Below are 69,307 nucleotides of genomic sequence, written 5' to 3' on the forward strand. Positions count from 1 at the left end.
TAGGCGTAGGTCCAGTGAAAGCCATAAACTTTGAATGACAAAGGTAAAGAAACATTGAAAATCTGCAAGTTACTGGACGGACAATCACGACGAAGTCCAAGTGTTGAACATGTAAAATTCATATTACATTCACTAATTAAAATCCACAGCCGTGCTTTAACAATAAAAAAACATGCATCGTACATTGATTTTAGGTCATCTGCAGCAAGGACAAGATCATGGTGGAAAATGTGTACCTACATGGTTTTAAAATATAGAAAGTTGGTGCAAGATGATCCAAGTTGTAGTGTCTCCTGATTTTTTATCTACTTTAGTTTAATCCATTAATTAAGCTAATAATACCTACAGTGATGTGCCACCAGAGTTTATAGAAGAAAAATAAACTGGAAAAGTAAGTGAAGACATGTGCTCATTATCTGATTATTTGAGCATTTGAAATGTAGGTGGTTTTGGGGGGTTTGTGAATATAGTCACTGGTTTTGTTGAAAGAGGGGTGTGAAATGCAGAGGTGAAAAATTGGTAATTATTTTTTTCAGTTGAAATCTTTCACCGAGATAGTGGCTGATTTGTTAATTTCGGACGGGATGTTGAATTCTGCCCGTGTGTTTTTTTCGATTTTTTTTTCAGACAGAATGTTTCATTTTGTGTATTTTTTTAATTTTTTTTAACTTCAGACAAAATACCAGAGATGATGTTACATTCTGTCTCAATCAAAAAATCTCTAGACGAAATCCAACATCCCGTCTGGAATTTTTTTTTCACTTTTGCATTGTACAACTTCACTTTGCTTTCACTTTTGGTGAAATGAGGGGGAATAAATAACTATGTGGAGGTAATAATAGGGAGATTATTTTGACTTGCATTGGAAATGCTTTTACGGTATTATTATTATTATTATTATTATTGCTGTTGTATTTGGTTTTCCAATTGAATTGAATGGTCTCAACAACTTATAACACACTAAAGTCAAGCGCGCCAAATTGGTATTTAATGGAATAAAAAAAAAAAACAAGCTTCAAAGGCGAAATGGTCAGAACAAGAAAAAGAAGAAGAAGAAAAGGGGTTGTGTTGAAATGAGTTATTAATTATTCCAACTCAACAGAGAGCAGGTGTTCTTCTGAGCATATCCATATCTCCAAAGTTAAATAATTAGTACAATTTCTTGCTGGAATTTGATTGTGTTTCTCAGCTGTTTAGTTATCTGATGGGGGTGAGACTTTTGGTGCTTGGAGCACTACTTGTACTACTTGTTGCTGTGCAGCATGTGGGGGCTCAAATCACTGATCCTGCTGAGGGTAATCACTTTTCTGCTCTTTTCCACTTTCTTCATGTGTATGCTAATTTGTCTCACCTCTCTACAGTTGCTTTACATATATCATATGATGCTTATTGGTAAGGGTGAAGCTGAAATATGATGAAAAAAAAAACAGCACAATCATGTTAAGGAGGTTTAAATAGTGGAATCATAGCCATCTCAAACAATTTTGTACATTTTAATAGAAGGAACCCAGTTGAATTTCACAATCAATTCTCTTCCGAAAAGTCCTGCTATTGATAATTGCTGAGGGCAATGATTTCTGTTTGTGGGAAATGCAACAGTACTGCAATTTTTACCCTGAAACATACAGTAAAGTATCTAGGACCTCAAAATGGATGACTACCTAAAGAAAGTGTTGTAAGAGGGAGGTTCTCATATTCTTAGACGGTCGCTCCTTGGCCTATTTGGTGTACATTTTAGGAAATCAAAGTTGATGCCCGAATGCAATGGTTGATTCAACAATTAATACCTGATGCAACTGAAATTTGGAGTTAAACAGAAGTACTGTGAGCATACTTATTTCGGCTTCTTATTTTGTTTGAAAATGTATTGACAATATAAATTCATATATATTCCTTAGAAACTCTTTATTTTTTATGCGATAAGAATATACTGAAGATCCTATCAATTTACAGTTAGTGCATTGGAAGCGATCAAAGGAAGTTTGAAAGATCCTAGGAAGTTTCTAAGGAACTGGAATCAGGGAGATCCATGTACATCTAACTGGACAGGAGTTTCCTGCTTCAATACAACAGAGAACGACGGGTATCTGCATGTCAGCGAACTGTATGTGTTTTTTCTATGCATTCTTCTTACACAGTTTAACTACTTATGTTTCCTATCCTATTTATTCTTGGTCATATGAGATGCATGGTGATAGGAAAAGTCTGATTTGCAGTTACCTGACATTATTTAATACTGAAAGTAACTTGTCGCTACTAGTTTATACAAAATAGAACCAAAGTCAGAGGGGCTTAGAGTAGAAGAAATTACTAAAGCAATTTGTTTTGGTAAATGTATGACACTCACACTCAGATACAGATCCTTATTTGACTATACAGATGAATTATCATCTCAAAACTTTTCTCATGTCCACAGATCACAGCCCAGAAGAATATATATCCAAATTCATTATGTTTAGTTTGCAAATATGTCTCATCATCAGTGTCTCGGGATGATCCCTCATTTTGTTTGTTCTATTTTTTCTGCAGGCATTTACTGAATATGAATCTCTCAGGAAGTTTATCACCCGAGCTTGGAAAGTTTTCATATATGAAAATATTGTGAGTTACAACATACTTGATGGTGAAAACTGTTGCTCAAATAAACCCTTTAAGAGTTCCGCATTTACTTGCTTCTAATATCCACTTCTTCCTATCGCATTGTCTTTTCGGTTGGTTTTGAAGGGATTTCATGTGGAATCAAATGAGTGGGAGTATACCAAAGGAGGTTGGCAATATCAAATCGTTGGAGCTCCTGTAAGTTGTAGACAAGCTAGATTTTCTCATGAATATTTTTGTCCACGCATTTATGTCTGTTTCCTTATTGCTTTATTTCTTTTTAGCATCTCTTTCTCTCTCTCTTTGCCTTCTGATGTTCAATGTGTTTTCATGTATTGCAGGCTCTTGAATGGTAACCAATTGACAGGCTCTTTACCAGACGAGCTCGGTTTTCTTCCTAACTTGAACAGGATACAGATAGACCAGAACCATATATCAGGACCTATTCCTAAAACATTTGCAAACCTAAATAAAACAAAGCACTTGTGAGTATAAAACTTTTTGGTTTCATATGTCAATACTGAATTTTATTGCCATATATATGCACTAAGTGATCTTTTTTTTTGGCTTGTGCAGTCACATGAACAATAACTCAATTAGTGGTTTCATTCCATCTGAACTTTCCGTATTACCCAGTCTTGTTCATTTGTGAGTTATTGACCGTCTCTTCATTCTTATCTGTTCCTGGAGCTCTTTATTCCAAACATTCAATAAGATAGTTGATTATTGTCTGATTTTTTTTAAAAAATTTCTTGTCTTGTCCATTGTAAGTTATTGACTGTCTCTTCATTCTTATTTGTTCTTGGAGCTCATTATTCCAGACTTTTAAATAGGATAGTTTATTGTTGTCTTACAACATTTTTTGTTGTTAACTGTTATCCACGCTTGGATTTACTGCAGCTTGCTGGACAACAACAATTTATCTGGGAATCTTCCACCAGAATTATCCGAATTGCCTCAACTGCTTATTTTGTAAGATTTTTTTTTCTTTTTACCTTGTAGTGTTCTGATATTGAAATCTATTTCATTTCTCTGATTAATTCAACATTTGGGATTTGCCCTCTAGCTAGCTTGAGTATAATAGACTCCTTTTGCTACATGGTAATAAGTTGTTAATGATATTAATTTCCTTGGATTTATTGGTGCTTCATCTGCAGCACCATTAATTAAAAGATACATATGTTTGTTGTTAACTAGTTTGGACATCACTATTCATTTCTTTCTTTCTGTCCAAGTATCATTCAGTTCTTACATTCATCTTCTGTCTTTTGAGTATTGATATCTATCCATCATTATGTAGAGTTTAATTCTTTTTGTTGATTTCACGAATTTTTTACCAAAATTAACTAACTTAAGCTTTCATACAGCTGGTTAGGGCAGGTTTGTAAATGATTTGTAGATGTCTCTGTAGTTTGCTTAACAGCTATATACTATCTTGCTCCTATATCCTAAGTAGGATAGGTTCCACTGTTCCAGAGTCCCAGCATAGTTGTTGTATGTGGGCTACGGTGGTAAGGTCCATTTAGTTTGTTGATATAATGCACTTTCAGCCCAAAATTGAACCAATATGAATCCAATAGGGACAATGCCTTAACCTTGTACAGTTTTCGTATGAAGAAATTTTGATATACATATATAATTTCATGGTGTGGACAAAACAAGGCAGTCTTTAGCCTTTACTCTTAGAGTTTATACTCGGAAGTTTTCTCTTTGTCCAATTTTGCTGTTATAATATCCGCTGTACTTAAACTCGTTGACTGGATTTTATAGTTTATCTTTCTTCATCTGCAGCCAAGTTGATAACAATCAGTTTGAAGGGACAATTCCAGCTTCGTATGGCAACATGTCAAAACTATTAAAACTGTAAGTCCATCGTACAGGGGTATTTTTTTTCTTTATTATTGTTTTACCTGAAAGATTAAGATGAGAAGATTCTCTCTATGCATTCGGCAGACACTAGACAAAGGAGATGCTTGACCTGTCATGCAATTCTTATTGATTTTTAAATCCTATAAGGCCATCTCTGTGGAGACTATTTTCTCCCTAAGCCTTTCAGTCCCATGCGGATGCTCATTTGGAGCTTTGTAGCTATGTTTTATTGTCTTTCAATCACATATGAGATCAATGTCATTCCTGTGATTTTGAAATCTATGTAAATAAATGATGCATATGCTCGGATCGCATCAAAGCTATATCCGATGCAGCAATGCAATATCCAATGCATTTGTTTAAAATCTTCTTTTAAAAACTGTTTCACTCGACCTTCCTTTGGTTTACCAGGAGTCTTAGGAACTGCAGCTTGCAAGGACCAGTTCCAGACCTAAGCAGAATACCAAGTCTTGGCTACTTGTAAGTTTGTGCATTTGGCTGGTAACTTCTTTAGTTTCTTATCGCAGAATGAATCAATGGTAAAACTCACCACTTCCAAGGGTGGAGATAAGCTGCATTTTTGTGATTGATGATGGGAATGTTTACTTTGGTTATGACATTAAATTTCCAGAGATCTCAGCCGGAACCAGCTCAATGGATCGATACCATCAAATAAGCTTTCTGATGAAATCACTACCATGTATGTACTGTTATTCAATTCTGTTTGTTATACTTAGTCTGTCTCTGTTTAACATATTTTATATTGTGGAGAACATGTATATCTATGACTTAAGGGAAGTTTTAATCTCCATCTATTCAAGCCAGTGTTCCATTCCTTGGCTGTGGAACAACGGAACTGATTATGTTGTACTATATGCAGTGATATGTCATACAACAACCTCAATGGACCTATTCCTGCCAACCTTTCAGGTCTTCCTCTTTTGCAGAGATTGTGAGTACTACAGCTTAGTGTTGTTACTGCATCTACATTCACTTCATTATCATGTCATAAGAATCGATTTAAAAGATGAACTAGATTGGTGTGATAATATAGTTATGGTAACATTTTTCCATTGCAGGTCATTGGAGAACAATTCTTTGAGCGGTGTTGTTCCTTCCACCATTTGGCAAAACAGGACTTTCAATGGAAACCAAAGTCTTCTACTGTAAGACATGAGCTATAATATTAGCATTTTTTTGTAAAATAAAAATACTACGGTGGGGATAGGTGGTCCTACCAGCAGAGCTAAGCCCTGATACTTTTCTTGGTTGACAATAAAAGAGGGAGTGAATAGGTGGGGATAGGTGGTCCGACCAGCAGAGATAAGCCCTGATACTTTTCTTGATTGACAATAAAAAGAGGGAGTGAATAGGTATTTGCATGGTATCGAAGCGTGGGTCTAGTACCATAGTACCCATTGCGAAAGAACATATTTTATTGATCACTGGATTAAATTTATGGGTTTAAGCAGAGAATTTCGGAACCAAGTCAAATCCAATCTCATCAAATTATCCCCACTACTAGTTAAACCCTAAGAAGTTTATATAGTGGGACATAGTGTCATAGTCACTCATTAACTTGCAATTATATCCTTAATACTCTATCAGGACATACTATTTTGACACATTGGTGGGATCCCAGTCCCTTAAAATAATATAAGGCAGGATTTTGGTTAAAATGATCTCCTCATCATGGAGAGCATCTTCAGAAATATCAACTCTTTCTAATATTTTTAAAGGGTGATCCCACCTATGTCTCCTTAGATTCTCTTAATATATTAATAGAATTGACCCTTCACATAAGTTCGAGCTTATGGAGAAATTGGCAATTTGACATGGTATTAGGGCCATTGGTTTCTCCCGTTGGGGGAGTGTTGACATATATGAGCCTCTAATATATTAATTAATAGAATTGACCATTCACAAAAGTTCGAGCTTATGGAGAAATTGGCAATTTGACATTTTCAAAAGAAAATTACCCAAAAAACTATTAGTTTTTGGGCCTTTATTTTTATTCTGTAACTTTTGTCTTGGATAGATATATTCAATTGAGAGGGGGATATCCTTGACAGAGGAATCTTCATCAATAGGAAGTCCTTAGTTTATCGTGCAGGTCCACATGACCACATTTGGCACAGAGGATTTCATGTGTCAGATTTCTTCCATTCGTCCTTCCCCTATATATGTAACAGATATTATGTGGTCTCTCATTGTCCCTCCATTGCAGCTTAAGAGCAGCATAGTGAAATTCCTAGATCATGTTTACTGCTAATACAACTGCGTTCAGGACGAACATTATTACCTTTTAACTAGAAAATCTGAAGTTGATACGTATGAATGCTTGGCTAAGTTGATGTGCATTTTGATGTTGTAGGGACTTCCAGAACAATGGGCTTTCAAATATTTCAGGCAGTCTTAACCCCCCTACAAATGTTACTATTATGTGAGTTTCTGCATTTGCTAATGCATCCTTCAATCTTTTTAGTTTCTAGAAATAAGCTGCATAATCATCCATATCAAGATCATTGTAGGTTGTAATGGTACCTTTTCTCCAACTTCTTTGCACTTGGCCTTCATTTCAAAATACTTATAATTAACTAAAATTTACTGCACTTGAATTCAAAAGCTTGTTAGAGTTGCATCTTCATTAGTTTTACTTGATATTCAGGCTTCAAGGGAATCCAGTGTGTCAAGTTGCCAACCAGCTCAACATAGCCCAGTTCTGTATATCTCAGACTGGAGGTGATCAGGATGTACCAACGAGCTCACCATATACACCAGGAAGCTGTCTTACACAGTCATGCCCTCAAGACTATGAATATGTTGAGAATGCTCCTGTGCCTTGTTTCTGTGCCGCTCCTCTTAGAGTTGGATATAGGTTGAAAAGTCCTGGATTCTCAGATTTTCTTGCATATGAGGACTCATTTGAGGTTTACCTAACTAGAGGTCTTGCATTAGATCTTTATCAGTTATCTATAGCTTCATTTATCTGGGAAGAGGGCCCTCGGTTGAGGATGTACCTGAAGTTGTTTCCTGAGTTCAATAATCAGTCTAATACGTTTAATGAGAGTGAGATCCAAAGAATCAGGAGGATGTTCACAGGATGGAGAATACCAGACAGTGATATATTTGGGCCTTATGAACTTCTCAATTTCACTCTCTTGGGACCTTATGCAAGAGGTATGTTTAATTCCCTTTTTTTTTTTTTTTTGCTTTTTGCTAACCGGGTGTCCGGGCCAGCTTATGCGCACCTCGACTAATCCCGGGGCCCTGGTTGGAAATTCTTGTTTAATTCCCTTTTTTTTCTTCTGAATGAGCAAAATATATTAATGAAAGAAAATAGTTACATAGGGTAATTCCCCTATTTACCAGCCAAATTAACATGATATATGAAGATAGTTTTCACGAGTTAAAATAATTATCTTATTTTGATTACGGTTGGTTGCAAAGACTCAGAATTTCGAATTTTACATAGTCCAGTTTGTAAGTAGCTTTTGGGTGGACCTAAGGAGTGCTTATCACTGATCTGGTAGTAATGCTGCAAATTATAAGTTGCAGTGATCCATGTAACTTGTTCCTATGCAAAAAAATTGCCCCGATTCAAAAAAATTATGTCTACAGTACCACTGTTCCAAGTTATACCGAAACCTTAGAAACCTTTTATGCATAGAACCTTAAAAACTTTTTATGTAGTCTTGGAAGATAACAAGCTTACTTCTCTTTTTGGTAATTTGTTTCTATTTCTTCACTGATCTGATATTCACCACTAAGCGAGACACGGACTGGCATCTGGTTCATGATTCTTATTTCTGCTGCAGTGGTGTTTGATTTTCCTAAATCAGGGATAAGCAAAGGTGCCATTTCTGGCATAGTAGTGGGGTCTGTGGCAGGTGCGATTATATTAACTGCAGTTGTTTTCATCCTTATCATGAGAAGAAAAGCTGAAAAACAACGCACAATTTCAAGAAAACGTCGATGTAAGTATTACCTACTGTGAGAGTTTTGAAGCTGTCCTGTGAATGTTGTTGATTCTTTTATTAAATGTACAAATTTGTAATAGAGCAAAAAGTAGGCATGCTCTTGGAGATGGATCGATAATAGTTTTGTAGTTCATATTTTTCTATATATTGTCTGAAAACAGTATTAGTTATATCTATGTAAACCGTTGCAGTGTCAAGGATCAAAATCAAAGTTGATGGTGTCCAAGACTTCACTTTTGTGCAAATGGCACTGGCCACAAACAATTTCAATAACTCTACTCAGATTGGCCAAGGAGGTTATGGGAAGGTGTATAGAGGTATTTTAGCTGATGGAAGTATTGTGGCCATCAAACGTGCACTTGAAGGTTCATTGCAGGGTGAAAAAGAATTTCTCACAGAAATTGAGTTACTATCAAGAGTGCATCACCGGAACCTGGTTGCTTTGATGGGATTTTGCGATGAAGAAGGTGAACAGGTACTTTCTCAGTTTTTCCTCAATTCCTGGACCCTTTGCATACTTCTTCCTCAAATGAACTACTTAGTTGGCCCTTAGATTCATAACCTATAGCCAAACATGGTTTCCCGCCGTTAACGTTTGAAAAATGATAATATTCTTCTTGTGCTGATTGGGTGTGTATGCAGATGTTAGTTTACGAGTTCATGCCAAATGGAACCTTGAGGGATCTCCTTTCTGGTAAATCATTTTATTGTTTTCCTCTGATTCTGTCTATTAATCTTAGTCTGAAGTGATGGTGTTTGTATGTTCACAGTTAAATCAAAAGAGCCTCTTGATTTTGCTATGCGGTTGAGGATTGCCTTGGGTTCAGCCAGGGGTATCCTCTACCTCCATAAGGAAGCTGATCCTCCCATATTTCATCGAGATATCAAAGCCAGCAACATATTGTTGGACTCCAGATTAAATGCGAAGGTTGCTGACTTTGGACTTTCAAAACTTGCGCCAGTTCCGAATATTGAAGGGGACACACCTGCTCACATATCCACTGTTGTGAAGGGCACTCCAGTAAGCATGAGTATCATTTAATGGCTTGCCGGCCCAGTGGCTTCTTGAATTTATTATGATTATAACAGAAATCTTACCTTTACTATTAATAACCAAAAGATCTACCTGAACTGAATTTGGTATTTCTTCTTTTTGGCATCATTCTTCCAACTAGAACAATTAAATTTTTCAAAGGTTGATTCAGTTGACCTTAACTTTGCCACTTTCAGTTTGCTTCAAATATTGTGAATTGAAATAAGTTTATACCTTGGCAGGGTTACCTCGATCCAGAATACTTCTTAACACACAAGTTAACTGACAAGAGTGATGTTTACAGCCTTGGGGTAGTGTTTTTAGAGCTCTTGACAGGGATGCATCCAATCTCACATGGTAAAAACATTGTTAGAGAGGTAATATTCGACATCCTGCTCGTACTTAAGATTCAAATTTAGTATCTGTCAAGCTGAGAAGGACTGAGTTGCAATTAGCAGCATTATTTACAAATTAATGAAAAATCTGTGTTTTCAACTTTAAACTCTTGTGGCAGAATCCACATATTCTTCTTTCCCTCTTCATAATTTCCTAGGTAAAGATTCAAGGTAATGTATGATTTGACCATCAATCTATCGACTGGTTCATGTAAAATGTAGTAATACTGGTGGTTATGAGAACCGTTACAGATGGTTGAGGATAGCATGTTAAACTTTTGAACCTGTAGATGTTGCTGAACATTGTTATGACATCCTTTTCATAACGTAATTAAGCATGACCACCCACATATCAGTCTGTTGTGTAGCCAGGAATCGTTATAGAGCACTAGCAGGTCTCTGTGTTTGTATTTTCACATGCGACTTGTTGGATACAGTGTTTTTATTTTATTTTTCCTTATGATACTTCTCCAAACGTAGGTGAACTTGGCATATCAATCTGGGATGATCTTCTCAGTGATAGATGATCGCATGGGATCTTATCCTTCTGAATGTGTAGAGAGATTTGTGACACTGGCTCTAAACTGTTGCAAAGATGAAACGGATGCTCGACCTTCAATGGCAGATATAGTCCGGCAACTGGAGAATATATGGTTAATGATGCCAGAATCTGACAAAGGAACTTCACAGTCTATGGAAGCTCCCCCCAAAAAAGGGACCCCGCCATCATCAACTTCAATAACAAAGAACCCCTACGTGTCAGCAGATGTGTCTGGAAGTGACCTTGTCAGTGGAGTGATTCCTACGATCAGACCTAGATGAACTTTGAAAAATGTTCAAATTTTCGGTATCAGTTTGCACTCTAGAAACATAAATTGGATACTACATCCTTGTACTTTTTCATCCTGCATGTAAATAGACTAAAACTAGGAGGTCATTATTGCAGCCTATGTCTGTTTATGGTAACACTTCTTTTGGTATTTATACAAAACGATAGATCTATGTAACTATGTTATGATCTGAAAATTAGCTTTTCATGAAAGGGTGAACCTACTGCTGCAAGAAATTTTCAAATCTAAAGAATTAGCAGTAGTATATGAGTTTGCCTTGTCTTGTACTGGTTATGGTTTCATAATTTTTAACTTTTGGAATTAAATTACATTAATTATTTATTCAGTAATCTAGTTTTGCTTCAGATTCAAGCCAAGTATCAAATTTGGCATAATTTGAAACCTTGGCAGCTTAGTTCTTCTTCCAGTTTTATTCGAGTCTATTTAGCATCAAACATTGACACTAATTATTATTATACAAGTAGCCGCTCTTGGTTGTTTTACTGAATGGTTTTTTGTCCACAAAATCCATCCAACTTACTTTAAGTCAGTCAAAGTATGGAGTGTGAACACTGACAAAGACATTTTGGATGGATAGCAGCATGAAATTGAAACATATGGACTATGGAGTAGTGGACTAGTGGCGGTTGAACTGTTGAAGGAGACAGACAACATGTAAAGCCAACAAAGGATCCATCGACGTAACTTGCAAGATTATATGTCACACAATCAAGTGGTTTAACCAAGGCAACAAGTACCTCTGTGAGATAAGTTAATCAATAAACAAAAATTAGGAAGGTACACGTTAGTATGTTACAATTGAAAATTATGGAAAATGACATGTTCTGAGTAGGGGTACGTAGACAAAAATGTATTTGGTTGGTTTTTGTCTGTTTTCATCTCTTCATCCGTCTCCGTCTCTCTCCCTTCCTTCTCCACGGGCCATTCTCAATCTCCACTCCTCCCTCTCTCCACTCACGCCTCTACTGATTAGCAGTATACTAGTAATAAATAAGTTTGTTATTTGCTGATAGACAACCTTTGATTATGATTTCTATAGTTAGCTAAAAATGGGCTTGAATTTACTTAAAAAAGTCGTACCAGGCTTTTTTTATTATTTAAATGACATGTCTATTTAAATACTAAATAGTGGTCGTAACAAAACACAAAAAAAGTCAAGTCAAGCGCGCCAAACTAATAAACAACAAAACTCTTTCTTCTTCCCTCAATTTCGGCCTTTCATTCTCAGGGTTGATCATCATATTATTATGATAGAAATGCGAGTTTTTCTTGTTTTTCTATTATTATTATGCTTCAGCTGTCAAGTTCGAGCTCAAACTACTGATCCTACTGAAGGTAAACTTACTACATATTTGTCCTACGTACTAAACTTTTTGTGTAAACTTCATCAGTAAAATTTTTACATAGTTGTGAGTGCTGCTCCTTGTACTTTATCTGCGCCACTTGGCTTGAATTCTTCTTAATACTTAATAACTTTCGGTTTACAGTTACCGCATTGCGAGCCATCAAGAAAAGTTTGAATGATCCTACCAAGTATCTGAGGAACTGGAATAAGGGGGATCCATGTACATCTAATTGGGCTGCAGTTCTCTGCTTCAATTTCACACACAACGATGGATACCTACATGTCAGAGAACTGTATGTGCTTTCTCTTTACTTTTTATATGGGCACTCGACACGTTTTATTTATCAAGGAAGAAAGAATCTTTATTTTATTCTTACACAACTTGATGAAAACATAAGCAAAGAGCTCATACGTTTTCCACTTCTATTTGCTCCTATTTTGTCAAGATTCCATTTAGTTTACAGTTGAATGCCATTGTTTTGTTACTGGGGAGTGACTTGTTTCTGTAGTTAATGGATTACAAGTCAACATATTTTGGTTTCATTGGTGCACTCGTGTATCAACATTCTCATATGGTAGATGTTATGAATCCATTTCAAAATCTCTTGAATTTATGTTTTTTGCAGGCTATTCTTGAATATGAATCTATCAGGAAGTTTATCACCTGAGCTTGGAAGGTTTTCTTATTTGCAAATATTGTGAGTTACAATATACCTGAAGATTTTTTTTTTCCGAATGCTTTAACAAAAATCTTTCTGAATCTTGAACATTTCGGCATTTATTCACTCAGTGACCAATCCATCTCTATTATCTCATTCATACTGATGCAACGTCTTGTTGATTTTTAAAAGGGATTTCATGTGGAACAAAATTAGTGGGAGTATACCGAAGGAGATCGGAAAGATTACATCTTTGGAGCTCCTGTAAGTTTTGCAAGAATTTATAGTTTATTTTGTTATAGTTTTGATATCTAATGGGCACTTAAACTGTATACTTGCAGGCTCTTGAACGGAAACCAATTAACGGGGTCTTTGCCTGAAGAGTTAGGCTTCCTTCCTAACTTGAACAGATTACAGATAGACGAGAACTACATATCCGGACCAATACCTAAATCTTTTGCAAATATGAAAAAAGCAAAGCACTTGTGAGCAGATAACATTTTTCCTTGGCTCTATGTCAATAATATTAGATTTTTCATATGCACACAAGTAAGATGTTTTACGTTTTCCTGTGCAGTCACATGAACAATAATACAATTAGTGGACACATTCCTTCTGAACTTTCCAAGCTACCCATGCTTGTCCATTTGTAAGTTACTGTCTGTGTAGATCAAATAGTATCCACTGGCGAAAAACATTTCAACTCATTTTCGTTGTGGATTTGTTAGTTATCACTGACAATGTGAGTTTCTGCAGCTTGCTTGACAACAATGACCTATCTGGGTATCTTCCACCAGAATTTGCCGAAATGCCCAGACTGCAGATACTGTAAGCATTTTTTTTTTTTTTTCCATTTCGGTAATTTGATAGGAAAATTTATTCCATTTGTATTTTTTCTTCCCCTTCTTCATATTTGGGTTGTACCATCTCGCTTATGTTTTCTCTGATAAGAACACCTTGTAGGAAGTGGTTGATGGTATCAACTAATTTATATGCATCACTTCAAAGTTAAAAAAAACATATTTTTATCACTTTAAGTCCTATAAAACAGATTCCAGATTTCCCAAGAATTCCCAAGAATTCCCAAAAGAAAATTAGAAAGTTTGATCCATTAGATTGTTGTTCCAGTCCAACTTTTGCTGACATGAGATGGGAGTCCAAAGGTTGGATCTCAATCCCAATCCAAAAGACAACTCCATGTCATATACAGTTTATTGTAGCATAGATTTCAAGGTTTAGTCTATATTGTATGGCATCATGGCATGTGTGGAGATGTTTAGTATAGTCTCACACAGTATGTTTAAAGCCTTGTAGTATACTATTAAAGTTTATGGGCCTCTCCCTTCATCACCGATTGGTTTTGGGTTGGATGTTCCTAAAGTTTGAGATGGTATCAGAGCAGACTATTGTGTTTGGCTCAAAGGCACGCTTACTCCACGTCATTGTTGTCCACATGTTAGGCTCAAATAATGCCAGACGTTATGGGGTATGTTGAGATGTTTGGTATAATACAGTCCCACATAGGATGATTAAAGCTTTGTGATACAGTATACAACTCTACAAGTTCCTGGGTCTCTTCACTCATCACCAATTGGTTTTGAGTTAGATGTTCCTAAATTTTAAGAGTGTGGAGAAAAGCAATGTACTTGTTCTCTTTCCTCTGAAATTTCTCTCAAAAATCTTTTAGTTATATGTCGGTATTGCTTGTGTACACTGTACTTGAGAAAACTTTCATTTGTATTTTTATAATATTCTTTCCATATTTCTTTTGCAGTCAACTTGATAACAACCGATTTGATGGGGCAATTCCAGCTTCATATGAAAACATGTCAGAATTGTTGAAGCTGTAAGGCTATTCTACATGCATGTATACGTTGTTTATTGTATTAGCTGAAAGATTAAGATGGGACATGGGAGGACTCTCCCGATGTATATAAGCAGAGAATTATGATAGTGAATCTTTGCTCGCCTGCAAAATATTCTTGATAAATAAACCTTACAGAGCCTTCCTTGACGACTATGGTAGACTTGTTTCCCCAAAACCCTTCAAATCCATTCTGATAGTGGCGGGTACTCATTTCAGACGGTGAACCTGCTTTCATTATCTACAGCACGCGAGAAAGATAAATGCCGTTCTTGTTGGTTGACATATTGAAGATAACTGTTGGCTTATTGGCCTTCTTGGAAGTGCTAATGGCTTTGAGATCACATTCAAGCAATTTATGCTTTTGTCCAAGTATCTTCTTGTGGAATCTGTTTTTAGTTCAGCTTTGTTTGGTTTACCAGGACTCTCAGAAACTGCAGCTTGCAAGGAGCAGTTCCTGACTTGAGCAGAATACCAAAACTTGGTTACTTGTAAGTTCGTGAGTATTGCTGGTGATTAATTTCAGTAAGAATATGGAAAATCTGCCCACTTCTACTAAGTAAGAGAAACTAGGTTAATGGCGGATATGTCTTTTCGTGATTCAGAGATCTCAGCTGGAACCATCTCAATGGATCCATACCAGCGAATAAGCTTTCTGATAACATCACTACAATGTATGTGTTGTTCTTCTTGTCTGAATGTAGAGATTATTTCCTTTGCTTTGCTTGCCATCTCTTTTGACATGTTAAACATAATTAGTATTTTATACAAAAGTTAAGGTTTTTAACTATGACTTATAGGGAAGCTTAGAAATCTTCCTTAGATCATGTCAGTGTGTGTCACCATGCACTAGATACATTGGAATAATCTTTGAGTTATAAATATGCAGTGATCTGTCTTTCAACAACCTCAGTGGACCTATTCCTGCCAACTTTTCAGGACTTCCACGTCTGCAGAGATTGTGAGTGGGCATATTAAAGTTTCTACTTTTATTCCCATTTCAATTCGATTGTGATGTCATAAGAGTATTTATAAGATGAATCAGTCTGGTTTAGTATGGTCATCTTTCTCCGTTTCAGGTCGTTGGAGAACAATTCATTAAGTGGAGTTGTTCCATCCACCGTTTGGCGAAACAGGATCTTCAATGCAACTGAGAGTCTTCTCTTGTAAGAAGTGATTTTGTAAAATGAGCATTTTTCTGGTTTAGTATCATCTTCGCTTCAATGGACTCTCAAGTATGTGTCTTGCAAAGCATCAGAGCATAATTTCCCATGCAATGTTTATTTATGACAAAGACCGCGTCATAATGAAGATAAACAGTAGTAGTTTGTTTAGGTAGTAAGATTTAAGATTGATATTGGTATGAAACTATAAATGGTGGGATTTGATGCTGCAGGGATTTCCAGAACAATTTGTTTTCAAATATTTCAGGAAGGCTACACCCCCCTGCAAATGTCACCATCAGGTGAGTTTGGTAATGCAGCCTCAGATTCATAATGCAGTTTTTTTTTTTCCTTTCCTCTTAACTCAGTTGCATAAGAGCGCTGCCAGTTTCTTGAATTTTTAGTTTATTTCAGTTGCAGCTCTTTGAACTTCGATGCATCTGTACTCTTCGTTTTATCATTTCTGGTTGTTTTAGTTCAGCTGTGAATTAGCTAGAATTGTTTGCGCTTGATTTCAAAATTTTGTTTTCATTGTTGTGATTTTATTAGCTTTACTTGATCAGGCTTCGAGGCAATCCTGTGTGTGAAGTTGCCAACCAACTCAACATAGTCCCTTATTGTAGATCTCAGACTGGATTTGAGGAAGTATTAGAGAGCTCAAAAACCACTTTAGCAGGATGTCAAAGTCAATTGTGCCCTGAATACTATGAGTTTGTTGAAAATTCTCCTGTGCCTTGCTTCTGTGCAGTTCCTCTTAAAGTTGGATATCGTATGAAAAGTCCTGGGTTCTCAGATTTTCTTCCCTATGAGTACCCATTTGAGGTATACATAACCAGTGGTCTTAAAGTAAATCTTTATCAGTTACATATTGATTCATTTAGCTGGGAAGCGGGACCTCGACTGAGAATGTACTTGAAGTTGTTTCCAGAGTTCAATAACCATTCTAATACCTTTAATGAGAGTGAGATTCGAAGAATCAGGAGCATGTTCACAGGGTGGACTATACCAGACACTCCAGAAAATGATATATTTGGGCCACATGAACTTCTCAATTTCACTCTCTCGGGACCTTACACAAATGGTACGTCATGCAATCCCTATTTTACCTGCTGAAGGTACATAAAAGAAGTTGGATTAATATTGCTAACAACCAGCTGCAGAGACTCTGGATTTTATAACTTTACAGTGCAAAACCCGGATATAAATTCTGCACATATGCAACATCAAGTGGACCACCATAGTAGATCCCTATGCCAAAACTTGCCCCGAGTAATGTTGTTTTGTAGTGTATTAATTATTAGTTTTAATTTTAATCTTCACAAAATGGCTGTCCATCCCCTATATGCCTGCTGTATACGTAGCACTACCACTATAACCGTTCATTATAGGTTATACATGAACCTTACCTATGTTTACATATTTATGCTGGGCTTGGAACATGATAATCTTCCATCTCTCTTGGGTTCAGCAGCAGAGACAGAGAGGCAAATACAGCTTGCAATTTCAATCCAATTTTTGGTCTTCTATCCAAAATTATGCAAGTAAAATTGATATCTGGTTCATCCTTATATTTCTGGTGCAGTGGTCCTGGATTTTCCTAGATCAGGAATAAGCAAGGGTGCCTTGGTTGCCATTGTATTGGGAGCTATTGCAGTTGCAATTGCATTATCTGCCACCGTGTCAGTGCTTATCATGAGAAGACATGCGGCAAAACATTGTACTAATTCAAGAAAACGACATTGTAAGTATTACTATAGTGAGATACTGAGATCTTGAATCTGAAAATGAAGTATGTATGGTAGTAATGAAAAAGTCATAAGATGTGAGGACAGTTTTTTTCTTTTTGTGTATGTGGGTTTGTGCACGTGCACTCGACTTCAAATGTCTAGACACACCAAAGGAAGAAAATATGTAGCAAAGATTTCTTTCTCCCAAACTGAAGAAATTAGTTTAAAGTGATTAGGTGTGCCCAGATCTCTGGGTGAAAGAAGTTTTCTATATGGTTCACCTGTCCAACTGAAACCCTTACCCATATGATGATAATTTATGGGATTTCAGACAATCAATGTTACAGACCATTGAACTCGGAATTTGTGAACAATATTCCTCAATGAAATCGTCTCTAACAAGTTTTGTTGCATCCTAATGGAAGCTTTCAGTGACTCGAGTTGCCAAAATTTGTGGTTAAATGTTTAGAAACTATCATGTGAATTATTGCATGCAATTTCCTCTATTCATCCCTTGCATCTTGGTCTGTTGGCCCCGGATATTGGTCTGTTATAGTGTCTAATGTTGTAATTCAGTTTTCTCCCCTTAAAATGTCTGCTGAAACTCATGGGATTATCATGACTCCTGCAGTGTCAAGTATCAGAATAAAGATTGATGGTGTCCAAGGCTTCAGTTTTGGACAAATGGAATTGGCGACAAACAAATTCAATATCTCCACCCAGATTGGTCAAGGAGGCTATGGGAAGGTATATAAAGGTATTCTAGATGATGGAACCATCGTGGCCGTAAAGCGTGCACTTTTAGGATCTTTGCAGGGAGAAAAAGAGTTTCTCACAGAAATTGAGTTACTATCAAGAGTACATCACCGGAACCTGGTCTCTTTGATTGGATATTGTGATGAAGAAGATGAACAGGTACTTTCTCTGTTTTTCCTGCATTACCGAGCCTTTATGTGCTTCCTTGCCATTGTTGAATTATTTGATACGCACTTCATCTCCTTAGGTTTAGCAATAAACCCTACTAGGTTGTTGCATGGTTTATTTTATCGAGTAATGAATTTTTTTGGAGAAGAATTATATTTTTTGTGTTCTTATTGGGTATAAACAGATGTTGGTCTATGAATTTCTGCCAAATGGCACCCTGAGGGATCACCTTTCTGGTAAGTGAGTTCATTATCTTCCCCTAATTCTAATTTTTCTGGTTCTGAAGCAATGGTGTTTATAATGTCACAGTTAAATCAAATGGACCTCTTGGTTTTGCTCTACGGTTGAGGATTGCCTTGGGTTCAGCAAAGGGTATTCTTTACCTCCATAATGAAGCTGATCCTCCAATATTCCATCGAGACATCAAAGCCAGCAACATACTGTTGGACTCCAAATTTAATGCCAAGGTTGCTGACTTTGGACTTTCAAGACTAGCACCAGTTCCAGATATTGAAGGGACCATACCTGGTCATGTATCCACAGTTGTAAAGGGAACGCCGGTAAGCATGAGTATATGTTAATGGTTCTACTAGTCTCTGGCTCCCAATGCAATGATCTTATTTATAGGAAGGAAATAAAACCTACTAAAATCGGATTACTTGCTATTCAGGAAATTAAATCAAGTTAGAACACTAACTTGCCAAGCAAGCAAGCAATAACGTTGTTAATGTGTTGTTATAATTGTACATATAATTATGATGATGACTATTATTATTATAATTGTTACTGTTATTATTATCGATTACATCATAAACTTATCAAATTCCCAAAAGTGAATTGTCTTTCAATTTTGTGATGGCTGGATGAAGTGAATTTTGTTTATATCATGGCAGGGTTACCTCGATCCAGAATACTTCTTAACACATAAATTGACAGACAAGAGTGATGTCTATAGCCTTGGGGTTGTGTTTTTAGAGCTGTTAACAGGGAGTCAGCCAATTACACATGGTAAAAACATTGTTAGAGAGGTATGATTTTGCCGCCTATTCTTACATGAATTTTGAATCTATTGTCAATCCAGTTGAATATTATTGAGCAGAGGTACTATTGACTTATTCATGGATTGCTCATCATGATAATTAACTGGTAGAATAAGATGGGCGAGGTTAGTATGTGTGTTTGTTGTACTTGCATGTACAAAAGTTGTCTATGCTCTGTGTTCTGAGATGGATTCTCAACTACATCATTTTCGTTCCATCCAGTCGTCCTTGAACATACTCTGGATTTGTAATTCAACTGAAACAGCTGCATCAATAGGGTTAAGTTGATGTTATATGTAGTTCTTTTGGATATAGTTTTTGGTACTATTAATTAATATATGTATGTCTCCAAACGTAGGTGAGGTTGGCCTATCAATCTGGGGTGGTATTCTCAGTGATAGATGGACGCATGGGATCATATCCTTCGGAATGTGCGGAGAGGTTTGTGACATTGGCCCTTAACTGTTGCCAAGATGTTACAGATGCTCGACCTTCGATGGCAGATGTAGTGCGGGAACTGGAGAACATATGGCTCATGATGCCGGAATCTGATACAGGACCATCAGAATCAAAGGTTGGTGAGTCAGAAACAGGAACATCATCATCATCAACGTGGACAACAAGCAGAAACCCGTACGTGTCATCAGATGTGTCTGGAAGTGACCTTGTTAGTGGAGTGATGACTGCTATTGCTCCTAGATGAAGATACAAGTTTTCTTGTAACTAATAAAACTCTCGTGATTGATCACTTTGCGTTGCATGTAAATAGAATATACGGCCGGGGAAAGTAGGGCAGGTTTGATGTACATGATGAAAAGAAACAACGTAATCTGTTTTTTTGTTAACTAGAAATAACGTAATCTGAAAATGATGAATTGGAACATAATAATACAACAAGTATGCGAACCTAAGCATCGGTGTTTTTAACATCTCTCCTTTTTGAATTCTAGATGTAATCTAAAAAATAACATAAAAACATTAGAAAGAGTTGAAAGAAATTTTCTAAATTGTTTTAAATAATATAAAATTAATTCTAATTTCAATAAAGTGAAAGGCTTTTTTGTAAATTGTTTAAAAAAAAATGAACTGATTAGCATAATTGATTAAGATAAGTGGTTATAAAATCTTAAAATAGAGATATTAAGGAGGTAGTTCTAAAATCTTAAAATATAGATATTAGAAATACATTGTTTGGTTGAGAAGTGTGCCTCCTAAAGACCCGACTACTATAATATAGAGATTGCAGATCAATCCAGACTAATATTTGTATTGGGCTTTTAGTATTTACTAGATTTTGGACCCGGACATACGCCCGGGATCTATTAAATATTTTGTGGGCTGAAAATGTTTTATAAAATGTCTGTCTCATTTTGAATCGAGAATTATTTTTATTGAAATATATTTTGACCAGCGATTATGGTGCAATAAGTCTTTATAAAATAAAGAACTTAATTAAGAGATTAATTAAGAGATCAAATAGATAGCCTTCACTTTGTATATTAATCCGGAATTATCTTAAACTCGATCTTCTTGTATAATAGTTTTATTATATTTATGGTGATTTAGGTTTTCAATCTATATTTTTATTAAAAATAAACCTGAAATCTAATTGAATAAGTACTTTGAAACCAAGGGATCAAATTGAGATACCTATTCACTTTGTGGTTTAGAATATTAATTCATAATTTTCAAATAGAATTATATTAAACTTCGATCTACATATAGTTTTTTATTAGATTTAAGTGATTTAGCTGGCAAATTTTTTGAATCAAATATATTTTTATTGAAAATAAACCAAAATAATTAATGAACATCGATTATGGTGCATAAGTTCTTGGAAACTAAGGGATCAAATTGAGATAGTCTATTCACTTTATGGTTTAGAATATTAATCTATAATTTTCAAATAAGATTATTTTAAACTCGATCTAGCTTGTATAATAGTTTTATTAGATTTATGGTGATTTAGCAACCGCTCGAAACTTACGTTACTAATGTGTAAAATCACTAAAACAGATTGATTGTTTCCATATCCTCAAATAATACACTACTCCTACTTGAAAAGATTTATCATATGAACGTGTCCCTTAACGGGTGCCGTTATATTAAATTATTCTAAAAATATTAAGAACTATGCATAGTTATGAGATATGAAAATTATATTAATTACTCATTTAAATTTCTTGCACCACTCTCTATAAAAAGGAAGCACCAAATCTTGATAAAACTAATCGACTTTTTTTTTTTTTTTAGGTTTAATAATTGAAGTTTTGTGAGAATGCCCAATGCTTTGAAGGTAATATTGAAGATACTTGAATAGCAAGATATTCCCAATCACAATAAAAAGAATTATAATAAACACTACTTAAAATGCAAAACTATATTTGTCGAGACATTTATTCCCCACATAAAATACAAATATGTTTTAGGGTTATTAGTTCAATGCATTTGCACCAAGTTTATGATTTTCCATTAATTATTCTTTGAGGTTAGTTTAATATAGTATGTTGCATCCCGAAAATTCTTTGAAGTTAGTACAATGCAGTTGCAAAGTTTTTGATTTCCGCTAATTATTATTTGAGGTTAAGATATCCACTTTATGATTTCCGTAGTTATTCATTAAAGTTAATTCAAGACGTCCTTTAGTTAATTAGTCTTTGAGATTAGTTCATTGCATTTGCATCCGGTTCCAATAATTTCTTTTGAGGTTAGTTCAATATATTTGCAAAAAAAAAAATTGTTTTTTTCTAGGTTAAAACAATTTCTATACACTTGCATACATGATATTTTATAAACTCATTTTCAGTTACTTGTAATTACTCATATGAGAAGGCTAAAAAGTGGATATTTATGCCTTGAGGTCAAGATGCAATTACATCCGACTTCCGATTTCTAGTTAACCATTTTTTATGTTATTTCAATGCATTTGCATCCAATTTTGATTTCCGATAGTTAATCTCGATTTTAGTTTAATCAAAGTTGCATTCGGTTTTTAGTTTTCCGTTAATTATTCTTTGAGGTTAGTTCAATGCGGTTTTTATGTTAATTGTTCTTTGAGGTTAATTCAATGCATTTACATCAAGTTTCCTTTCGGTTAATTATTTTTTGAGGTTAGTTTTACATCAAATTTATAATTTTCCGTTAATTATTCATTTATGTTAGTTGGAGATCCATTTTTAATGTTTCCCAAAGTATTTGAGATTAGTTCATTGCATTTGGATCCAGCCAAAACTCTTTTAAAGTTCAATACATCCGCATCTAATTATTTATTTGAGGTTTTCGAGTGTTAACTATTTTTAAAAATTTGTTTAAAATAATTATTTTATGAGGTTTTCAATGCAATTGCATTCGATTTTATGTTAATTATTTTTTGAGTTAAGTTCAATGCATTATTCGGTTTCCCCATTATTATTTGAGATTTGTTTGATGTATTTGCATACCATTTCAATTTTCTCATAAATATTTTTCAAGGAATTCAATTTCTAATTATCCGTAAAGTTACTCTAATGCAATTTGCATAAAGTTTATGATTTCCCATTAATTACTCCTAATAATCCAAAAATCCAATGTGGTGTGTAATAAAACTTCCATAAATTTAATTTACTATGTGGGATCATCGAAGATTATCTAGTTTCAAAATTATTCTTTAAATTATGCATGACTCACTAGGTGGAATCTTCAAAGATCGCCGGGTTTGTTATATTAATTATTCTAAAAATATTTGCAAATATGCATAATTATTATATATTAATATTATATTGCAACCAAATTTCTTATAACATGAAAACCTTTTTTATAAGAATTAAAATACACTCAAACTAAAAAATATTTCCATTTTAAAACTATTAGAAAATATTATCTTTCATCCTAACTCTCATATTAGAGTCATTTCTTTAAAGGTCTCTCTTTAGTATATAGATAGTAGACAAGGTACTCCCGTGCTTTTCACGGTTTCTTGTTCAACATGACAAAGAAATAGAAAAACAAACCCAAAATTCAACATTTTCGATCAAATGATGTTGCTGGGCGATTGAGATTTCAGAGTAGTTTTAGGTTGAAAAATTAAAGGAATATATATATATATATATATATATATATATATATATATATATATATATATATATATATATATATATATAGCCATATAGGGGTAGGTTCTATTTACATACAACACTTTTTATACAACGTTTTATACAATACTCCTATCGTACCCTCCAAAATGATTTAAGGGCTAATATTGTGTGGATAAAATGTTCTCACCGTGGATATGACAGGTCCTTTGACCATTTCTAAATTTGTCAAAAAAAAAAATTACAAAATTGATATTTATAGACAGTTGATAAAAATTCATAGGTTGAGAGTAATTTTTTTCACAGTTAAAAGTTTTCAAATGAGTTAAATTTTTGTAGATATAATCCCCATGGTATATAGATCATATTTACAAAGAATCAAAGCTTAATCTATATTTTCAAGTGATATTGTATAAAATATCTAATTTCGATTGATTGTAGTATGGGAGTATTAGGTAGGTAAATATTTGTCAGGTTATTTGATAATTTCAAACTCATACAGAAATAATGGCTAAATGATAAATAATAATAATAAATAAAAAAATTTTAAATTTGCCTACTCAAAGAGAGTTGAGAGGTTTCCTAAAAATCGCCGACTTTAGGATTATATTGTTTAGAAGAGAGCGAGTTTGGATCACCGTCTGAGACTCACACGTAAACGTGTTGGATTAAAGCAAGCCCACCAAATTGGACCGGGCCCGTGACGCAAGCACAGACGTAAATGGATGACCGCCAAATGGGCTTCAACGGCCCACGTGGACTCTCTATAATAATCTTCTATCTATATAAAGAGGAAGGCCCTAGTAATAGGGTTTTCATTTCCAGCCGAACAAAAACAACCTCTTTCTGCTGCAATGGGGAGAAGTAAGATAACCCCTCTTTTCCCATTCGATTTCTTCTTGTTTCTTTTGATAATTACATTGTTTCTTATTGATTAGTTATTAAAAAATGTTTCTTTACTAATTATGCAGGACCTGCAAGATGTTATAGGCAGATTAAAAACAAGCCCTACCCTAAGTCACGCTATTGCCGTGGTGTTCCTGACCCAAAGATCAGGATTTATGATGTTGGGATGAAGAAGAAAGGTGTTGATGAGTTTCCATTCTGTGTCCATCTCGTCAGTTGGGAGAAGGAGAATGTCTCCAGTGAGGCTCTTGAGGCTGCACGTATTGCTTGCAACAAGTATATGACCAAGTTTGCTGGCAAAGATGCTTTCCATTTGAGAGTCAGAGTACATCCTTTCCATGTTCTCAGGATTAACAAGATGCTTTCTTGTGCCGGGGCTGATAGGCTACAGACTGGTATGAGAGGTGCCTTTGGAAAGCCACTAGGAACTTGTGCTAGGGTCAGCATCGGTCAGGTGCTCCTTTCAGTACGATGCAAGGACGCTAACGGCATTCATGCACAGGAAGCCCTCCGCCGTGCCAAGTTTAAGTTCCCTGGACGCCAGAAGATTATTGTCAGCAGGAAGTGGTATGTATATTTTTATGTTTATCACTGAAAACCATAACAAGTTAACTAACTGGGTCTAGTAACTCAATGAACCCCTTACATTTAGCTTTAGCTGCTTGTTTTAAATCAAATTGCTTATTTGCTATTCAATTATTTTCGGTGATGATAACTTGTGTAGGTAAACTGCCTACACCTTTGCATCCACAAGTTTACAATAACAAATGTTACTAGGGTATGCCCGTACGGCACTGATGAACTTGATGCGCTATCTCCTCTACCAGTCCAATTGGTTATTATCCATAAGCCCAATAGCATCAATTGGGCCAGCCCTATATGCAGTACCATGTTAAATTTGGAGACCCAACAGTTTTTAGGCTAGCCCAGCCACAATTGTTGATTTTTGAGTGATTTTTAGATAGATCACATGGATACTGATTTGGTTTAACAAAATTTCACAAACCCCTAAATCATTTGGATTCACCATGTCTTGTGAGGAAGATTTGTAGCCGCCGGATTCGGTCCCCACACCGTTCTGTTTTGTTATATAGATTTTTCTTTACGATCATGCAATCCTTTTGAATACACATGGAACATATTACTGATCACAGAAGCCATTTAATTGAAACCTAATGCATGACACGTTAAACATTGAGAAATGCCTGATGCCCATCTGATGTGTCTTGTGAGATCCTTTGTAGCTTCATGTTATTAAAACTTTGTCAATTGTATTTGTAGGTTCCTTAAATAGCAATATTTTAAATTATTAGAATTGAATAGAGTTGGAAAACCATCACTGATACTTGTTTGTTTGTCATGCTTAGGGGGTTCACCAAATTCAGCCGCACTGATTATGTGGAATGGAAAGCACAGAACAGGATCATGGCTGATGGTGTTAATGCCAAGGTTTGTTTCTTTTCTCGAACTTGTTATTATTTCCTTTTCTTTTTGTATTATCTCTCCTTTTTGTGCTTTATCTCAAATTCTGGGCTGGCTACAGTACTTAGTCCTAAAATGCTCTATAATTTTATTTTTCTCTTTATGTTAAAAGAAATATGAAAAGCTGGGATTAATGAAATAACTTACATCTATGTTTCTCACTTGCAGTTGTTGGGATGCCATGGACCATTGGCCAATCGTCAACCTGGGAGAGCGTTTCTGGATGCAGTCGTCTAGAGGAGATCATGTGTTGACAAAGTTGGATGAAGCATACCTTGGTCTTGTTTTTTGAATTCATGAGAACTGCAGCAGTGATGTTCATTGTTGTTTATGTTGTTTGGTTCTGTTTATTTACTATCTGGACATCATATTTTCGTATGGAGAACTTATTATGTTTTTCCTTGATATGCAATATTAAAAGACATCATTATTCTATGGTTTTGATCTCTCTGGTTCATTTATATAAATTTGTTCTGTGTCAAATGGATATAAATTTGTTGGGTGGAGTTTCTCATCTTTTTAGTGAGAGCACTCTTTAAAGATTCTCACTTCCTCCATGGCAACTCTTGGTATTGAGGACTCTTGTTGAAATTTTGATTTCAAACACGCGTAGTCTTTCACTCTTTCGGAATTCTGTGTCTTTACGAGGCAATGCTTATCAAAGCTCTGTCCAGGGTTCGTATATTAGGGAAAACGTTTATAGCAAGCAGCGTTTTGATATGATCAACATTCGATCAGCATTTTGGAATTGGTGAATTGTTAAATGCACACAACAACCTATATCGATTTCCAGTGTCATTGTAGATGTACAAAGACTACAAACTGATATGAAACAAAAGAACTAACTCAACATAATTATTTTCACATTTTTTATTTTTATACTCGATCAAAACTCTACATCCTGTATTGCTGGATCAAATGAAACCACTTTTAATCTGATTCGAACCTCATTTACTGACGCACAAATTTATCCTTCTTAGATCTCCGACCCCCTTTCATCTATAACCCCTCTCTACCTTCTTTCTCACATTTTGCTCTATGACTATTAAAGTTAACGTTAACCTTCAGAACTACCAAAAGAAACAATCTTTAGTGATGCAACTCGTTTCGTGTTGGTCATGAGATATGGAGTTCACTTACACCAAACCACGGAACTAATCATAGACTGCTACTCTTCCAACTATTTCCTTTGTGAATCAGTGAATCACTAACCAAAAGTTTTTTATCACAGAAAAATTAATTGTGAATGTACACCAAGAAGATGAATTGCAGACTTGCAGTAGACTGTAACAATCAACTGTGTTGTCTTCATAAGTGCAGACGCACCGAGGCTATATGTTTATACCGAACCTGGTCAACTTTTCCAAGGCGCATGCTGTCAGAAGTCGGTCATTATCATCAATCTGTCTGAATCATCCATAAGCAAGCACACCATTGCTTCTCGCTCTCAGAAAGAAAAAGACAAAATTCCAACTCATCACAATGATGACATGCCAAAATAATAAGTGGTTAAAGCTATGCAAAAAGTCTGTTGTGGTTCTATGCTTGTTGATCTCTGTCTTGCCAATCATGTAAAAGACAACTGTTAGGAAAGACATATCCAAGACAAGTCACCGAAAGAAGAGTTAATATGGCATAAATATGGTATATATTTCCTGATACATTCGGATATTACATTTAGTTATATTTGTTGTTTTGTTTCCCCCTTTCGCATGTTAATTTATTTCGACGTTCTCATTCTTGTACAAAACAATACATTAATAGCAACTTTAATAAGAAAAGAATAATATAAATCAACTACTCTTTAGAATGGTGATGACCATGAAGTATCCTTAGAGTCAATGAATCTTCAGCAGATGTCTTGTAGGAACTTCTACAAAAATACAGACGATAACATCTGTTACACGGATTACAAATTTATGTAAACATGTTCTAGAACTCACCACCTGAAGCCCACAATGCCAAATGTCTAATTTCAGCTGATTTAGTTCACGCTTTTAAAAGGACGGGAATGGGAAATGCAGACACGAGTGTTGTGTTCGACACTGACACTGAATAGAGAGATACAGCTTATCTTGAAAAATTAAAATAAAAGTTACATTTAGGACAAGGCAATGGTAATAATATAATTTTATTGATATTGTGGTCCTTCTAGGGGACAAAACTTCGGAAATTTAAAATGCCAAAGTAGGAATAACACTTGTGTAAGAAACAAAACACTATATGACGGATATATTTGGTTATGTGTATAAAATATTACCAACTATAGAATTTCTCACTCAATTACAGAGAACCAAACAAATGTAACTAAACAAAATGCCTACTACGTTACACTTCATCAGTGTACAAGCTTACAAAGACCAAAGTGTATAGCTCATAGAAGACAGACCTAAAACAACAACAACAATAATAATAATAATAAAGAAAGAAAGAAAGAAAGAAGAGAGCTTATATGTTTATAATCAAAGAAGAGTTTAGACCCAATTTGACAATGTCCCAGAAGTATCCCAGAGTGTCCAGGGACAGCTAATAAATAATTAGGACAAGTATTAGGGCGTTTGTCAGTGTTTGAGGAGTGTCAGATACGCGCACGACGTCCTTTTGGACTGTCCTTACTTCATAGGGATGTGGAAGTCGGGGTATTTATGATCATTTGAAGATTTATCTCATTATCCTGACGACCCTACCACACAAACATAGATCATGTCTCTTGACATTCCATTGTTGCCTCTTACTCGGCTAAAACATTTCCTATATATAACCATTTCTGAGGGAACAACATATTACCAGTGATTAAGACGTCAAAGATGCAGGAAGACCAGATCTAAGAAACAGCATCAGTACAGAAATTGCGCCAATTCCCATTACGTGATCTGCCAAAACGGAAAAAATTTAGTTTAACTGGGAAATTGCTAGAATACAACCAAAAGCAGCTCAAAACAGGTTCATTCCAGGGGCGGTGAAGAAAGAAATACACACATTGACCATGACAAAACACGGTTTCAAGAGAATGAGAGATAAATGTTAAGAAAGTTGTGATATTATATGATAAACGTATCTGACAGTAAACATGATGTTCTCCAACAGTTTATGGTATTTGTCGTTGAAAATTTGTCAGTTGAAATAGTTAATTTTCCCTGTCCTGGTCAAATTTAAATACAAATTAATCTCAAAATGAATGCATCTTTTACAAAACAAGTTATGAAAATCTTGTTAATGACATGGTGAAATAAGTAAATTCATCACTTGGCACTTGCCTGTATTGCCCATCTGTCGTGTATTGAATGACCTGTTAGGGCCACTTTAGGAGTAGAGCTGAATGGTGAATACGTACGGAATACAAGTTTGTCTTTCATGCCACAAGTGTCAATTGGCTATGCTGTTTGAAACATACAGCAGAGGAATCCCGAACCGTGTCGCGTGGACACTCGATACTGTAGTAGCCACTTCAAATTTATAGCACAACCATACCAAATTCGGCAACATGCAGATTGGTTTCTGTCAAGACTTTTCCCCAGGATGCCAATAGATTTCCATGTGACATATGCTGTCTGCAAGTCCTAGTGCTTCATCCCATTTGTTAGTTTTAATGAGAGCTCCAATAAGGTCAAAGAAGACACTTAGCTCTGGAACATAACCCTGTTTCACCATGTCTCCATATAATTCAAAAGCCTTTTCAACCTCACATGCTAGTGATAGACTCTTAATCATAGAGTAATACATATCTCTGCTGATGGCTGAACCACCTAAACATGTCAAGATCTCTTTATGCAACTCCAAGGCCACATTTAGATTTCCAGCCTTGCAAAAGCTATCAATCAGAATTCTGTACGCGGGAACTATTGGTGAAGCACCACCCTCTGATATCTCATCTAATAGACCAAGTGAGTTTATGAAGTCTTTGCTGAAACCATCAATCACCTTACAATAGCCTGCCACGTATCTGGGCCAATAAGTCTGTTTCATCTCTTCAAGAAGCTTGTGAGCTTCATTCAAAAGGCCTGCAGCACAACACTGGTCTATCAACACTCGATATGTGACAAAATTCGGAGTGCAACCTTTTGCACCCATCTGTTCCAAAAGCATCAGGGACATCTTAACATTACCCACTTTACCGAAACCATCTATCATTGCCGTATATGTCACAACATTTGGATGACAACCCTTTTCTTCCATCATCACCAGAAGTTTGTAGGCTTCGTCAGTCTTCCCTACTTTACAGAGTCCATCAACCATCTCAGTGTAGGTGACAACATTTGGAGGACAAGAATTTTCAAGCATCTTTGATAAGACCTTCAATGCAAGATCTAGTCGTTTATCCTTGAACAATCTATCGATCAAAGAGCTGTACGTAAACACATTGGGACTATAACCACGTTCTGACATCTTGGCGAAAACCTCTTGTGCCTCATCTAACTTTCCAACCTTGCAAAAGCCATCAATGAGAGCATCATATACAACATGATTCGGTTCACACCCTATGATCGACATTGAATCCAATAAGTCACGAGCTTCTGCTACTTTGTGAGCTTTGCACAAGCCATCCACTAAAGCACCATAAGTGAAAATATTGGGTTCCATTGGATCGCATCCATTACCTCTAAAGTACATGTCAACATCTGTGATACCTCCATCTCCACGCATTTTTGAATAAATTTGACAAGCCTTGTCAATATTCCCAGCTTTGCAGTGACCATCAATCAAAGCCGTATACGTGACAATGTTTGGAGTACAACCAGCTGACACCATCTTTTCAAAAAGTTCATTTGCATCATACACCCTCCTCACTTTGAGATGAGCGTGTATAAGTGCGGTAAAAGTCACCACATTAGGTGCGCAACCATCTCTTTTCATTTCATCAAAGAAACTGCAAGCTTGTTGAATAAGACCAACTTTACAGAAACTGTCAATCAATATTGTGTAAGTATATACATCAGGAGTAACACTCTTCGTTTTCATTTCTTGGAACAAAAGGAAGGCACTCTCCATTTTACTGGCTTGGCAAAGATACCCAATGACATTAGAATAAGTACGAGTATCCGGTATGAAGCCTTTACTTATCATTTCACGAATAACTGTGAACGCTTTATCATATTTTCGCCCCTCACAAAGGCAACGGACAAAGTTGCCAATGTTTACCTTATTCAATGCAAGACCAGCATCAAACATTTCACCATAAGCCTTTTCAGCTATTTCCAATATGTCTGAGCTCAGTAACTTCTCATTTCCACATATACTACCGACCAAGATATTGTAAATTACATAGCCCGGCTTGCACCCGCAACTTGTCATCTTCTTGAGCAATTTATAGCCATATGCATAGTCACCAGTGCTGCAATAAGCGTGAAGAAGAGATTTGAATAGAAAAGGGGTTGGATAACACCCCTCAGCTATCATCATACTAAGAATCCTCTTACACCTACCCAACTGCCCTTTTCTCAAACACCCAGCAAGTAATGTTCTGTACGTGACAACATTAGGAATACAAGAGTTGGATCTCATCCTATGCAGAAACTCCATAGCTTCTTCAAAAAGTGAAGCTTCACACAACCCACTTATCATTTTTGTGAAGATAACTGTATCGGGGACGAATTCTTCTTCCTCGACAATTTTGAGAGCTTCTGTCCACCTCCCCGCTTTGCAGAGAGACTGCGCGAAGCAACCGAGGGTGTGACCATCCATACTAAAACCTGAAGTTGACATCTCTCTATGAATCAGATAAGCGGAATCCAAACGGTCAGCCTTGAGAAAAACAAGAACTAAAGCATTGTAAGTGGACCTTGACGGTTTGTATCCAAAATCCTTGAGCCTCCCAAGCTCCTCCAGTGCTGCATTCCACAACCCGTTTCGGCAACACTTTTGGATCAAAACATTTAGTAACTTGGCCAGAACTTGTGTATCATCATTCCGAATTTCCTGAAGGAAACTATCAGGCAGTCTAGTGTTATCACCATTAGACTCCAATATCTCTAACAATGCTTCATAAGTGCGCTCGGTGTGAGTGTAGCCGATTTGGGCAGCAGCCCAAATGAAAAATGTGACAGCCATTCTGGAATTTCCGACTAGCTTTAACACCTCGATAACTAAAGACTGATTGAGACTCCCTCTAAAGTGCCTAAGAAACTTGTCAGTTTCATGGGTGAAACGAGCGTCGTTGTGAGAAGTAGTATTAGATGTGATTATTGCATTGGAAATGAGAATAGCTTGTTTGGAATTGGGAGGAGTTTTGTTACCTTTGAGCAGAAAGGCAAAGTCTTGTGCAGAAACAGGAGGAGGCTCCTGGGCTTCAAAACAGGGGCCGGAAAGATCGTCGGTGCTGGTGCTGCTGCTTTTAAGTCGGGAATATTTAAATGAATAGTTGAAAGTAGTTTTGAAGAAGATGGGAAAAATAGAGTGGGAAAGAAGCATGTTAAACCCTCGTCTGCTCCTCATAGTAAACTGGGGTGTTCAATTCTGTGGGGTTTAAATTTTGCCATTCCTGCCCAGAGCTTAAACCCCCTAACGACTGCTTTCAGAGTTTCAGGCACACATACTTGGTTTGGTTGGGCTTTTTATTTTTCATTCGGGCCTTTGAAGAAGTTGTTGTCCAATGTCCATGTACTTACGACCAGTGATAAAAGGGCCGGGCCTCAAACCACAAAAGCCCTTATGATTGGGGGCCGGGTCAGCCCGTTCCTATTTTGTATCGAGGGCCGGATCGAGTAGGGTCAAGTATTAAAACTCAAACCCTTAACCCGCCCCTTTGAGGGCCGGGTCGGGCCCAATTTAATTATATATATTTTTTTGTGATTTTTTTATTTATTTTTATCATACTTTGATTATATATATATATCAATTTTAACTAAATATACAAAACTAATTGTTATGTCTTTAGGAAAAATAAAATAAAATAAAATAAAGATGGTGGAAAATATGATATTCTTAAAACAACTATATTTTTCATACTTAACTATGTTGTTACATGTTAGGTTGGATTTGTTTTTGTGTATGACTCATATACATATTATTAAATCAATTACAAAAAATGCATATGTTATGTTATGTTATAATTTATCCTTTATTGAAAACTAATTTAGTGATTTTTTTTTTATACAATTTATAGATAATAATTAGAGTATAATACATAAATATAATATAAAATAACAATAAAACGTATTAGGCCCAAGTGAGAGCTGGTGAGGACTTAATGAGAGCCGGACTCATACTTCATAACCTAAGCCCTAGCCCGTCCTTTATAACCCTGAGGGCCGCGTGGGCCAACTTTTAAATTAGAAGAAAGGTAATATTATATTTGTTTGAATCTATTATAGAAATAATTTATGATATTACAAATAGTTTAACAACTTCCAATGACTTTAACCAAAAACTATTATGTTTTTTCTTTATATCTATTACTTCTTCATTTAAAATGATAATATAATTATTTGTCTATGTATTTCAATGTTAAATGTAATTTTAGTGAGGTTTGAGTCTGAGGAAGAACAAATTCAACTCTCCGATGTCTTTCAGCCATTCGTTAGATTGTGGATGTCGATTTTAAATTTTGGACTTATACTGGGATTATTACTTATTGATTGGTTGAACTTTGAGTTTGTAGATTATTTTGCAATATAATATAAATGAGTTTTAAAACCGTAGTAAAAAAAAAAAAATATATAGGCAAAAGCGGAACCCTAAAGCCGCTTAAAGAGTGTCCCCCACGTCGGGGCTTGAGATTTAGACTTAATGACCCGCCCCAAACCGACTTTAGGGCCGGGTAATATCTGAAGGGCTTTAAATGTTTAGGGCCGGGCTAGCCCGACCCGGCCCATTGCCCACATTTAGGCCCAAGTGAGAGCTCGTGAGGACTTAATGAGAGCCGGGCTCATACTTCATAACCTAAGCCCTAGCCCGTCCTTTATAACCCTGAGGGCCGCGTGGGCCAACTTTTGAGGCTTGAACATACAATTTTGAGGGGCGGGTCGGGGCCTGTCGACCAGTGAAGAAAAATATGAATCGAGGGTCGTTTCTTGACGAAATAAAGTCAAAATCCAGACCGGGGATAGCAAAACAAGGTGCGCGCGGTGTTTTTCCTTCTACTCTCTAAATAATAATAAAAAAAAAAAAAAAGAGAAGAAAAAATACAATCGATCGACGACTCCGGTAATTCCTTTTTTCTAACTCATAATATTTAGCTGATGAATAAAGATTTGTGTTTTATCTTTTACTGATGGATTGGATTTTAACGTTACTTTGCAGAAACATAATTCAACTACTGTTTATCCAAAATCATGTTGAAATTTAAGAGATGAAAAAAATGGGTTTGCATTTTCAACAAATCCTCATCTTTTTCTTCATCCTGCTAAACATAGCAGACGCCCAACTACAACTTAAGGAAAATATAAGGACTGCCCCACGCAAAGATCTAGCAAATAACTTCATAGACGGCACTGGTCTTGAGAATGCCTTTAACACTTCTCAAGACGTCTTCACTAGGTTGCACCATGACAGTAATACTGGGATTACTAGAGTCTCAGCGTCTACAGTTGCATGGTTTACTTTGGCAATGGCAGCTGCAACTGGCTTAGGAGCTCTCCCGTTCTTCTTTGTAGAGCTTGATCCGCAATGGGCCGGAATTTGCAATGGAATGGCTGCTGGGGTAATGCTGGCTGCTAGCTTTGACCTTGTGCAGGAGGGTCAGGATCATGGTAGTGGCAACTGGGTTGTCATTGGGATTCTAGCTGGTGGTGCTTTCATTTGGCTTTGTAAGAAGGTAATCATCTCTTATTATTCTTTCTTTTACCTAACAATATATATATATATATATATATATATATATATATATAATATATATAATCATTAAATATTAAACCTTGAGTTGTGATATTAGTTACGTTTCCACACCCAATATATTGGTCGCCACAGTTTCTAACCATTTGTGTGTCATTATAGACATTAGACAATCTTCTTCAAGGTAAAAATCCATTAGAAGGATTTCTTTCCTCAGGTGGCGCTCAATCACGCATAATCTTGATGGTGTGTTCTTCAAACATACAATTACGATTGAGGAACTTATTTCGCCATTCTTTTGAATATGTTTGAGAATAGACGTGATCCTACACTCCTTAATTCATAATTTTGTCTTCATGTGTTTTTTCCGACCGATAAGAAACCACTCACTGTTACTGGCTTTTTACAGTTCCTTGAACAATATGGGGAAGTGAGCATGTTGGACATAAAGGGTGCTGATGCAAATAAAGTCATCCTTGTTATTGGAATAATGACCCTCCATTCTTTTGGTGAGGGATCTGGTGTTGGAGTCTCCTTTGCTGGCTCCAAAGGTTTTTCTCAAGGTCTCTTAGTGACTCTGGCCATAGCTGTCCATAACATCCCAGAAGGGCTAGCAGTGAGTATGGTTCTTTCATCAAGAGGAGTTTCCCCACAAAACGCGATGCTGTGGAGTGTGATTACATCCTTACCGCAGGTAAACACTTTTATTACATAGAATGTGCTTAATTTTTTAGCTTTACAAGAACCTTGAGTTTAACTGTGTTGATATGGTGGCTTGATTGGATAACATCGTGGGGAGCACTTTGAAAACTAACTGTGATATCACAAGTTTAACCCGTTCAGCTGCTACTTCATGAGTTTCTATTATTAAGGCAGTCCTGTGTTATCCACCTGATTGGGTTACTTTAGTAATTACAGCCGAGTCCCCTAGTTCCCAGATCTAATCTAATTGTACTAATGTGTGCATATGACAATTGAAAGTTACAAAGATTTACTTCATAGGATGATTTTATTTTTAACAACAACTGAACAAGTAGCCGTCATTAATACAGTCTGTTTTTTAATGTAATTATCATTTAAACTGGTTTCTCTCCTTAAATTGACAAGTGTCAGTCGTCACTTTCCGTACCGACTCAGTTATTAATCTCCTTTTGGATTAATGTATAAATGATGTAATTGAGTATAAATTTCACACCCCTTGCTGTATAGGATGTTTGAATCCCTTTTCTGAATATAATAGTTTTCTTTTTATTGATGAGGGGAAAAGATAATAGTCGTGTTTTGCTTAAGTAAACTTATCATCTTCGTTAGGTTTGGATGATCATCTTTGTCAGAAAAACATGCTGACACATTGTTGTGTCTACACTTGCACATTGAATTTACAAAAGGGAGAGTATCTGTCTGTAGCTATTTGTAACATTGCCATTACCAATAACTGTTGAGCTCTATTTTATGTGAGTTTGAGAACATCACTGAGCTAGTTATCTTAATTAAATTCTTCATTGCTTGTTAGCTGATTATCTGTTCCATTGATGTAGCCCATTGTAGCGGTTCCGTCGTTCATCTGTGCAGATGCATTCAATAAATTCTTGCCTTTCTGTACGGGCTTTGCTGCTGGGTGTATGATTTGGATGGTCGTAGCAGAGGTCCTTCCTGATGCTTTCAAGGTAAGGTACATAGACAGATATGCATACAGAGTCGGGAATGCAATCAGTTAAAAGGCCCATCTATTTTAACTGTCTAATTCGCTTATTCTGGTGTGGTTTTAGCGAGAAACCGAACTAGTAACTGCTATGTTCCAATTCTATCTTTGTTTCCTAAGTTTGTTACAAAAATAACTGCAACAATCATGGGAAATCTCAGAATCTTCCCTTTTTAAGACAAACAAGCCATGTGGGGAGAATTATATGGCTCCTTCCTTTGATACCCTTATGTTGGTAGTTTTTGCCTCTTATAGGGTATTATGGTAATTGTTGTGAGGAATCATTTACTACACCCCCTTTTTTGCTATCTTCTCCTCACATTTTTGAATTCTCATTAGCACACGTGTTTCCTCCCGCAAATCGCATACTCCCTCTCCACATTAACAGCTCTTCTTCACGGACAAGAAGTATCATCCCATCTTTATATACGAGTATACGACTACTTCATCTGGTTTGTTCTGTCGTTCAAAAGTTCTTGTTATTTGTGCTTTCGGCCACATGAGGAATCCCTAAACTAATCATCTCATTACACCAAAAGGATATGCAGAGAGAGACAAATTTGTGGGTGTTTTTTAGTATAAAAGGATGATTATTTATCTTCTATGTTACATGGACACACCATAATTCAAAAATAGACCATGTCGGATATGTATCCATGTGTCCATGTCGGACACACATGTACACATATTGTATGTGATATGCCTCAATTTTTTATATTTCGCCATATCAGACTCTTCGTATCCGTGTCACATACAAACACAAGTGTGCGTCTCAATGCAAACTTAGTTTGTCTTTTGTGTGTGTATGTTCAACTGTTTTCTCTTACATATTTTGGAAGTTATGGTATAATTTGGTCGTCTATCTTTTTTTTTTACTAGCAAGCTTGTTTTGATGTTGGCGGGGTTCGAGCCCCAGACCTCTAGTATCATCACCCAAAGGTTTTACCAACTTTGCTAGTTGGCCACCCGCAATTTGGTCATCTATCAATGGTGTGTTTGTCAATTCAACATATTTTCCAAAAGAGAATTTCAATTTAGTTTAGGGTAATGCCAAATTATTTTTCAACGACACATTACTTTTTTTCTACTTATTGTGCCGCAAAAACCATATGAACTACAATAAAAGTTCATACTTATTTGTACCGAACTCTAAAACGTTGACTATGAATGAGATTTTTGTAAAAATAACTTTAAGTTAACTAATTTGCAGCACATGTGCATAACAACATATAACCTAATTATACTTTTTCATGCATTGAACCATATAACTTTGCCATGAGTAATTTACTGTTGTTGGAGAATGTAAGGCCAGCAGTCTTTTTGCTGTTTGTAATACACGTAAACAAGATGAGTATGTAAAGAGGCAGATTTATGAACCTACACCTGATGTGTAACCGATTATTAATAGTTGACACCCATGCCCATGCCATATAATACATTTTGATCATGTGTCTTATACAATTTCAGGAAGCTTCTCCTTCTCAAGTTGCATCTGCAGCCACACTTTCTGTAGCTTTTATGGAAGCTCTCAGCACTCTACTTCAGAGTTTTGGGCAAGGCTACAAGTACGTGCTTTTCAGTCTCTTTTTCTTGGATAGCACATTCACGTTAGAGTTACTTAAGAATAAATAAAACATTTCCATTTGAAATCTTTTTTTTCCCACTTGTTGCCAACCCCAACAATTAGGCTAATTAGGTGATTCCCAAACGTAAACGATATGTGTTTTACTCAGCATGTATACTTTTCATCCATTAAATACTTGTATTCAGAATAAGAATTTCCTTTCCCGGATTAACAGGAAAGCGGTTATGTATGGTGAGACCAATGGGTCAAAAAGTGTAGTCTGTGACAATACTCGACCTATTGCCGGTGGAACTGTCTATTAATGGAATTACCAATTATAGGTTGTATGGATTCTCTCTTGGCCATTTATTTAGTTGATTACTGCATCAAAGCACGGCTGAGGAAGCAAACAAGTTTGATGATCCTGTCTACCTTGTCAAATATGTCCATGCTGTTGATACCATCTAGAAATGGTCAATTAGTAACTCATAGGCTTTTAGTGCTAGGTGCTACACATGTCCATCTTTCTGTATAGTGTTACACATGTCCATTTTTCTGTATAGTGTGAGGTGCATACCATCTTCCTTATATTTGATGGTCCTATTTTGCAGTTCAGAGGATGCTTCCGGCTTCTTTGTTTCTCTACTTTTTGGTCTTGGGCCATTTCTTGGCGGTATCATTCTTGTTGCTTTTGCTCTTGCATTACATCTTCAACATGCTCTCCTTACCGGTGTAGCTTCTGGTATTGCCTTTATTCTCGCTGCATGGAGACCCTCACAGCTACTCCTGTCGTCAAAGATGGGTTTCTTTCCCATCTTGTTGCTGCTTGCAATGGGCTCATCATTCTTCCACATTTCAACCTCTGGCATCCTGAAGCTTGCTAGCCGCAAAAAGGCTTCTATAAACGACTTATCAACAACATCTGGTTTCACAGTGAGTGCTCTGACTCTACAGTCATTCTTAGCTTGTGGGGCAGTTTCCCTGCATGCTTTAGCGGAGGGGCTTGCACTTGGTGTGGCTGCACCGAAAGCTTATGGGCTCGGCAGACATATGGTGTTACCTGTTTCCCTTCATGGGCTACCTCGAGGGGCTGCAGTTGCTAGCTGCATATTTGGGGCCACTGGCAGTTGGCGTGGAGCCCTTGCTGCTGCTGCCTTGACTGGTTTTGCTGGTCCAGTCTCCGCAATTGGAGCGATACTTGCAGGAATTGACTACAGCCGACTAGACTACTGGATGGTATTTGCATGTGGGGCATTGCTGCCGAGCTTCTGGAGCATTTTCAGGCGTGCAATCAGATTGGATGTGCAGAGAAGCACTTATGGGATTTTGATTGGCCTTGTATTTGCTAGCATGTGTCTGACATCTACTAGGTTTGTTTGCTTGCATACGCCTTACTGCAACTCAGCTCCGGAGGCTGTAACATAAGGTATTTGATTCAGGACCAACTTCTTGTTGTGGTTTGAATTCACAATTAGAATAGTTGGATAAACATGAATGTATCAGGGAGATTGCATCTGTAACAGCCATGGAAATTGGTTTTTTTGTAGAGAATAGAGGAAGAAAAAGAAATACGGATAAGAGTGCATGATACGGTTGATTTTATGTTGTACATTACATCTAACCTCAGTCCCTAAGATTATGAAGGGTTGATCCATCATAGTGCTCCCGAGACTTGTTCCAACGCCTTCCTACCAAGATATCTAGTGTTTTATAGTGTCCAAAAAAGCCTTGAAAAGTTGAAAGCGAAGGAATTAGTCAAAACAATTCACTGACTCTCCACTTTCTGTCTCGGTCGGAAACTCTCGTGAATAGTCGAATAATCCAGGGTAAGTTTGTTTTGATTTGATAATACCTTGCCACACTCTATCACATCCTTTGACCTTGTGAAGATTATTAACAAACAATTTAATATGAAGTGGAAATAATAATATGATATGAAACGCTGAGGGAGTAATCGAGTTTGAACAAGGAGTTAGCGTCCAAGAGCATCTTTAATGGTAAGATCTGAAAAACACCAAACCAAATAAACACCAAACTAACTTTAGTTCAGATATCAAAATTAAACTACGTTGTTTTGGATAAACCGTGCAAGAATAGCCAACGCAACTTTCGAAACGCCGCCCAAAAAACCCACAGTTTAGTCCAAATCCCACGCCATACAAATTAGCCCAAAGCCCATGTTGTTTCGAAGCTCACACTGTTTTCTGAAAACCGCGCCAAAAAAACCCACAACATCCTATACACCCACGCGGTGTTTGAAAAACCACGCGGTTTATTGAACACCACATAGTACATTTGATACAACATCAAATCAAACACCAAATAGGAATCCATTTGGTGTTTGGTTTGGTGTTTTTTTTTGTTTGGTCTCAGCACTAAAGATGGTTTTTACAAAATTTTCAAGAATTTGGTGTTTGGTATTCAAGAGTTCTCACCATTAAGAGGTCACAATTAAAGATGTTCTAATAAGTCAAATGTCAAACACAGGGAAAACTAGTATGACGCAAGAACTCGGCATTGAGGGGCAGAAGCACTTAGAAGCCGCACATCACATTCTTTCATCAATGGACCATGAGCTTTGCAACCCAGCACTGTAGTCTGCTGCTGCCGTTCATTCTAATAATGCTTGCTTCTGACTCCTCATTACATAACAACACCAACTTTGACATGCCTGGTGGAGCTCTAGATGATACAAGTCTTCGTTACAACTTTTTGTGGTTTTGAGGGGACAATAGCATTCACAGCCAGAGAATTGAGGTCAAAATCGAGTATACAAAGACTTAATGCACTGCTATCAACATCAAAAATCTCATCCAAAAGCATTGGGGCGCAACCCCTAAGAATGTGGTTTTGAAAAATCAAAAGTCTGACAATGGGAGGCCACAAAAGCAAAAATAGAGGCATCAGTGGTACAATAAATACCTAACCCACCAAGACGTAATGGAAGTATCGATAAATGCCACTGCAAATTACCGAAGTCAGAACCATCAAAAACCACAATATCCTAGATAACACTGCGGAAATGTCGATCAAAAGTCTTAACTGACTCTCTAAAAAGACTAGGGATGGTGGACAAGTACGAATCGCAAAAATCAACTTAGAGAGCCCAACACAAGCTTGTAAGAGTGCTAACTCACACTGTAGATCTTCCAATACAACTAAACGGTCCATCAAAGTCATAATATTTTGAACACGCTTGCGAGCAAGGCCCATAACAAAGGATGAATCAATGTTGACCGCATCTCCAAGCAACCTAACCCCTTGTTGAGGACGAAACAAATCTAAGGAAAAAGGACTAGGAGTGGAGCGATGTGAATCCAATGATGGCCAAAATATCTCAATTTTAGCCATATTGATAACTAACTCGTAAAAAGGCCATTCTTCCTAAATATACCCAAAGTTGTCGCCACCTGTTCTGTATCTCTGATTAAAGTCCCATAATCTACGTACCAATTCTGTAGTAATAACTGACAACTAGACTGGATCCGTAGAATCAGGAGATGCAACACCAAGTGCAAAGATAAAGATAAAGGGACCCAAATGGTCACTTCGCTGGACCCAGTAGCAGACTATATGTAGCCATCTCCCAAATACAACCTCTAACAATACAAGTACTCGACCCAAGGGGCAATTGTTAGGCACGGATACGAATCTCTCTCAACATGATAGTCCGATCAATCATGTTAAAAATATTCTGAAAATCTACAAACAGCATTAAAAGAGAGGTACTGTCACTGGTAGCATATACCGTATGGTTGACAGTGTGCAAAAACATCTCAGCTCCACCAAAAACACCAACCCCATAATGAAAATCCTATTAGTACCCAACCACATCTTTGAAAACTCATTTCATTGCAATCTTGGAGACGTGTCAAACCATGCCCACAACTATAAGACAAATACTATTATCCGGCTTAAGACAAATACTATTATCCGGTCCCCGACCTATAACCAAAGATTCACCACAGGAGTCAATGCATTTAGCAAATCAAACGATATAGTTGTTGCTATGAATTCAACAAGTAACGGTTGTAATACATGACATTGTCCTCTCTACCTAAAAGGGGCTAACCAAAGATTCACCACATAATGTCTCCGCAGTTAGAGGCAACCCCTAATGATAATGATGACAACACTTTTACCACTACAACAAAATATCAATCACCAACTTTCAGCACAGGAGTTAATGCATTTAGCAAATCAAACGATATAGCATTTTTGTTTCAAATCAAACGATATAGTTGTTGCAGCACTATCTATCTATAGTAGTAGTAAGCAAACTAGTAGAAGATTCTCGTGTACTCTACAAGCTAACAGTTTAGGCCCCATAGTAACAGCAGGCCCTTGACACGTACTAGTTACTAGTTAGTTTTATATACTTTTACTTTTAGAAATGAGTGTAAGTCGTTTGGAAGAATTGAAAGATGAAGATTCTACACATTCCTTGCTTGGAAGACAACTACTCCTACCTGTAAGTATTTGCTCTCTCTCTCATGATGATGATGACGATGATGATGATGATGATGTTTATTTGACAGTATAATCGATGAGGGCTCCAAAGAAGCAGCGGCAGTAGATCCCGTTGAGCCGGACAAGATTCTCGAGGCTGCCAATCAACACGGCCTCATTCTGAAGCTCGTCCTCACCACTCACCATCACTGGTAATCCTCTATTTCTTTCATTCCAACTCAACAAACCAGCTCACTCCAAAAGAATCAATCTTTTTTAGGGATCATGCCGGTGGCAATGATAAGATTAAGCAGTTGGTCCCTGGTATTAAGGTCTATGGTGGTTCTCTTGACAATGTCCAAGGATGCACTCATCTAGTTCAAAACGGCGACAACATTTCACTTGGGGCTTCAAATATCAATATCTTGTCCCTCCACACGCCTTGGTATGTTTCTACTTCTCTTCAACAGATACAACTTGCACTAACTTATTACTGCCTATAGCTGCTTTTTATTTTTCCCTATACAAATCGACTTGATTTCATCAGCCACACCAGAGGTCATATAAGCTACTACGTCACTGGCAAAGAAGAAGAGAATCCAGCTGTTTTCACTGGGGATACTTTGGTGAGTCAAGCAAACTTGTATCTGTTTTCCTTTAGGCTTCTTATCCATATGGTAAATCTTATGTGATGCTGGTGATTATTGTTTTTCTACTGCTTGTTGTATTTTGTGGCGACTGAGAGCTTACGTGATTTGGGGATTTGGGTCAAAATGAGCAATCTTTTGCATCATTTTGATGCCTGAAACTTGAAATCAACTTACTAAATGATCTTGCAGCCGCAGGCTGTCTAAAGTACATAAGCATTACTCTGTTCATTAAACCTGATGGACCATGGCCATCCAATCTGTTTTTATAGTTTTTCATGGCATCATGTAGGTTCAACTTCCGAAATATATAGACAACAAGAATTGGTTGCAGATATGGTTGTATTTCTCTCAATCTGCAACATTTGTATAGTTTGATAGGTTGGAAAGTGATACATTTATTTAAATATTTATTTACTGGCCGGGAGGGCGGGGAGGAAGGCACATATATACTTTGACTGTGTTTCCAAAAATTACTTCAACACAAGAATTTCCTCGAAATTCCGATTTCAAAGTTAACAGCTGATTATAGTTTTTTGTTACCTGTGTAGTTTGTCGCTGGTTGTGGGAAGTTTTTTGAAGGCACAGCAGAACAGATGTATCAATCTCTGTGTGTAACACTGGGATCATTACCAAAGCCCACTCAAGTTTATTGTGGCCATGAGGTATTTAAATTTTCTTTATGACAGAAAATACATTTTTCCTTTGTCTTTTCTCTAGGCAGTTTGTTCTGAGATTTTGTCTGGTTTTCAGTTTTCTTATATTACCATACTTTGTGAAGCCTGATTGATCGATTTCCTGTGTGTTTTCGTGGACTGCTTTGAGAGTTTACAAGGATATTTATTAAATGATTGCAACCATTTAGTTAACTTATGCGAAAGGGACTCACATTTATGGGCCACCCTGGAAATATAGTTGTGAAGAACCATATTATAATCATATATGTTGATAGTTGTTTTACAATTTGCATTACTCACTACCCATGTGAAAAACTCATGAAGTTTTGTTTCTCTCTGTACTCATTAAACTGGTATAAAAAAGATAATGTCTGTCTGTTTTTCTTTCTTCAGTACACAGTGAAAAACCTGCAGTTCGCTTTGACTGTTGAACCAGATAATGAGAAGATAGTGCAGAAGCTATCATGGGCTCAGCAACAGCGACAGGCAAATCTCCCCACCATTCCATCAACAATCCAGGATGAATTTGAGACCAACCCATTTATGCGTGTTGACATACCAGAATTGCAGGTACTGTTTCCCTTTTCGTATTGTGTTTGAGGGAAAATATAAGTAACTTCTTTAGATTCTAGAATTTTCGACACAAAGCTTAGTGGTCTATTTGTTGTTGACTTGATTCTTTTTGGTATGTAACGTGCCTTTTTGACAAGTGACAGAATGTTGTTTTCTATCAAAAGAATAACTGATCCTGTCTTATATTTTATTTTTGGGTTAACTAGTATTAACCCCCACACACACACACACAAAAAAAACACGGTCAACCCAAGTTGACTGTTTTTTTGTATGTACTTGGGGGGGAGGAATCCTAATTGGCTCATCTGGGGGGGGACTAACCCTTTATTTTTTTGAGAAGATAGTTAATAGTCCAAAAAATTATGAGAAGATATCCGAAAATATGTTCTTCCAGTAGTTTTGGTTTCTTTATTGCTGTAATATGTCAATAAATGCCTAACTTGGTCCTAGTGGATGACATCCTAGGGGCATACAGTTGCTATATTTCTCTTACAGTAATAGTTCATCATTTGTTGATCGAAGTTTTTATTCATCAGACAGAGAGAACCTAGTGACTAAATGTCTTATTGGTTTCCTTTCTCTTTTATAGTTATTATCTCCTCATCTCTTGAAGTTTATTCTTCTTTGTTCACATATGTACTCCTTTGAAGATGAAGAAACTAAAATTTCGTCAAACCTTTTCCCCACTTGCAGCTTACTAGGAAGCTGACATCCTTCATTTGTTGTGTATAAATTTGTTCTAATTGCATTTGTCTTGTTCACTATTTCTCTGAAAATGAACAGTTCCTTCCTGAATTTGCCCTCCCCCGGCCTCCTCTAACCTTGGCCCTCCCTCGAATGTGAATATGTCCATAATATCTCATATCACATATGTGAGGGATTTTAACAGTGTTTTTTTGTTTCAATGTCGCAGGTGGCGGTCTGCCTTGACCCTACCTCACTTCTTCCAAAACTGAATAAATAGATAAATAAAAGTTAAAAAAGGGAACTATCCTGAAGTCACATAGACTGTTCTAATCTTGAGACTTTTTTTTTTTCTAATGTTGAGACATTTACTATACTTTATGTAAAATAATTTGATGTTAGTCATCAAGCATATTTCGTAGTTTGATGTTACTTTTTATCCGTAAGCATAAAATATAATGGATAATTTTCATTTTGATTTTATAGGTGAAAGTTGGTTGTCAAACCCCTGTTGAAGCTCTCCGAAACATAAGGCTGCAGAAGGACAATTGGAGGGGTTGATGTGAAATGAGGTGGCAAAAAGACAATCAGAGGGGTTGATGAAGCCTGCTGATATTGAATAAACAGTTGTTATAATTATGTATGCATTGTAACTTTTAGCTTGCAGAGTCACCGTGTTGTGTGCAGACGAATGTTTCATGATGATATTTTGTAAAGACCCATGTCCTACTAAATTATATAGTTGCAGAAAATCATCAATGAGATACCCCTTCGGATATGTGCATCAGATGAATAGCCCCGCCCGTTGCATTTTTTTCAAAGGATTTTTGGCATCCATTATGATGTCCAGATTTACAGTTTTCCTCAGTATGCTACGTAAATCTGGTAACATGTGCTTTAAGTCGTCTTTGTGGAATATTACTCAAAGGGCCAATACTTGTCTATCGGGGCAGCTTATATTCTTGTATTAACTGATCGTTTGTGTTGTATATCTTCGTTTAGCAATTTTATTCCATATACTTCGTCACCTTTATGGAAAAATTGTTTTATTCCCCATGTTCCTTCACTTGATTGACTTACGGAACGAGCATAGGTTGCGCTTTAGAAGCTCGGACATGGCTATGTAAGTTTTGGTTTTGACTTTCCACACTCTGCTGTGGAGGGCCTAATACCAAATTTGTCGCAAACTAACACCTCTGCATAGCTATCCCCATAGGCTTGCCTTTCTCCGCTTTGAGGTGCATATAAAATTCGCCTTGGTGTACTTTGAATAGATTTGGTGTTAGGCTTGAGGCCTTAGAACTTGTGTTTTTGTCGAACCTCTTTCTAATGACTATACTCTTAGGGAAGGTATGTATGAGGATGATGCCTCAGGAACTCCATATGTAACAAGTTGATTATCAATAAAACAGGTGGGGGTCAGCCTTAACCCCAGCTTAACTTTTTTTTAAAAAAAAAAAAATCGCCTTGGTTAATTTTTACGCTTTTTTCTTAGTCAAGTCTGGAACTTTAAACAAACGACCTGTAAACAAAATAATTATAGGTCATTTGTTTATAGGTTGATCTGATGGCTACAAAGGGCAAGGGAGAGACAATATGGCTGCAAGCCTGCAAACGAGTATGCGATGGATATCCATGGAGATTAGTGGGTAGTCCTTAACTGAAAGTGGGTAGCCCTTAGCTGAAATTATCGAGGCATACTACATTACATTCCGCACAACAGAGGCAGGGCATTTCCTTTCATTTTCTTTTTAAAATTTTTGAAGGTGCAAAATCAAGAGCAAATTCTCATCTAAACTTTGCGTATTACCTGCAGAAGGCAAGTAGGCAGTGACTAAAGTATTAAACTTGTTGAGAAGAAATAACATCACTATTTCGCATATGTTTTGCCAAAATGGTTGTTGACCCTTGGCAAGTTGGCAGTCATGCTCCATGTCTCAAAGATCTGTGGTTAAACCGATTGTGATTTCCTAAAGGCTGTAGAGCTTCTAACAAAAAAATTTATAGACAGACCGAGAGCAGTATTTCCTACTCATATTTTTAATAGGCACACCCAGAATAGTATTTCCTACTCATTTCACATAAACATGAACATGAAATATAGAAACAGGGCCTACTTTGTTGGTTTTTTACATTTACATTCCTACATATACATGCATCAACAATAAAGTTCTGTTCTCGTAGGCTTTCATATACTGCCTGTATAAGTGTATAGTTGTGGTTTCCAGCCCTCCACCTGTTTCTCACAGAATCTCAGAAGCCTTCAACTTTCGCTGAGTACTCCCTGTATAATTTGTTTATTTTCTAAACATGCCAAAGACCAAGATGCAAATATATGATACAAATAAATCATAAATAAGTGTCATGGACACAAATTTCTTTATTGCAACTCCTAGTACACATTTACTGAAATAGTAGAAATAAGTCACTCAAGTCTCCAACCGTTCAATGAAAATATTATATAGCCATGAAGAATTGTTACCTTGGCACAGGCTCCACCATTGGACTGTTAAAACATCTTATGCAGGCGCCAGATCATAAATTATGGTTAAAAGCACAAGAATAAATCAAATGAACGATCTAAGTTTACAACAACCACAATTGACATCACCGAACAGTAACAACAGGTATCCAAAACTATAGCAGGCATTGCCTTCTTTTCCTATTTCTCAAAGATACTGTTCCCACTACAAGCACAAACTCACCAGCCAATGTTATAAGCTTCATTCCTTTATAGATATGATGGAGCAATAGGCACATTGAGACACTGGGTATCTGAGAATGAAGTGCCTGAGGAATCACTGCAGAGAATGAGAGACAGAAAATAATGATCCCTACCGTCCTGTTTTCGCACGCTTCATCCCACTTGAATTGAAAGGAGAAACACTTCCACTTGGTCGAGGACTCTCTTCTCTCAGATTAGAATTTAGCAGTGCCAGTTCACGTAGCTGTTGCCTTTTATAGAAATCCTGTGACTCATCCTGTGGATGTATAGAAGGATGACACCAACTACGTTAGCACTAAGGACCAAAAAAGAATATCAGATAGTCACTTTGCTTCTGGCATACATAACTTACACGGAAGGAGAAACAGAATTAAACCATGAGATACCTTTCATATCACATAAATAGGCAATTGTCCAATTTAAAGGGAACCTTTTTCTCCAACCATTTTTTAATGTCCAAACTAATGTAGTAGCAAAGATACCGCATTTCCATTTCTTTTCTAAGTTACATGGACACTTCATACTTTTTGAAAAATCAGAGACACACGGACACTCGTGTCACACAGACGGATACATTGTGCATAAGGGTTTCTTCTATTACCTAAAAGACTAAGAAAATAATCGATTGACATAGTTAGAACTTAGAACTCTATGATATGCTTCATAGTTATTTATTTGTTAGGAGGCGCTGTGTAAGATCTTGAGCCTAAGAATTAGTTGTGTAAATAAAGAATAGTAATATGTTTATGTTTAATTAGCCGTGCTCCCATGTCTAACTTTATATAGGTCGCTGTGTTGGACACTCCGTTTCCATGCCGGATACCAATAAGCTTATCCGTGTCCATTTGTGTTAGATTCCAAATAAACTAACATTACTGTGCCCAGTTTGACTCGAAGCAATACATTTTCTTTTGTTTCTTCTTCATTTTGAAACATCAATTTGGAAGAGGAAAAAAAAAGTCAGTGTGAGGAGTGTCATATGTATTAGCCATACATTCAATAAGAATACAAGTTTTGTCCCACCCTCAAGGAGGCATCACTTGGTATGGATGAGGATTGCAGGTGAATTGAACACACCACAAAACCAGCAACCCCACCACTATCATGCATACAAGTTAGAAAACACTAACTACAACATTCTTGCCCTCAACAATCAGTAGGCCTGTTCTATAAATGGTAGAACAGTTAAAGTAGTAAAAGATAACCAAGAAAAGTGAGATTGGATTACTTCAGCATACAAGACGTCCAGAAGGAGCAGAAGAATGGTACTGCCCCAAATCTATGATATCTGTACCATGTACTATGCGTACATGGAAAGAGATCTTATACCTACTACCAGACATGAGTACTTCATTGAAAACCAAAAAATAACACCAGAAATAATATAAGAAATTTTCTCCTTTTTATTATTTCATAATTCCGAACGAGTTCCAGCAGTGTTATTGCTTAATTATATATAACTGAATCCTACTAGAACTGCAACAAATTGTTGGATTGGAGAACATACCACTGGTTTAAGCAACTCTTCAAGAATTTCCTGTGCCTGTCTCAGCCGTGTATCAACAATATTCGCTGGTAACTCAGCCTCAACCAAAATATGCAGAGGTTGGTTGAGGTGCTCATAACCTGGCCTTCCTCGTAGCTTATCCTCCTTAGGGGTGAAATAACAGATAATTAGCAAGAATAAACAACATTACCAACAAATTTAAGTTGAAATAGACTTGCCTCAAATAAAATACTTTTTTTTTTCCGTTAAACATATAAGACTTGACTCTAGCAAATGCTTTGTTTTTCTAGTTTATAAATCTCTTCAAGGGAAAAGAAAAATGAAAAATAAAAAAGGAACTTGACTTGAGCAAAGTCATGAACAAGTAAACAATATTAGCTATTTCAGAGAAATTTACAACATACTTTCACTTTCACCGAGCTACGGTACATCTTGGAAAAACATGTATTACCTTTCCTGGATCTTTTATGGAACCTTTTCCTCTGATGTAGACACGGCAACCTGTAGACGCCTCCACCCTTTTTAGTGAATTCCCCCTGGGGCCTAGCAGTCGCCCAACAAAATTGAACTAATCCATGACAACAACGTCAGTCTCAATTCCTTTTTAGGGGTAAAATCAATGGTTTACAAGAAATGCTGTCAAAATATGACTAAAATTTATGAGCAGAAAACTTACATTTGGATAACTATCAACTGGAATTTCCAAACGCAAAATCTTTTTAACAATGTATGAACTTGGGCTTGCTGGTGCCCCTTGCCAGTCCATTGTCACCCCTTGTGGTACACCTAATCTCTGTCGTACATAGAAGCAAAAGTCACTATGCGCATTTCAGAGATGTGAGGCATATCTAAACAGAGGCTCTTTGGACACTTTCCCAAACCAATCGGAATCTAACTGGAGAACTAATTAGCCTCAAATTTCAACACAAACTTGTTCAGAAAAAAAAATAATCTTCAGAAGATAATAAAACACCGTGTTCAGTGCACACAAACTACTAAATCAATCCTACTAAACTGGAAAGTAAATCCAAAAGGAACCTTGAAGTCCAAGGAACGATATCTATAAACATGGATTCTTCTATGCAAAAAGAAAATACTAAATAAATCAATTCCTAAATCTACTAACTATAAGATAGAATAATGCTAGTTGCCAAAATCACGCTTCTTGTCCTACATCAATTTGGGCCATTAATTTACAAGTTTCTCCACTTTTGTTGGCATCAGAAAGCCATAGCCCATGGGTAAACAAAATCAAGAGGTCGCTCACTGTTTCATTTAGTAAGCTGCATGTGATACGCTCCACCTTTGGATCTTCAACCCTCTCATTTGAACAGTTTAAGAGTTAGTCATAATCTGCTTGAAGTAGGCAGTCCTAAAGAATATCAAAACATTCCAGAGAAAACTTTTTTTATCTTTTAAATTGTAGAATAACTTTTTAAATAGATATGCATTTGGATGAAGTTAGAACTTCAACTACTATTTCCCTCTCCTCACCAGCAAATTTCCAAGAATCTTACCCGAGCAAGAACCATGTGCGATCCACAATCATTTATTATTGTCCTTGATACGACAAAGAATTTAAAATCTCAATGAAAAATCAATCTCTATCTTCTCCCTATCATTTGCATACCCCTTTCTATTGAGATTTATATCCCGGTCTCCATTCTCCCTTTTCATGTTTTCCTCGAGAATAAGAAGAAGAGGAGTTCCACCCCCACCCCCTTCTTCATTTTCATTCAATACAATGTCAGTTCATCTAACACACACAAACGCACGCACACGGACGCCCACACCCGCACCCGCACACAGACACAGACACAGACACACACACACACACACACACACATAGTTAAACTTACTCGAGGCATAAATGTTGGTGATACCTAACAACCAACTTACCTCAATTCATGCTTAGAGCCTTAGATAAACTGTCTCGTCGCACTTCTAAACAGCATTACTAACATAGACCTGTTTTCAGTTGCTCGAATATTGGACTTAACCATAAAACTAGAGGCATATGCTTGGAAAGATGGGATATTGTTTTAGGTAAGTAAGAGGTTAATGATACCTAAGAGGCTAAATTCCACCTACGATATTGAGAAATTGCAGGGGCAGAAAATGCCCTTCTACGCCACTACATCCACACACACCTGACAATCTGACATAACTGAATAAGGAATCATACTCCATATACATTGTCCCCTCCTCCAATGTACCCTGAAGTCGATGAAGCTATAAACCATTCACCGACCCAGGAAACACCCAAATTAACCCAGATAAACCAATCAAGAATAGTTCCTTTGACATTAAAGACCACCTCATCCATTGTGGGCCTGGGGGAGTCAAAGATTCCATCATTCCTTCATTCAATAAAAGTATAAAACCCATAGGATAGCCACAACCAAGTGCTCAAAAATACATTCCTTAAGTTTTTAAAACATTAAATTAACTGCTAAATTTGCAATATATTCCGTGTATGAATAGGGATTGAAATGCAAGGACTGATGATGGCAAAATTTAGGTAAAACATTATTTTCTGATTACAGTGGTGATGTGTGATAGTTCCTTGCCCTTCTGCTTAATTGAAAAACAAGGTCGACATATATAGTGTCTATCAGATTGAAGCATGGGAACAATTAAGAAACACCGTAAAGGATAAAATGAGGTCCTATCAAATGAACACAACATGTTTTCATCTAATAAATTGGTTAACAAGGCTCACTAATTGGAATTCACCACTTTTCAGGGGAACAAGGTTATCCTCCATGATGAACCATAACATAGTATGTGTGGCTGGAAATAATTCATCTGGTTTTTCCTCACATAGGTTGCCTCTTGGATAAGGTGATTATTCATTATCAGATCAACTGGAGGGTTCACCTTCAAAATACCAAACATAAAACCCTATGTAAGGAGTGCCGATGGATAGATAATCGGACTATGACACCCTTAAGAAATTTCTTTCTTGATGAGGTAGCAGAAGCTACATTCCGATTAAGTAAATCTCTAGTTACGTGTATGGTGTGTAGTGAGACTCAATGAGGCTAACAAACTTCATATCTTACTTTAAGGTCCATATATGCGTACTAGAAATGATTATATTAATATATTATCTATTCATTGTCAGATACATACGATTGGAATATATAGAACTGAATGCAGGTACATAATGAGTGCAGAGCAATTGCAAACAAGAAAAAAATAAAATAAAATGAAATAAAAATAAAGGTAAGATATAAGCAAGTAGTAAATCAGTTACCTCCTGCAGGAGGTTATTCCAACCAGTTAAGCTCGATCCTCCAACATTTGACATAAGGTTTGGAGAAGACATAGGACTGGGGCTTCCATGATGCAGTCTGTCATAGTCACCAAAACCTGGGTTGGAGACCATCCCGGACACTCGTATAATTTCTGTGCACGCGAAAGGGCACACGAACATGAGAAAATGATCCTGTTTCTTAAATAAATGTCATGACATCTGCTGCAATGTATTGAAGACCGTCATTTTTAATAGAATAGCGTGGGCGTGTACTGTTATCTGCCTCCAGCATCTCAATCAAGTGTTATACTAAACGACTAATCATATTGGTATGCTTGGAAAGTTAAAAAAACATTTACTAGTACAATACAAGCATTATACATGTAAAAGCTAAACTGAAGTCTTCATCCACATAATGCATTAAAAAAAAAGATGCTTACTAGGAACATATGGTTGGTAAGCAAATTAGGAAAATAAATAAAGAACATTGGACACAAGATTGATGTTATCCAAGTTGAATAATGTTAAAAAATAATGTCCAATAAAAATAAAAACTAAAAAAACAGGGGAGGAGGAGGAGGAGAAGGAAAGACCTTGATTTAAGAGGCGACTACAAATAGGGAGAACTTGCATGAAGGGCCCAAGCTTTTGATGTTCGGCTAACAACTCAGTTAAGTAGTGACTGTAAAATTAAGGAACAGATTAATAAAAAAAAAAAAGAAAAAATTAAGTGTAATAAATAAGAAGAAGGAAAACCTGTCGTCGGAGGCAGTCCTTAATATCTGAGGAGAGGCGGTTCTTGCTGGGGAGAAATTGTGACTATAGAGGCTTCCTGACATCACTAGTGTGCTGCTGATTCTGATATTTGATATTTGATATTTGATATTATTACAACAGACAAATACAAATATTTTTTTATAGGATCAATAAACTCTTTGATTTCATCAACAGTAGTTGTTCAACACACAAACAAACTAATATTAATAATCAATAAAGATGTCTTCTTCCTCAACCAACGTGCGGTCTTGTGTTCCCTAAATGGGAAGGGGAGCTGGGAAGGGGGAAGGGCGAAGGGGGAGAAATAATAATAATATAATAATAAATTTAATTTGTTTATATATATATATATATAAGGAAATAAATGAATAAATGAGATATAAATAAATAAATAAAATATTTTTTTGTGTGGAAATGATTGCTGGGAGGGGGGGGTTCTTTTATTATTTGGGTGAAGGGGTGGGTAGCCGTAGTGTGTAGGGTTTAAGCCCTTCCCTTCACTTCCTTCCAGTAAAGGCTTATTAACAAACAGCCTACCTACAGCTGAGCAACACACCCCAAACCAACAAAAAAAAATATATATTATTATATTTAATAAAAACAATAATGTTTGTTTTTCATTGTTTTTTTTTTTTTTACAGTGGAGAAGAGAGACAAAATGAGCCGCAGTAGATCCCTGAAGCGTCATCATGAGACAGAAAAAGGGAGAGGAAAAAAATAATAAAAAAAACAGACAGACAAACAAATACGTGGCCCCCACCCACTCGAGCGCTCAAAAAACATGGTTACCGTGATAACCACCCATATATATTCATCTTCGGTTCCCACGATTCCACGCTATAGCTTTGTGCTTCGAGATTCTTGCATTTGGTCTTTCAAAATCAGCGCACTGTTTTCTACAGTAAATGCACCCTCGTGTGAATCATTTGACTATTGAGTTCTGCACCCATCATCGTGCGTACGACTTCAAATTTAAGATTTAATCTTTCGTGGTAACAAATGTACTATTGACCAATGGATGGTACAAATGTACTATATCTCTCAACATGAATATGCATTTACAACTGGAGCACTCGTATCAAAATGATAAAAGATACCAATATACCATGTCAAAAACACCACAGATAATAGATGTATCATCACAACATAAGCGTGCGGTCCTAGAATCTACTAGTTTGAGTGTGTCATGCAAGTGAATAACATCGGTTGCAAAATAGGAGATTCCAAAAACACCATTAACTAAGGGTGTTTGTCGATGGGTACCAGTTTAACAGAATCCTAGAAAAAATCATGGTTCCGGTTTCTATTTTTAGGAACTGTATTAAAATGTGTATTAAAAAAACCGGACTATATAAAACTAGAACCGAATGGTTTTTTAACCATTCTATAATTGGAATCGTACGTTATCGTACTTTTAATATAAAAAATATTGAAAGAAAAAATATAAAAACTCAAAACGTTCATTTATATATTATTAAATTTTATTTATTAGTATAATATGTAGTTTTCATAATATTTAATGTTATAAATAATATAAAAATATAGTTTACAACCTGAAATATATGGTTTTATTTAACTTATTATTGAATGACATCATTATTTATATCAATATTTAAAAAGTGGCTCGTTCGTGCGATATTTTTGTATTTTTAGTACACTTTTTTTAATAAGATCAATAAAAAATATGTGTAAATAATGAATCTCTTAAGAACCGAAATGAAAAACCGAAACCGAAAATACACGCTAGAAACCAATGGTTATGGGTATGGTTCTACAATTTTAAAAACCATAAAGAATCGGAACCGAAACTGTAACATTAAATGATTATTGGTTCTTACAACACTAAAAACCGGCCCATTGACACACCTACATTAACGTTTGAAAAACATAAACAAAATCAAGGGTGGATCTATGAGTTAGCTATCTAGGGCTTACCCCCCCAACTTTCACTATTCCTGAATTATAACCCTCCTCCCTAAAAGTCAAAAACTAACCAAATAGTAATGGCTAGGCAGTTAAAATCGGTTTTCGAAACTAATCGGTCAAGGAGTGATATGCGGTTAATCGGCAATTAATTGGTGATTTAATCGGTTATATCGAATGTATATATTTGACGTTTTCAAAATATATAATAGTATAATCATACAAAATATTTCTAAAAAGTGATCCGAGATACAACAAAAAATATCAAACTCTCATAATCACATTTAACTATCTCAATTTTGGAATACTACAAATATGTCAAACACAAAAATTACGTTAAATATTTAAATGAATAAGGGGATTGAGAAACAATAATATTTATTATCGAGATAATACAATAATTTGTATATTTAACTTTCGTTATGGAGGGAAAAATAAGTAAACTCTTAACTTTGTGTATTTATTGGGTTCTATTATTATTAATACGGTTTAATAATATAATTCGTTAATTTTACATATTTTTTTGGATGGGGAACCGATATTTTCAATAATTTTTTTTTTTCTAGGTTTAGCGAGAAATCAGTCATCTAGGCCGATTAATCGGTCAATTCGGTGATTAAATCGGTTCGGTGAGAAAAATTAAAAAATCGGTAAAAACTAATCGATTTACCAACGATATGCGATTAATCGACTGAGATATCCGATATTGATAGCATAGAGTAATGACAATTAAGACTAGTAGCTCCCTCTTAAGGAGAATCTTGCATCTGCCCTGACATAAAATGATATAAGCTCAAACAATTGTATTAACCAAAAAACGGCATAGAAAAAAAAAATGATAGTGCACATACTCCAATTAGTGTGATTAAGGTTAAGGGAACCCCCTCCCTCCATATATATATATATATATATATGGGGTAGGTTCCGTTTACAACACATTTTATACAACGTTTTATACAATACCCTTTGAAAATATGAATTAAACCTTGATTCCTTGTATATATGATCTCCACACCATGGAGATCATCTCCACAAAAATTCAGCTCATTTGGAAACTCCTAACCATGAGAAAAATTGCTCTCAACCTATGAATTTTTATCAACGGTCTGACAAATCATTTTGCAACTTTTTTTGGCAAACTTAGAAATGTTCAAAGGACCCAAATTTGTGGAGATTATATCCATGGTGAGAACATCTTATCTACAAAAAAATTAGCCCTTAAAACATCTTGAAGGGTTCGGTGGGGGTATTGTATAAAACGTTGTATAAAAAATGTTGTAAACGGAACCTACCCCTATATATATATATATATATATATATATATATATATATATATTTAATAAGAAAATTTTACTAACAATGATAATAAGTTTTACAAATAATTAAGACAAGCACGCAACACGTTGCGCCTCAAGTTTTTTCTGAATGACAAATCATATCCTCATAAATACAAATTCGTTAGAACCAGCTGTCATTACGTTACTGTCCATAACTTTCTGCAACCTCTTAAGAAGCTCAACAGACTATTGTACCAAGAAACCAAAAGTGTCGACGGAATGAAACAGTGTTGGTTAGCCTTACAAACATTCTCGTGTCTTCCCTGCCGCTGTTTTATTAGTTGTTTCTCCCACCTCATAGATTTCACCCCCAAGCCTACCAACAGAGATGCTCCAGTTACATCAACACATGCATGTATCCCTTCAAACCAACTGTAGATCAATACATCCATAGGTCGAAATGTCGATCTACCATAATTCGAATCAATGAGAAAATTGATAGGAGCCTCCTTATTCACTTATACCCCATCCCTCCAAAATGCATCACATAAAATGTATATAACATGATCATGTCGATATTTGAAACCTTAAAAATGTCTACAACGTATTGCATGGTCCCCGAAAGCATCCAGCCTACTCATTTTGCAAACAATACATAAACCGCCGTCAGAGTACAAAAAATCATGATGCGGTACTGGAGAATATAACGATACTTCACCGGCAACATACATACGTCCAAGTCCCTCTATCGGAATAGCAAGTATAAAATCATTTGCGTGTTCTGAATGCAGACATCTAATGACTATTTTTTGACGAGCAGATAACTCAAACTCCCTCTCAAGACTAGCAACAATCATACCGTAAAACGTTTATGCCAAAACTTTTTGAATTGGGAGGAGAGAAATTTGGGTTGTTTGATTTTTTAGATTTTAAAATACAAATTTGTAAAACAAATGAAACTTTAAGAGGGAGAGAGAGATGGGAAATGTTCAACTTCACCATTAGAGTTGAATCCTCCATTTAAAAAGATGTAATACTTGTAAGTCTTCATATTTACTTTGATTTATAGACAAACCAAAGTAAATATGTAAATTTTGATCCCTATAAGAGATTTTCTATCTCTATATTATACCTAACTAGTATGAATGAAAAAACGAGAGATTTTTGTCTCTAAATGATCATCTTCATCTTTAATTTCTTATCTTCATTAGCTATTTTTTAATTTGGAGCTTAACATGGAGAAAGAACTTGTGAAAACCTTACACAGGAGTTACTTCAATTAAAATGAAATTTTCTCATCCAATTAGCTTCATTAAACCCTCCCCAAGAGGAAAAGTTATCCAATTGTCATTGGAACTACTCTTACACTAAGAATTAAAAACATAAAAACTAAATAAGATAAAAGCTAAAGAAGTTTGTATTAATTGAGGCTAAAAAGAAAAGCTAGTAAATGAACTAATGAAAATAATATATCATGGGATTTTAGGCTATCCTACTTTTATATGTTTCAAGTATGGTTTATATGTGTGGATTAGTCAATGAGCAAAAAATATCACTAAAGTCCGTTACATTACATACAAGCCCGAAATGTGATAAAAGAGCACGTGTTTTACTATAGCACTATTATTGTCCATTTATATTGGTCATGTGCAAACGGGCTTCATATCACTAAAAATATCTTCTCGAGTCGAGTCAAAAGTTATACCCATTTGAAATTTTGTTGACTTTTAAGCCTTTTTGCTATTTGGGTTAACTTTTGCTTGACTTATTTAACTTGGTTTTTTGAAGGCTTTTTCTTCTTAAATCTTGGCTTAACTCTATGGAATTCTCCTAGCAATCAACTTAGCTATATTTCTATGCGAATTTGACTTATTTTCACACATACTCAATTCCAAACCCTTAAACATACAAAAGAGATTAAATGGTGATTCATTCACATTATTATAAACACAATTGACCTAAATGAAGTGTTCTTAAGGGGTTTAAACCATGTTTTTAGGTTTTTATTAACAACTAGAGAATTGAGGTCAAAATCGGGTAGACAGAGACTCAATGCATTGCTAATAACATAAATAATTTCATCCAAAGGCATTAGACCACAACTCCTAAGAATGTGGTTTTATTTTTTATTTTTTAGTTTTTTAACCACAAATATTATATTTTATTTTTATCGAAAAAAATAAATACAAATCGTACAAAAGTGGAAGGGGACAAGCGCTTATAAGTTATGTTGCCTACCCTTTTTGAATAGCAAATCCCATATCTCTTAGAACATACTCATTATACCCAATTATCATTACATTGTTGACACTTACTTTTTGCACCCTAGTGAGGACTTCAACAGCTTCCAGTGCTAAAAATCCAAAAGTACTATGAAGTTGTGTTAGTTAGCCCTCGCATGTACTCTCATGTTTCTCAACGTTTGCTGCAGTTGCATTAATGATTGTTTGTATTCTCCTACCTCAAAGACACCATTACCAAACCCAACCACCGGAGAAATTCCAGTGTCGTCTACACATGCATGCTGCTTCATTTCGTACCAATTATAGATAAAGATATCTATTAGCCGAAGTGTTGATCTACTTTCCATATGGATTGTAAGGAAGTTAACATGAGTCTCTTTCTTTCCCTGTATGCTTGCGTGCCGAACCACATCATATCAAATATCTTGTATGTGATTATGTCTGTATTTGAAACATGAAAGTGTTTGCAATGTGTTACATGATCCCAAAATGTGTCAAGACGAATCTTTTTGCATATAGGGCAAATGACACCACCAATATATAAGGGGATCATTAGATGGTAGCGGAGAACCACACGGTACTGAACTGGTGACATCTGATGTCCGAGACCTTCTATAGGGACAATAAGGAGAAAGTCCTTGACATGTCTAGATTGTAAGCAACTGATGACTGTTTTCAATTCTGATGAGCTGACAATCCAAATTCCATCTCAAGCCCTGTTATAATCTTGTCATAGTAAGCTTTCACCAAAAAATGTTGTGGTTTATAGGTGCACGGTAACCTCTAACGCTAGATAAATGTACTAAGGTTAAAATTAGGAAGAATCAGGTATAGTTTGGCGGTGCCATTGTCAAATACATCTCCCATGCATAGGCGTAGCATTGCGGTATCTAATAAGAATGTGGTGTTGGAGTTCCTCGGCATGAGTCTGTGAGGCTATAAAGGAAAATTTGCACACATCAGCTGCACACACAGATGCCAAGACCACCAAGACGGAGAGGGAATGAAGGTCGACAAACGCCACTGGAGCTCACCAAAACCTAGGCCATCAGATATCATACCACATTGCCTTGAAGAGGCATAACGAAAGTCGTGATTAAAAAAATGAAGGAGAGATCAATCTCTCCTCCAAATGGAGCGCATTTTAACAGGGGCCATAAGATAGACACACATCTTGAGGACATTGAGTAAAGAAATTAAAGGGCATGAAAATGAAACACTTAACAAAAATAGAAAAAAAAAAAAAAAAACAAAATAAAAAAAAATCCGATCATCATCTTCTCTCTACTGTCTTTTGCTCTTATTCTTCTTTTCATGTATTTTTCTCTATTTCAACAAAACACATATCAATTATCAATACCACAACCAGTTTCCTCTATGTTTATTGTTATTACATATACCATCAAAAAGTGTTTCAACTATCGTTAAGAAGTGCGAGAAATTAATCTTGTAGTAAGTAGTAACAAATCAACAATCTGAGAAAATTGCAATTCTCACAATATATATAAGCTTTTAAATTCGAGTGTTGTTTTGCAAACCCCCCTTTCTTAAATTGGGTTTTGGTTTGCTAGATTAATAAGTAGTGTTTCAACATTAGAACTACTTCAACATTGGATTTTTACCAAATAAAAATTAAAAAAAGAAAGAAATATGAAGCTTTCCATGGGTTTTGGAAGAGATGTAGTCATGTACAATGTTTGTGATTCCGAACGAAATTTTGGAATTTCGCCTAATATTTTGGTTTAAAAAAAACTGGAATTCCAAATATGGAGTCGAAATATTAAATATTTTGAAATCATTTGAAATTCCGAATGTGATAGGGTCGAAATTTGATGAATTTTGGTTTTTAGATTTGTTGGAATTTCAAAATCCAAAACTATGATCATATAGACATTGAAAGTCATTTTGGTTTTTTTTTATTTAATTTGTTATGATATTGGTCAATTGTGGGCTCACAAAACAATTTTAACTTCTAGTGAAGCTCTTTTAGAGATATGATATTTTCCTATCTAACAGAGTAACAGCTATTAGACTAGCTCGAGATCAATCTCTCCTCATCACGACTATTAAAAAAACTAGCCACTTCCATAAAATAAGCTGGTGGGCAGGTACGTATGAATGTATGATACCAGCTTTGGTAACCCACTAACCCCAATCTCAATACCAATATCAATGGCCATACTAAAAGTAAAGAAAAAAAAAAAGAGAGGTAAAATAGAAAACAACAAAGCCCTGACTAAGGCGTACACATAGTCCTAGGAGCAGCGGATACATTTCAATTCATCTATCTATCCTTCGAAAACGTAAAAAAGCAAAAAGAAATCCAGCGTGTAGTTCGATTGGGGATTGGGATTGAGTTCGTTGTCGATCGATTGATTGTGGGAAAAAGATGGTGTTTTGGTTGGAAGCAGTACTTCCGCTAGGAATCATAGCAGGGATGCTGTGTGCCATGGGGAATATTCAGTACCACATCCACAAGGCTGCTCATGGCAGGGTCTGTAATTCTTGTCTCAATTAATCAATTCCCATTACTACCTTGTTCCAATTAGACTAATTAGTATTTGATTCAATGAATTCCAGCCGAAGCACATCGGGCATGATGTCTGGGACGTGGCCATGGAGAGAAGGGACAAGAAGATCGTTGAGATGCTCTCTGCCCCTCAACAATAGGTAACCCACCCCACTCTTAAGCTCAATTCCATCTTTTTATCCATTAATTCGTCTCAACATGGGTTATTCTTATTATGTCATTCCATTATATTATACTTACGAAACTCATATGATGTTGTTTGCTACACAAAACTCATACCTTGAACTCAACAGCTACTCGTTACTGTGTCTCATTTTAATCACTGGGAAGACAATGTTGTTGTTCAGCTCATAGTACAAAATATCAGGATATAGGTATTTATCGATATTCAATTTCTGGATATGTATCGTAGATATATTCTCCTCTTTGGGGATATTTGACATTGTTTCACATGCAAATATCGTAGATATATCCAAAATATCAACAAATATCGTGGATATTGTGGATACATTATTTATATTTATTTGAAATATAATGGTAAATATTAAATAAAATTGTTACATACACAAAATATCGCAAGATATCCTCAAATATCGCAAAATATCATCAAATATCGTAAATATCATCAAAATATCACCTATATTTACAGCCGTATATATCTCTAAACATATTGTGATATTTATATATCTTTCTCTGAAATCTGGATAGATATCCCCAAATATCGCGATATATCGGGAAATTTTGTTCTATGGTTCAGCTCATGGAAGTGACATTGAGGGAGATGGAGGCTTTTTTTAAAAAAAAACAAAACAACAACAGAAAAACATAGCCTACACGAGAGCAACAGATAGATGTTGTAGCAAACAAAGGTACATATTTAGATGAACAATTTTAGTCCTGACCTGGTTTTCTAGAGCACAAGACCTTCCTCTTGCACTCTTGGATACTTTTTTTTAGGATGTTTTCAGTTAGTAGGTTCAGTGGTTAGATCTTGCACTTCCCCTTCCCTATAAAAGGCTTTGCCTGGCACATCAACCAATACTCCTTTTGTGATTGCCGAAGGTTATTTACTTGAACGGGTTGCAGATTCGAATCATGAGATGATGACCTCTATCAAAGACAACTTCGGTGAAGAGTTAGAATTGGTTGCAATTTCTTACTGATTCCTTTGAATTTACGGTTCTCGTGACATTTTCAAATATTTTCATAAAATGCTCTGGGGTTTTCTTGAGAGCTGAATATCTGATGAATTTGGTGATGACTTTAAGTGACTAGGTTCGTTTGTTTGTTGCATCTCATGACTTGCTCAAATTCCCCATATATTACTGCCGATTTGTGAAGGCATACATACCCTATCAGAATCATCTGAGAAATTGATTCTGTAGAAGCTACTCTCTCATTTATTTTTGTGGTGTGTATGAATGGAAAGGAACCGAAGAATTTTCGAAGACCAAGTTGTCACTTTTAGCAATTGCCTTGTAAGTATCATTAGTAGGATTGGGCTTCTTTTGACATTAACTTGAGAGGTGTGGGATATGAGAAGCCTGTTTTTTGGGATGGAAAATGTAATTCCATTGCAGTATTGAACTCTGGTTCCCAGTGGACTCCCTTGGTCTCATTTTTATAATACTGAAAGTTTTGTTTTAGGGATAGGGGAAAAACTGGATAGACATAAAGCAAAATTGAGTGTATATGTGATAAGATGTCTAAAATGTTGGAGGCAATGAAGGTACGATGTCAAAGACGTAGAACATCAACGTGGAACTTACACACACCATGCATGAACGAAAACCAAACAGGTAGATCAAGTTGTTCTTTAATTGTTAAAACGGCAGAGGTTGGAAAGCAAAGTTAGTAGAAACTGTTGATACTCTTATGGTAACCTCTGTGCATTATGCAAGGGCGACTATAATCTCTACTTCACCTGTTAAAAATATCTCTTTATTAGAAACTGAGCTTCTAATAAGGAAAAGTTATAGCGGACCTTTAACCAAAGTAGTATACATCAAATAGGGTAACAAGGATTATAGTGAATATCAATAGAGTCAAGGAAGTTATAACCAATCTTAATTGCACATTTGCACTCACTCCGGATGGGGACTTAGACGGCCTTGCTAAATTGGCTATTGACTAATAACTAGTATTCTGATTATTGCCGAGGTTATACCGTGCGTGAGACAACCAGTGCAGGAATAACATATTCAAAACGCAGCAGTTTTTGTTAGATTGAAGAACAGAAGGTCTATGCCAACAATTCCAAATAAGCGTAGAACTTATTGGTTTGTGGCAGTCGCATGTCCTTACATGTTAGAACTGTGTGTGCTTATGGCCCTTGTCGTCCATTAATCAGACCATGCCCACCCAGGAGGTTGATGTTCTCTTCATATCCTAAGATAATAGACTTATTAGTACATACCGTAGCTAGATGTGTGGCTGCTATCTCCTTTCGAGAAATTGTAAATCTAAACCGGTAATATTTCTTTCAGAGTGGTGCACCTATGGTTTACTCAAAATTTATAATTGTTATGTCGTCTATTTATTTTGGCATTGGAGTGTTGTGTTGGATAAATCATTAAAAGGTTCTGACTTTATTATGTACAGGAAAATCCTGTCCGTGAATCATCCGAAGAAAATAAGTAGTCAGGTGACCAGTGGAAAAGATATTGCTGCTTCACTGCACTCCAAGTTTCGTTTTTTCTCTTATGTGTACTCTCTCATCGGGATTTCCATAGAGTTGTTATAACTTTGTAATCTGTCTGCTGTCAGTTCAACAGTATATGCATTTAAAATTTGTGTGTTAGATTACTTTTTGCTGTGATAACTGGCGTTGAGTGTACTGTTAGAAACTTTGGTTGCATCTCCCTTAAGAGGCACCTGATTGAATTGTATTAGTCTATAATGGACTGCTTCTTTGGTTTGCCCGATTAAAGGTGAGTGTTTGGTACTTTGGTGCATCTATTTAAAAGAGGCTTTGGTCTCATTGGCTAGTCTCCCCCTGCCTATCAGAATGGAGCTTCCTGGAAATTGTCCAACAAAGGTCATCTTCTTATAATTGTTGTACAAGCCAAGTCGTCATTACTGTAAAATTGATGGAATGAGAGTGACCTATTATAAATAGTAATCATTAAACAAGCAATTATATAGGTGGAACAAATTAAAATTTAGCATAAGTAATAATAATATCCACAATAATTAGATGGGTAACGATATGATGTAACAGAAATTGAAAAGGAAAAGTGGAAAACAGATGTAATTTAATTTTGAACATCGAGTCTTGTTTTATTATTATTATTATTTAAAGAGAAGAAAAAAGAGAAAAAGAAAACCCTAGTCATCAAAAATTGGTTGACTCATTTAATTTAACAGCTCCCTCCTCCTCCTTTTGTTATTATTGTTTGTCTTTAATTTGTTACGTCGTTCGATCCGGTCAAAATAGATAGATAGATATTGAGAGAGAGGATTTTTGGGAAACATCATGGAAACCAATTCATCTTCTTCTTCTTCTTCTTCAACGGGAAACACCAATACTAGTATTATGGATCCTTCTAGAAGATATGGAGGTATCAATATTCTCCGGTATCCTCTATCCGCTCTTTTAGAATATTCCGGAATTTTACGTACCACCCCATCCAGGTCGTCGGACTCTTTTCTCAATGGTTTCCGTGATCATCATCATCAGCAGCAGCAGCATCCATCTAATTCTTCAATTGATGACCCCCCTTCTGCACCTCCCGCCTCCTCGCCCCCTACTACTGCTACTTCTGGAGGAGGAGGAGAGGTTTCCATTAGGATTATTGGTGCCGGTGAACACGATAATGTTAGGCCACCATTAGTCTCCCCTTCTTCTGCAGACGAGTCTGGTGCAACCACTGCTGATGCGTCGTCTGGAGATGGGGACACCACTAACAGAGGGGATTCTTCTTATCAGAGGTATGACATTCAGCAGGTCGCCAGGTGGATTGAGCAGATTCTTCCCTTTTCTTTACTTCTACTCGTTGTCTTCATTCGCCAGCATTTACAAGGTAATTATTATTTCAATAATAATACACTGCTTATCTATTTGCCATGATGACTGCCCACCAGCTCAACTTCATTTTCTGCTCAGCTCAACTTCATTTTCTGCTCAGCCCCGAAAAGTGCTTAAACTAGTAAATTTACTGCTCTTTGTTAATGAGTGAATGATGAAGAATTTCTGTCAGATGTTGAGCAATGGAAGCGATGAACCAGGATCGTTGAATAAATTTTTTAAATTAAATTAAAAATATACGTTGCTTCCAGCTGATACTTGTGTATTATAAACTCTGTTGTACTTGTGGAATGTGGACTGTGTCACTTGAGATATATGTATTGTATTTTCAGTTTTCCTTGTCATTGCATTTTTCTGAATATTGGCTGGATTGTAATGTGCGTACTCGTGGACTTACAGGTTTCTTTGTCACAATTTGGGTTGCTGCTGTGATGTTTAAGTCAAACGATATATTAAGAAAGCAGACTGCCCTAAAGGTGAGGTCATCTACCTGTTATATGTATATGTATATGTTTATGTATTGTGTTTGTGTGTGCTGTGTCGTGTTGAATGTTCTCTTGTTTTATTCTTAAGCTCATCATTTTTTATTTCTTCTGCAGGGAGAGAGGAAGATGTCTGTTCTTGCTGGTATCGCCATAGTTTTTTTGTTTCACGTTATTGGGGTCTACTGGTGGTATCGAAATGATGATCTACTATACCCACTGGTCATGCTTCCTCCGAAAGCAATACCACCTTTCTGGCATGCCATATTTACTATCATGGTGAACGGTATGATAGACTTGATCCGTTTACTTATACTAACTAGTATCTTTTTGCTGATGGACAAAACTGCTGATGTGTTGCAATATGTGCTCACTTGTTGCAATGGGTGCTTCTTTTGATATATTAGGTTCCCAATGTTAAGGGTTAGGCAATGCATTTACATTAGCCAAAGCCTTGAGGTATGAACCTCAAGGTGCTTTAGTAGACAATGTATTTTAGAAGAGGATTAGTAATCTCTGACTAAAAGAAATGGGGAAGATAATCCTATTACAAGAGAAATAAGGTACATCTGAGTAAATGTAGAACACCTTAGACATTTTTAAGTTAGCTGGAACTAGAACTACATCAATTGTTTTTGTACCAGTTATGTAAAAAAATAATTAAGTGGGGTACATTTGTATTTTTTTTTTATTGATAGATAAGAGGTACTCATTGATATAATTTGGAAATTACATCAAGAAGATTTCATAAGGATGATTAGCAAATTCTCCACAGACCCCATCCCTCCCAAGTACAAAGAAATTACATGTACGCCATTGGTTACAATAATACCCACCCCAAGAAAACCAATGTACAGGGGGTACATTTGTATTAATTTCAAAGGAAAAATTAAAAATATGGTGTAAAGAACAAGGGTGGTGGATGAAATAGACCATGGAATTGGCTAATGATTAAGTTTGTATTGATCTGTGAAAAGTATAAAATATGTTAATTAATAGCACGCTTTTTTATCCCAAATAAAAAGATCATTATGGGGTGTAAAATTGCTTGGGACTGGGAGAGTTGAAAGCTATATATACATTACAATATTTTTTTTTCTTAATGTATTGAGCAAGGATCCTGATTGGCTAAACATTGTTTATTGCACCCCTTCACCCCTCAGCCAACTCCCTTGTTTAAAATCACTGTCCGCTTTCTATCTGGCAAGTAAACATTAAATGTCTATCGTTTAAAAGTTCATATCCTCATAACAAGCTGTTTATAAAGCTCATTTTGTATCCAACATTAAATGGAGTTGTAAGTGGAGAAACCAAATAGCTATCACTAAGGTGTTGTGGCTTATAATTGTGTATGTTTATATCTTTATTGTGGCAGCCCTTACTTGAGATGTGCTGACCAAGAAAAATCTTATAACCTCACAATTGTTTTCATTTCTTTTACTCTGTTTTTGTAGTATGATATTAAAGTATCCTCTAAACATTCTGATTAGATGCCTTGTGATTTTATTGATATTTAATCTTTCGTATGGATTTACTGATATAATAGTGACACATCTTGAGACAATTTATTGAATTGCTGTAATTTCCAGATACAATGGTGCGACAGGCAGCAATGATTCTCAAGTGCATTCTACTGATGTATTACAAGAATAGCAGAGGTCGGAACTATCGTAAACAAGTAAGATAGCTCTCCAATCTGTATGTATCTCATTTGCAGAATCTTTTTCTTACTAGTTAAGAGATAATTTAACGTTTGGGATTTGAGTTCAAGGGGTTGAGAGTTTGGTGATTAACGAGGTGACCACATTTTCAAGTGCTCGCCCAAAAGTAGAGTAAATGGGTGTGGGTAACTCCTTGTTCAAGTCAAGTCCTGTCACCAAGGTGGAGGGAAGAGACCCCTAACTTTGTTTTGGCATCATTTGATTCAAACTTATCCTGTCAAAAGTACAATAACATCCGTAATATTCCTTTACCTGAATGATTCCTGTTATGTGCCCTGTTGTCTGCCGAGTTCCAATCCTATTGTTTTATGAGAGTGAAAACCTCCAATTGAAATGAGTGTTTCTCGATTTACCCACCAGAAATATTTTTGTAATGCTTGGTGAAATTAAAATGACATGTAAAGTTTCATGGATCTCACGGTTCTTCCTTTCGAATTTTGCAGGGTCAAATGCTAACATTAGTTGAATATATGCTGCTTCTGTATCGTGCATTGTTACCAACTCCTGTCTGGTATCGGTTCTTCTTAAACAAAGAATACGGAAGCCTTTTTTCATCACTAACCACAGGGTTGTACCTTACTTTCAAACTTACGTCAGTTGTTGAAAAGGTACAATTTTTTATTTTGTTTTGGAGAGTTATTGTTTGTTCTCCCAATCCACAAATGTCCTAATGAAGACCCATGTAGGACTTTGTGGTAAAGCCAAATACTAATTTAGTAGGTTTGATTTGTCATGGCAGGTCCAATCCTTTTTCACTGCGTTGAAAGCATTGTCACACAAAGAGGTTCATTATGGGTCTTATGCCACTTCTGATCAGGTCAGCTTCCTAGCTTGCATAGATTGTGGCTCCTAATGAAAACAATTTTCCCTTTCAAATGTCGTTAGTTAGAATTTCAAATTGTGAGGTTATAAGATTTTTCTTCTAATTCTTTCCCTGTGGCATTGTCTTATATTTGCCTTGAAGTAACTAATTAGGACATTCTTTTTTTGTAAAATGGTTGTGGTTTTTCCAAGTGGTATTGGTGCTTAATTGGTAATGACCTATGAAGCACCGATCGTCCCTTCTAATTTCCCAACACGTGGCATTACAAGAAATTTTTTGGAACTTCAACATAAAAAAACAAGTAAATAAAATCCAAGTTTGCAAGAGAAGAAAGATGAAGTGATTAAGTGACTAATAATTTTAATCACGAACATGGATAAATCTTTTTTTTAAAATGAATTGCCATTTTAATTTGAATTTGTTGCTCAATTATATAATATTTATATATATATTATTCAAACGTTTTTCCGTGTCCTATATTTTTGAAAATGCCGTATCCCTGGTGCTTAATTGGTAATGACCATGAATTTATTTTCATTTGAAGTAGTAACTGGTAATAGAAATTGATCAGCCCTAGTGTCCCACTTTATCAAGATGCCTTTGTGAGGGAAAGATATACCCATGCTTGTTGTGTTATAGCTATTAATCCCATCGACTCTATGGAATGATTGCATTAACATACTTGCATCAAACTACTCTACGAAGCCAGCCAAGGACCTTGAATATACACGGAGAAGGGAACTTTTGAGCAAAAGCACCACTCCATAAAAAAAAAAAAAAAAGAACAAGCAATCTGCAATCTCATTTCATACCAACAGTCATGCAGGGCAAAAATCAAGCCCTAGGAGTCTAGGATGAAAATTCAGTTGTATTTCCTCCCCACTTCTTCCTTAGTGTGTTGGGATTTTAAGTTTACGGTTTCAGGACTTTGTAATATCAAAGGGGATTCTATTGTAATTTAACTTTACCATAAGATACACAAGAGTTTCTAGCTCAATTGGTTGTGTACCCCTTTCCTCATGGGAGAGGTTGCAAGTTCGAA

General features: G+C 36.1%; 9 protein-coding genes and 1 long non-coding RNA gene across 18 annotated transcripts in view; 7 read left to right on the top strand and 3 right to left on the bottom strand.

The window, feature by feature from the left end:
- Positions 1–491: 491 nt before the first annotated feature.
- Positions 492–10,970, top strand: LOC147490369 (putative LRR receptor-like serine/threonine-protein kinase At1g06840). Of its 2 annotated transcripts, none has more exons than XM_086569729.1 (21): positions 492–1,109; positions 1,190–1,295; positions 1,954–2,104; positions 2,530–2,601; positions 2,725–2,796; positions 2,940–3,083; positions 3,175–3,246; positions 3,499–3,570; positions 4,390–4,461; positions 4,879–4,947; positions 5,099–5,167; positions 5,348–5,419; positions 5,547–5,633; positions 6,842–6,910; positions 7,136–7,647; positions 8,286–8,444; positions 8,639–8,922; positions 9,090–9,141; positions 9,218–9,468; positions 9,723–9,857; positions 10,356–10,970. In XM_086569729.1, exons 2-21 carry the CDS (start codon positions 1,205–1,207, stop codon positions 10,695–10,697), a joined length of 2,847 nt encoding a protein of 948 aa, XP_086425855.1. In that variant the 5' UTR covers positions 492–1,109; positions 1,190–1,204; the 3' UTR covers positions 10,698–10,970. The 2 variants fall into 2 exon arrangements, with proteins under 2 accessions (XP_086425855.1, XP_086425856.1); XM_086569730.1 differs by having other exon boundaries at positions 939–1,109; positions 1,198–1,295.
- A 609-nt stretch (positions 10,971–11,579) lies between these two features.
- Positions 11,580–20,377, top strand: LOC147490370 (putative LRR receptor-like serine/threonine-protein kinase At1g06840). The gene is made up of 20 exons (XM_086569731.1): positions 11,580–12,061; positions 12,214–12,364; positions 12,698–12,769; positions 12,923–12,994; positions 13,072–13,215; positions 13,308–13,379; positions 13,487–13,558; positions 14,505–14,576; positions 15,017–15,085; positions 15,200–15,268; positions 15,484–15,555; positions 15,674–15,760; positions 15,991–16,059; positions 16,321–16,838; positions 17,340–17,498; positions 18,116–18,399; positions 18,593–18,644; positions 18,718–18,968; positions 19,302–19,436; positions 19,807–20,377. Exons 1-20 carry the CDS (start codon positions 11,974–11,976, stop codon positions 20,149–20,151), a joined length of 2,853 nt encoding a protein of 950 aa, XP_086425857.1. The 5' UTR covers positions 11,580–11,973; the 3' UTR covers positions 20,152–20,377.
- Positions 20,378–24,248: 3,871 nt separating this feature from the next.
- LOC147490371 (large ribosomal subunit protein uL16) lies at positions 24,249–26,341 on the top strand. The gene is made up of 4 exons (XM_086573059.1): positions 24,249–24,382; positions 24,490–24,991; positions 25,792–25,873; positions 26,075–26,341. Exons 1-4 carry the CDS (start codon positions 24,373–24,375, stop codon positions 26,141–26,143), a joined length of 663 nt encoding a protein of 220 aa, XP_086429185.1. The 5' UTR covers positions 24,249–24,372; the 3' UTR covers positions 26,144–26,341.
- On the bottom strand, positions 24,490–32,449 carry LOC147490372 (Tetratricopeptide repeat (TPR)-like superfamily protein). Of its 8 annotated transcripts, none has more exons than XM_086573057.1 (3): positions 29,164–32,449; positions 28,694–28,779; positions 24,490–27,461 (listed from the first exon to the last, which is right to left on the bottom strand). In XM_086573057.1, exon 1 carries the CDS (start codon positions 32,336–32,338, stop codon positions 29,408–29,410), a length of 2,931 nt encoding a protein of 976 aa, XP_086429183.1. In that variant the 5' UTR covers positions 32,339–32,449; the 3' UTR covers positions 24,490–27,461; positions 28,694–28,779; positions 29,164–29,407. The 8 variants fall into 8 exon arrangements, with proteins under 8 accessions (XP_086429183.1, XP_086429182.1, XP_086429181.1 ...); XM_086573056.1 differs by having other exon boundaries at positions 24,490–27,488; XM_086573055.1 differs by having other exon boundaries at positions 24,490–27,779.
- Positions 32,450–33,836: 1,387 nt separating this feature from the next.
- Positions 33,837–39,595, top strand: LOC147490373 (ZIP metal ion transporter family). Its single transcript, XM_086570470.1, has 6 exons — positions 33,837–34,048; positions 34,145–34,658; positions 35,085–35,369; positions 36,214–36,342; positions 37,845–37,942; positions 38,553–39,595. Exons 2-6 carry the CDS (start codon positions 34,194–34,196, stop codon positions 39,364–39,366), a joined length of 1,791 nt encoding a protein of 596 aa, XP_086426596.1. The 5' UTR covers positions 33,837–34,048; positions 34,145–34,193; the 3' UTR covers positions 39,367–39,595.
- A 2,430-nt stretch (positions 39,596–42,025) lies between these two features.
- On the top strand, positions 42,026–45,749 carry GLY2 (Metallo-hydrolase/oxidoreductase superfamily protein). Its single transcript, XM_086570855.1, has 8 exons — positions 42,026–42,115; positions 42,214–42,412; positions 42,480–42,602; positions 42,671–42,835; positions 42,938–43,016; positions 43,589–43,702; positions 44,108–44,284; positions 45,458–45,749. The coding sequence occupies exons 2-8, from the start codon at positions 42,366–42,368 to the stop codon at positions 45,530–45,532; spliced, it is 780 nt and encodes a 259-aa protein (XP_086426981.1). The 5' UTR covers positions 42,026–42,115; positions 42,214–42,365; the 3' UTR covers positions 45,533–45,749.
- Positions 45,750–47,323: 1,574 nt separating this feature from the next.
- LOC147490375 (KH domain-containing protein At3g08620-like) lies at positions 47,324–53,559 on the bottom strand. Its single transcript, XM_086569783.1, has 7 exons — positions 53,219–53,559; positions 53,056–53,144; positions 52,463–52,614; positions 49,880–49,996; positions 49,655–49,771; positions 49,204–49,347; positions 47,324–47,952 (listed from the first exon to the last, which is right to left on the bottom strand). The coding sequence occupies exons 1-7, from the start codon at positions 53,299–53,301 to the stop codon at positions 47,806–47,808; spliced, it is 849 nt and encodes a 282-aa protein (XP_086425909.1). The 5' UTR covers positions 53,302–53,559; the 3' UTR covers positions 47,324–47,805.
- Positions 53,560–60,943: 7,384 nt separating this feature from the next.
- On the top strand, positions 60,944–64,156 carry LOC147490376 (NADH dehydrogenase ubiquinone 1 alpha subcomplex subunit). The gene is made up of 3 exons (XM_086569784.1): positions 60,944–61,176; positions 61,263–61,352; positions 63,814–64,156. The coding sequence occupies exons 1-2, from the start codon at positions 61,072–61,074 to the stop codon at positions 61,350–61,352; spliced, it is 195 nt and encodes a 64-aa protein (XP_086425910.1). The 5' UTR covers positions 60,944–61,071; the 3' UTR covers positions 63,814–64,156.
- Positions 64,157–64,289: 133 nt separating this feature from the next.
- LOC147490377 (RING/U-box superfamily protein) overlaps positions 64,290–69,307 on the top strand; it is a 7,205-nt gene continuing 2,187 nt past the window's right edge. The window contains exons 1-6 of the mRNA XM_086569780.1: positions 64,290–65,234; positions 65,639–65,715; positions 65,839–66,007; positions 67,311–67,399; positions 67,886–68,050; positions 68,182–68,259. Of these exons, the coding sequence (XP_086425906.1) occupies positions 64,688–65,234; positions 65,639–65,715; positions 65,839–66,007; positions 67,311–67,399; positions 67,886–68,050; positions 68,182–68,259 (1,125 nt within the window). The 5' untranslated portion in view covers positions 64,290–64,687. The remainder of the gene's footprint in view (positions 65,235–65,638; positions 65,716–65,838; positions 66,008–67,310; positions 67,400–67,885; positions 68,051–68,181; positions 68,260–69,307) is intronic.
- On the bottom strand, positions 67,907–69,047 carry LOC147490378 (uncharacterized). The gene is made up of 2 exons (XR_015200704.1): positions 68,787–69,047; positions 67,907–68,483 (listed from the first exon to the last, which is right to left on the bottom strand). It is a non-coding gene; the product is annotated as an uncharacterized LOC147490378 (long non-coding RNA).

Source organism: Coptis chinensis, chromosome 7 (genome assembly GCF_015680905.1).
Source record: "Coptis chinensis isolate HL-2020 chromosome 7, ASM1568090v1, whole genome shotgun sequence".
In the NCBI taxonomy this organism is placed as follows: domain Eukaryota; kingdom Viridiplantae; phylum Streptophyta; class Magnoliopsida; order Ranunculales; family Ranunculaceae; genus Coptis; species Coptis chinensis.

Bases quoted from the DNA above. Each gene is read 5' to 3' on its own strand.
- LOC147490369 (XM_086569729.1), top strand. From the start codon at position 1,205: ATGGGGGTGAGACTTTTGGTGCTTGGAGCACTACTTGTACTACTTGTT. The intron at 6,911-7,135 runs GTGAGTTTCTGC...CTTGATATTCAG, and splicing joins CCTACAAATGTTACTATTAT to GCTTCAAGGGAATCCAGTGT. The intron at 7,648-8,285 runs GTATGTTTAATT...TTTCTGCTGCAG, and splicing joins CTTGGGACCTTATGCAAGAG to TGGTGTTTGATTTTCCTAAA.
- LOC147490370 (XM_086569731.1), top strand. From the start codon at position 11,974: ATGATAGAAATGCGAGTTTTTCTTGTTTTTCTATTATTATTATGCTTC. The intron at 14,577-15,016 runs GTAAGGCTATTC...TTGGTTTACCAG, and splicing joins ATGTCAGAATTGTTGAAGCT to GACTCTCAGAAACTGCAGCT. The intron at 15,269-15,483 runs GTATGTGTTGTT...ATAAATATGCAG, and splicing joins TCTGATAACATCACTACAAT to TGATCTGTCTTTCAACAACC.
- LOC147490371 (XM_086573059.1), top strand. The intron at 24,992-25,791 runs GTATGTATATTT...TGTCATGCTTAG, and splicing joins ATTATTGTCAGCAGGAAGTG to GGGGTTCACCAAATTCAGCC. The intron at 25,874-26,074 runs GTTTGTTTCTTT...TCTCACTTGCAG, and splicing joins CTGATGGTGTTAATGCCAAG to TTGTTGGGATGCCATGGACC.
- LOC147490372 (XM_086573057.1), bottom strand. From the start codon at position 32,338: ATGAGGAGCAGACGAGGGTTTAACATGCTTCTTTCCCACTCTATTTTT.
- LOC147490373 (XM_086570470.1), top strand. From the start codon at position 34,194: ATGAAAAAAATGGGTTTGCATTTTCAACAAATCCTCATCTTTTTCTTC. The intron at 34,659-35,084 runs GTAATCATCTCT...GGCTTTTTACAG, and splicing joins TCATTTGGCTTTGTAAGAAG to TTCCTTGAACAATATGGGGA. The intron at 35,370-36,213 runs GTAAACACTTTT...CCATTGATGTAG, and splicing joins TGATTACATCCTTACCGCAG to CCCATTGTAGCGGTTCCGTC.
- GLY2 (XM_086570855.1), top strand. From the start codon at position 42,366: ATGAAGATTCTACACATTCCTTGCTTGGAAGACAACTACTCCTACCT. The intron at 42,413-42,479 runs GTAAGTATTTGC...TTTATTTGACAG, and splicing joins GAAGACAACTACTCCTACCT to TATAATCGATGAGGGCTCCA. The intron at 43,017-43,588 runs GTGAGTCAAGCA...TTACCTGTGTAG, and splicing joins TTTTCACTGGGGATACTTTG to TTTGTCGCTGGTTGTGGGAA.
- LOC147490375 (XM_086569783.1), bottom strand. From the start codon at position 53,301: ATGTCAGGAAGCCTCTATAGTCACAATTTCTCCCCAGCAAGAACCGCC. The intron at 49,997-52,462 runs GTAACTGATTTA...TATGTACGACAG, and splicing joins GGAATAACCTCCTGCAGGAG to AGATTAGGTGTACCACAAGG. The intron at 49,772-49,879 runs GTAAGTTTTCTG...GTCATGGATTAG, and splicing joins CAGTTGATAGTTATCCAAAT to TTCAATTTTGTTGGGCGACT.
- LOC147490376 (XM_086569784.1), top strand. From the start codon at position 61,072: ATGGTGTTTTGGTTGGAAGCAGTACTTCCGCTAGGAATCATAGCAGGG. The intron at 61,177-61,262 runs GTCTGTAATTCT...AATGAATTCCAG, and splicing joins ACAAGGCTGCTCATGGCAGG to CCGAAGCACATCGGGCATGA.